The 72,089-nt window shown below is 42.0% G+C and overlaps 1 protein-coding gene across 1 annotated transcript; it reads left to right on the top strand.

Moving 5' to 3' along the window:
• The first annotated feature begins 14,235 nt into the window (after positions 1–14,235).
• LOC138248872 (zinc finger protein interacting with ribonucleoprotein K-like) lies at positions 14,236–68,091 on the top strand. Its single transcript, XM_069202839.1, has 10 exons — positions 14,236–14,321; positions 40,830–40,956; positions 41,645–41,755; positions 44,288–44,362; positions 47,618–47,728; positions 50,368–50,457; positions 51,395–51,484; positions 51,765–51,842; positions 59,885–59,995; positions 64,353–68,091. The coding sequence occupies exons 1-10, from the start codon at positions 14,298–14,300 to the stop codon at positions 65,123–65,125; spliced, it is 1,590 nt and encodes a 529-aa protein (XP_069058940.1). The 5' UTR covers positions 14,236–14,297; the 3' UTR covers positions 65,126–68,091.
• The last annotated feature ends 3,998 nt before the right edge of the window (positions 68,092–72,089 follow it).

Here is a 72,089-nt window from a genome sequence, read left to right as displayed (position 1 = left end):
CAAATGAACAGCTGGGTTTATCTATAGAGTGAAGCGAGGGAGAGATTATTGCATCTATGGCCTTGCCTACTTTCCTTGAGATAGTGTGGGTATAATTCTCCTTATGTAGTGTCCATGTTTTCATTGTAATGACAGATAATTGAGTCTGGTAGTTGATGGTCCAATTGATCTGTCAGGGATCATAGACATTTTTCTGTCTTCCCAAATTCCAAGAGGTCTTTGGATGCTTCTTGTCTATACTGGGAGGGAATTCCATAGTTTTGATGCCAGTGCAGAGAAGGCTGTTCCACTGGGACTCGGACAGTCAGCTGAGGTGTCAATCTAGGACCAACGTTTTTGTTCGGGGACTATATTTGGAGTATTACTTGTATAAAAGATGGGCCCTTGCAAGGTTGCTGTGGACAATACAGAGTGTGTCTCACTATAAGTAACCAGTGACGTGCATGGAGGATTGGTGAAAGAGCAGGGCTTCCACATACTGTTCATGTAACAAATTAAAAGGAGACTTCCCAAGGCTGATGATGATCTGATTCTTCTGTAGGGAACCTAGACAAGTGAAAGGCATCAGTGAGTCTGCATGGTAGAGAATGCACTTCTTGTGACTTTACCATATTGTGAACAGGGAAAGTGAAAAACACCTATCCTACAGTCCTCTCCTGAAGGTCTGGGTGAATTTTGCATTGTAAGTGGGGAACTGCTGTTTCTTGCATCCTCTTCCATGTATGATGCACAGAACAAGTGAGAACAGCCAATGGAATTCTGTGGTAATCCATGTACTGCTTTCAGATTGCATGCCTATTCATCTAGTCATGTACAATCTGACAGGATGAGCAGGAAGGGGCAGGGTTATTATGAAAGGGTTCCCAGAAAACAATCAGAAGGGTGAAACAACTGAAAGGCCTGCTGTTTCAGCACATATGATTAATGCCAACGCCAATCAGGGCAGGTCTCTATTGTTCCATCACTCTGATTGGCTACTGGGAACACGTTCATGGTAACACTGGGTAGCCCATGCTTTCCGTAACCATTTTACAGTGCATGGTAACAATGTTATCAGCATTGATATCTCATCATCTTCTGAAGATTTACAGCTGCGTGGCAGTGTGGTGCAATCTTAGTGGCTGAATCACTTCTCTCATGGTGATCACTACTATTGACAGCAGTTCCAGTTGAATATTCAGACAGATGGTTTCAAAACAGTTCCTGCACCAAAATAGAGTCTCACTCGAGGAGCCTTGAACTTGACGAATTTGTACTTAGTGCACTCAATAATTCTCCTCTAAAGTAAAATTCTATATCTTCATAGAACTGCTACTCAGTCGGATAGATCTAAGTTCCACTCATGCAGGAATTTATGCTGGCTATATTTCTTTAACTAGAAAAAAACTGCACAACCAACTATCAGTAGGGTAGCTGAAAGTCCACCAAACAGACTTGAAAATACTGAGCTGAAGAACAAGGGAATCAGTTCAAATTTGGTTTTAAAACCAGTCAGTAAGCAGAACCAGTATTTCTGAAAACTGTGGTTATGCCTGTTCTGTTTGATGAGTGAAAAATAGTGTTCAACAGGTGAGCAAACGGAATGGAAACTACATCAGCAGGAGTATTTGAATTTTAGATACAGAACTGGCTCTTTGCAAAGCAAAGGTTTCTGCCACAAAGGGTAAAAATACCTCTTTCTGAATTATTAGTACAGCAACTTATTTAACTGATCAAAGTGTATAATTATCCTGTCTATTTTTGGCAATGAAACATTTTCAGACAACTTTCTGGGAGAAGGATACAATGTGTCTCCAAAAGACCGCCCGCCAGCCCAGGGAAAAACTCCCTTCCCACGAGGACGCCGGCTCGTAATCGAGCCGGCGGAGTGGGAAGGTGCGACGGGTGCTACTGCACCCGTCGCGTATTTCACTGTCTGCTACGCAGACAGTGAAATACTAGCGGGGCCCTCTTACGGGGGCCCCTGCAGTGCCCATGCCATTGGCATGGGCACTGCAGGGGCCCCCAGGGGCCCCACAACAATCCTTACCGCCATCCTGTTCCTGGCGGGCGAGCCGCCAGGAACAGGATGGCGGTAAGGATTGTCAGAATCCCCTCGGCGGCGCAGCGAGCTGCGCCGCCTTGGAGGATTCTTAGGGGCAGTGGAAAACCGGCGGGAGACCGCCGGTTTTCCCTTTCTGACCGCGGCCAAAGCGCCGCGGTCAGAATGCCCAAGGGAGCACCGCCGGCCTGTCGGCGGTGCTCCCGCCCCGGTTGGCCCTGGCGGTTCTCTACCGCCAGGGTCATAATGAGGCCCATTGTAATACCACAGCATTTCACAGTTTTTGAACAGTTACTATGTAGGTGAACCCAGAGGCCATCCCACAACAACTATCATTTGTCCTTATTAGATAGGACCCACTTTCTAGGAGTGTATGATAAGAATGAGAGAATGGCACCAATGTGGCCAGCAGTTTGGAGGTGAAACCTGGCCTCAAAGTGCTACTTGCTCCATGCACAGTGATGAACTCACATAGGTAATTAAATAATTTTATTTTTTTCAGTTATTTAAAACTATAACAATTTCCCAAGCACATGTACAAAATAAAAGCAAAATACAAATTTATCATAAAAATCCATAAATCTGCTATCCTATACGACCATACCAAACTAAGCTGTAATAATAAAACCACAATGCAAGTGATACTGTTGCATAGGTTCTCATTATCCTAATGAGGCTACTGGATTCGGGTGGCAGAATTGCATAGACTGTGGAGTATTTAGCTCAATTACACACCATGTGACACCTGTCGGCCTAATCCAGGTTTTCCAGCTAACTAGCAGCGCCTCATCTCCACCCAAGAGCAGGGATGATTGTGCCAACCGGGCGCATGACAAGAAAGACTCCTCAGGGGAATCGTGGTCAATCAGATCTCGTCCCTTTCTCTCAGTTACACTAGTCTCACACAGTCAAGGACAAACAGAGGCAGACTAAAGTTCAATAAAGATTTATTGAAGTAACTCCATTTTAGATAAAATGGCATGTATTGCAATAACTAGGGTGATAAGACACAATAAAAGCAAGAATGCAATGAGGAGAATGAAACACAAAAACAGTCCCTCCGTACTGTCACTAGATGTGATATGTAGTTCTCCTAACTACGCTATGGTCGAGCACAGCATAAGAAGCATAATCCGCTCTTCAGGTTTCCCCCTAGGAAAACATCATCCCTCATACCTTAGTAAGAAAACCTGAAGTCTAGAAAGACACAGTCACCATATAGGCCTGGGGTTTGGCCGTCAAATCAAGCAGCTGTTGCGAGGCAATCTGCAATCAGCATGCAGTTGTGGTCATCTGTCTGGAATCTCCCTCAAATGTGTAGGGGACAACCTCTCTGACTGTAGCCTTGAAGAAAGCACAAAGTGCTCAATGGCAGGCCTAGTTTGCTAAACCAACGTGTCTAAAATATGGCTAAAATAGCTATACAACAATACGTCTGCTCCAAGTAAGTCCCTAGCATGCTTTCTCTGAGAAACATTTTATTGGTCTGCTTCTACACAGGGATAGCTAGACAAAATGTGATCTGCAAGGGTTAACAATAACTGCGCCACTGTTCACAAATAAAATAAGCAAAGTGTTTGATTGTTTAAAAAAATGCAGATAGAGAGACAGCTTCATAGAAAGGCAACTGACTAAAGTACAACGTGCCATGGTAAAAATAACAAAGCCACTATTCATTAAAAATACTAATAAAGTGGTTTGATATTTAAAAGACATGATAATAAGACATAATTTTCTAAACATTGGGGCTCACTAGCAGCCTGCCACTTGCCCTCAAGTCAATATAGCTTCAGAAAAAGCATTCTTGCGTCCGTCAAATGGTCGTAATTGCCTGTTGGCCACCTACAGGTGTAGTTCATGGGACCTCCAGGGTGGTTCTTATACAAATATCTGACCCTTCGTCTGGACTGTTGCCTGAGCTTCGTTAAACACTCTTATTAGTTTTCTTGTAAGCACCATCCAAGAACCTCAAGACCATAGGAATGTATGTCCTAGAGGATTGGGGCATGCAGATGTGCTTATGAATGTCAGCTTGTCTTTTGTCCAACTATGCAGATCAAATGGGAACTTCCATTCATGAAAATGAAAACCACTGTGTATTTTTTCATTACGACCTAAGGATGTGTGTGCATTTTCTGCCACAGAACATGGGATGCTTTACATTTCCACAGTACTTAATAGGGTATATGATGCCTCTCTTTTAGCCATTCTTTTCTGTGTCGAAGTAAAATTGTAAATGTCAATCACAGCACTTTCATGTATAAGCTGCCATGGAACATTATTACCAGCTTTAAAGGTTGTTAATGCCCAAATTGTGCCAGATTTGCAAGGGGCATTACTAGGGATATTGACTCCAAACTGTCATTTAACTGGTTGCTAAGTCTTTAATTCTCCAAAAATGTAAGTCCCCATTGCCCCTACTTTTGAAGCATGGCTATAGAAATGTGCAAGGAAAAGCAGCAAGGAGAGGTTTATGCACAAATTGTTGTGGCGTTGAAAAAATTCAAGGGAATATGGGATGATGAAACTGTTGAAGCTGATTCTCCTTAAGTTTTCTTTTTCAAATTTTTCTTTATTTTATCATCCTTTCCTGTTTTAATGATTGTTAGGTTTTAATTTGGACTAAGATTGGCAACCACATTTTTTGTACTTCTACCCACATCTATGTACGATTAGTAAGAATTAATGTGTCAACTGTAATGAACTGCTTGATGCCTGATTTTCAATAATAATTGTATGTGTCACAGGACTATTGGTTCGACGACAGTAGTGATGTCCTTAATTATGAAAACAAGATAGTTCTTGATTGTTTTCAGCATTTCAATAAGGATCTTCATTATCTAGGTCAGCATATGAGGACAGAGCAGAGATTAACTGCTTAACAGCATTTATGTCCCATGTATTTGCAAAGGGGACAGGAATTATAACTTCCTGTGGAGAAACTTTTAAAACATATGGAATTTGTATCATTTCTGTTGGACCCATAATTTGATAAGGAACCTTTTCCCAAACAGCACCGTCCGGCACAGGATATGCAGTGATGCTCGCAGCATGGTAATCCTGACGTACTCTGTGAGAAGAAGAACGAGGCTGCAGTTTCTGAGCCCAGGGAAACTGCATTGTCTTATCAGGAATATAGTTCCCATGTACCAGAAGCAATATCACAATCAAAATTAAAATACATCTTCAGTGGCTTTCCAGATATATGACCATGATGGTAGAAGGTATCTGTTGCAAAACCAGAAGCAAACAAGAAGCTACCAGTAGCGTTGCCTTAAATGGAAGTGTGATATTATTATTTCTTATCTTTAAAATCCACATCAGAAACATTCTTATACAGTACAATTAGTTGTAGCAGAATCACTGCACGTGATGTTGGCTCTGTTGATGGCTCATAGCAAGCCACACAGTAGTATTAACAGTTGAGACTGCTAAAATCACACTTGCAGGTTAATCCATTGATGCTGGTAGTTAGTGCAAACCTGCAGACACACCTTCTTCAGTCCGCACAATGGGGCATAGGACTTCTTAGCTATACTCTTCTTGGGATAGATCTCTCAGAGTAGGGAAAGGATGTGCTGATCTACTCTGGAGGCACCTTGGTGTCAGTAGGGGGTCTGCTGAACTGAACTGTGATCAGTCAGCATCTTCCTGTCTTTCTTTGAGCCAGGCAATGGCGGTGGGATTACAACTCAAGTGCCTTCTAGGCCAAGAACTGGACCAGGCCCCAAAACTGGAAAGGCCCAAAAACTTGCTCATCAAGGATCCTTTCTTGTACTATTTCACTCAGTTTGGGGAACTGCCTGTCAGGAGCTTTAGAAATCTTATCTTCACTGGTGGCAGAGTCACAATGCTTTACATTAGATAGTTTAGTTCTAGTTTTTTTATGTTTTTAATGTTCTGTAATAAATTCAAACAGTGCAAATGATCAGGTGTTTTGGACTCCATCTTTCCAGGGACATCAAGATTAGGGACATGCATTGATACTCTGAAGAGCATCTCATATGGGAGATGACCACCTAACACTCCACTAGTTAAATTATTCAGTGCTCTCTGAACCCCGTACAGGTTATGTTGCCAGCTTAATCCTGTATTCAATACCCTAGTATCAAGGCTTGTTTATGCTTATAATTGGCACGGGTTAAAATTCTGATCCTTTCTAGGCACTATAGCAGTTGTACTCCCATAGCAGACATTGCATCCATAAATGCCTTAGCGGCAAATGCAGAGATATTGTCTGAATGAAAGGTATGAACTGCTTATATTGCTATTAAGCACTGCAATTATTTTATGACTGGATGAGCAGTATCAGTTTTTTGTGGCCCAGTCCAAAGCAATCTTGAACACAGAGTCAGCAACCAGGATATGTTTATACCAGTTTATATTCAGATTGGCCTAAAATGGTTGAAGAAAATGACCCTAAATGGTTTGTCACAGATAGTAAGATGGGTCTGTGCTAGTTTTGCAACAGTAGAAGGGCTTATTTGTTGGCAAACAGGCCACTGCTGCAAATATTAGTTGCTAGGTTTGGTAAATATGGCTACCAGTATTGTTGCAATACCATAGCATTGATATAGCCGCTCTTATGCAGTATGTGCAGAAGCTGTTCCTTCATGAGCAGTCCTCATTTTATCCAACCTAGCTTATACTTTAGGAATATGTCTATCTCTGACTCCAGGTATGAAAACCATGTGGATATTTCCTTTAGTGTAGGATTAGGAGTATTTGGAAGAAAAGCCATCATGTAGTGTTTTCTCATCCAACGCTACTTGCATTGCCACCAGGAGAACTGAACTTGGTCTGAGATTGGGTTACAGCAGCTACCTTAAAGGTTTGCACTGCAGCACAATGTTTCTCTACTGTGAATTTCTTCACTTTTATGGGCCATGGCGTGCTGTACATGGGCCAAAGGAAGCTTGTCTTGTAGCTACCTTTCCCCAGAGTTGCTTACGCTTTATTGACTTCTCTTTTGAAACTCTGTAACCCTTCAAGTACCACTTACCTTTTGAATCTCTGCAACCGTTCAAGCATCAATATGGTAAACCTATATTATATCACTGAACACAAAATGCTAATTCAAAAGAATAAGTGTGCAAACTGATAGATCTGATTTCTGTCGGGCAAATAGCAGGGCATGTATTTCTGTGAGTTGTGCAGTGGAATCACCTAAAACTCAAGTATATGTGCATAGCAGCTTGAAGTCATCACCTTCGCAAATTCCCTGCACTGCTGTACAAGCCGCAGACTGTTTCTGTTTATTACCAACCACTGAGTATCCAGAGCTGTCCGTGTAGAACACATTCTTGTACACATGTATAGGTAAAACAGTTTATGGTATATTTTGTGTGCACTGCTAAAATTCTTATATACAGAATGTAGGGTCATACTAAAATTTGACATCAGTGCCTTTTAAAGAAGAGGCCCACTGCAGTTAGGGCAGATGTTGAGCCCAACCATTAAGAAGTCTTGCTTTAGTGGCTGATTCTACAGGAGACACTATAATGATCTGTTTCCCCTGCACCAAAGGACAATGTATCAATATGGCTGTCTGCACTCCAGTGAGTATTTTCTCTGCAGCACTAAAGCGTTCTTCAGCAGAGGAGTACAGATGTGACTTGTAACCTATGGGAGTTTTCTGTGCTTCATTGTAAACTGGGTGTGTATATCCTGAAGTTCTGGGAAAAACCCTACTACTAAGATTGTTTTATTATCATAAGTCTGTAACTATTTAGTCTATAATATGTCTGTTTACAGTCCACATATGATAGCTGTATGCGGTTCCATCAATTCTTTCTTCAGAAAACGTGTGAGACACACAAGGACTTCACTCCCTTAGTATAATGTGGCAGGCAAGTAATCTCTACCAAAATTAAGTAACCCTATTAAGTCTTGTTATTTTCTGAGATGTTTAAAAGTAGCACACTTCTATAGGAATTTAGGAGTTAAGCCTTTAGAGTGACTGGATCATTCATATGCAAGAAGAATCACATTTAAACGTACAATTTTATATTTCCTAAACTTAATTTTATACCCCTAATGAGCTAGCAAAGTCACTATTTTGACCACCCTAACCAGGTGTTCAGTCAAGTCATCATCAGTGACATGTATATCATTGATATACAGGGCCATTAGAATGATGTGATTTTGCGACTGCTGCATTTTCTACATAATTATGAATTTGCCTCATTTACCACAATCCATCACCTGCTGCATAATCTGCAGATTTTAACAGAAACATGTTTCTAGCTCAGACAGATCAAAAGTTACTAAAATGGGGGTACATGTTTTGCCACACAGTGAAATGCCCTTACCAAAGGTTGACTGGTCACCTTTCTGTTGCTTATTGCTGTGTTTGGGTGTTAACCCTTTACTATACTAACAGGGTGAAATCTTTTTATGTAATGCAGAAGGCTATTTCAAAGCCAACTCACGTGCATATTTCCCCTGAGCTCCTCACATACTAACAGGACTACACTGGTAGTATCACCTCCTCACTGCAAGGTGCATCTCAAATAAACATACAAGGCCAGTCATCCCCTGAAAGAATCATGTCATAAGCCTCAGTCGAATAAGGCAAAAATATAGCTTTTATTTTGTATAGCATGTCCCCCTGAATCTGTATTTGTACATTACAAACCCTATCTAGAATATTTACAGGTCCATCTAGCATCTCAACCTGTGGGTTTTCTTTAGTTGGAGTGACCACCAAATGCTCCTTGACAGACTGGCTATTGTGACTTCTGCTGCACTGTCAAGAAGTGCTACCCCACCCACGTCCCACTCCACAGAAGTGTCCCTAATTTCCAGGGCATGTCTTTGACTCTGAACCTTTCTCTTCTTTCTTACCCTTCTACTGTCCTCGGAGTCCTGAAAAGAATTCAAGAATCCTGATATCAGTTTGGCATTTTAAAATGTATCATGACTCCTCAAATTGAATCCACCCCTGCTGGACTCCTGCACCTTATTTTTAGTTTTGAGATGGAGTTGTTGTGGCAGCTGCACAGTTTCCTTCAAGTTGCAGGCACCAATCAGAGAGGACCCAGGTCAATGGAGCTAACTTTGCGTTTGTGGACTCGAAATTGATTTTTTTTTGTATTGCAGCCATATATACACGGTTTGGTCGATAAAATGGTGACTAAGCATAATGTAGGTGCTGCAAGCATGACATCAATTCACTAAAAAATGTGATTATAACAAGTTCCCTTAATCACCACGATCATAGGCACAACATTAGCCTCTCAAACAGATAAAACTGTTGAACTTAAATGAGAAAAAAATAGAAGAACAAAGAAACACTGGTCGATGGTACTGTGGTTAGAATAACTAAGAGTAAATAGATCTGAAGGACAGGTGAGATGCCTAGGGCTGCCCCTGTCTGGGCAGGCGAGGATGCGTTCATGAAGTCCAGTACCTCTGGTCCACTATGTTGTATAATGTAGGCACTCTGTCAGGACCAGTCTCGGAACCGAAATGGATGATGGTAAAAAAGCTTTGTTTTTGTTTTTTTGTTTTTAAATTTGGGTTTGTGAACCCAGGTACATAGATCATCCATGGACTAACAATTCAGTTATGTCTACGTTGATTGAAAGGTCAGCTCAATATGAAGTATGATGTAATTAATTTCAGTGATTTGTTTCTTGCACTGTTCTTTTTACTGGAGTTAAAATTGGAAGTGTCCATTTATTTTACCCTGAATCGCCTTTTTGTCCTGCTTGATGGCTCTACTCAAAAGTTGCCATTTCGAACCCATAACAAAGGTTTTTTTTTTGCAAGTTTTGTATGGAATCATGGAATGGCTCAGCAGTTAGCAACAAAAACAAGTATTTGCAATGCAATGCGTCTGGCGTTTGCTTGAGTTAGAGCTATTTGCGTTGAAAATAACTAACTGGACTTTTCTTTCCACACAAACTGAAAATAAAAAGTAAAACAGTTGATATAAGCACGCTATTTCAAAGCGCAGCTGTGAGCGTGAAGGAGACACAGAGAAGGAAAAAGAAGTTTGCTCGCAGTCAAAGTTATCAGCAGAAGTGCAATTATCCAAGTAACAGGGTCGATGGCCAAGGCGGTAACAAAACCGCCCTAAGGAGGGACAAACATATTGCAAGAAATCCGGCTTTTGAAATGCCAACTAGACACCAGGGATATTTTCTTTTTATTAGAAACTGGCATAAGGGAGCGACCCCTTGGGCAAGGGTCACTCCCAGGGGGGGCATTTTTTTGGAAGGCCTTTTCTGCCCCCGGGGGGGGGGGCAGAAACTTCTAGGCACCATGGAACATTTTTTTTTTGTTTGTTTTGTTTTGTTTTTTTACAGGTGGGGAGTGACCCCTTAGGCAAGGGTTGCTCCCCTAGGGGGGAAATTATATTTAAGCCATTTCTTCCCCCTTTGGGGGCAGATTGGCCTATTTTTATGAGGCCAATCTGCCCCCAAGTGGGACAGAAACCACTAGACACCGGGGAGTTGTTTTTTTTTTACGTGAATTTCACACAAGGGGAGCGACCCCTTAGGCAAGGATCGCTCCCCTGGGGGGCAAATTTATTTTAGGCCATTTCTGCCCCCCCTGGGGGCAGATCAGCCTATTGTTATTAGGCCGATCTGCCCCCAGGGGGGGCAGAAACCTCTAGGCACCAGGGCAATTATTTTTTTTCTTTTTTTTGTTTGTTTGTTTGTTTTTTAGGGATGGGAAGAGACCCATTAGGCAAGGGTCGCTCCCCTGGGGGGCAAATTGTATTTAGACCATTTTGGGGCAGATCGAACCACTGGGCACTGGGTTTTTTTTTTTTGTGCCAATGTCACGCAAGGGGAGCTACCCCGTAGGCAAGGGTCGCTCCCGGGGGGGGAGGTTGGGGGGCAAATCTATTTTAGGCAATTTCTGCCCCCCCTGGGGCGCCAGGGCAAATTTTTTGTTTGTGTTTTTTTTTTGTTTGTTTGTTTTTTTAGAGATGGGGAGCGACCCATTAGGCAAGGGTCGCTCCCCTGGGGGTCAAATTGTATTTAGACCATTTCTGCCCCCCTTGGGGGCAGATCGGCCGGTTTTAGGTCAATCTGCCCCCAACGGGGGCAGAAACCACTAGGCACCGGGGATTATTTTTTTTGCGCCAATGTCACGCAGGGGGAGTGACCCCGTAGGCAAGGGCCGCTCCCCTGGGGGGCAAATTGTATTTAGACCATTTCTGCCCCCCTTGGGGGCAGATTGGACGATTTTAGGTCAATCTGCCCCCAAGGGGGGCAGAAACCACTAGGCACCGGGGATGTTTTTTTTTTGCGCCAATGTCACGTAAGGGGAGCGACCCCGTAGGCAAGGGTCACTCCCGGGGGGGGGTTGGGAGGCAAATCTATTTTAGGTCATTACTGCCCCCCCTGGGGGCAGATCGGCCTATTACTATTAACCTCTAGGCGCCAGGGCAATTTTCTTTTGTGTGTTTTTTTTTTGTTTGTTTGCTTTTTTAGAGATGGGGAGCGACCCATTAGGCAAGGGTTGCTCCCCTGGGGACAAATTGTATTTAGACCATTTCTGCCGCCTTGGGGGCAGATCGGCCGGTTTTAGGTCAATCTGCCCCCAAGGGGGACAGAAACCACTAGGCACAGGGGATTTTTTTTTTTTGCCAATGTCACGCAAGGGGAGTGACCCCGTAGGCAACAGTCGCTCCCGGGGGGCATATTTAATTTAGGCCATTTCTGCCCCCCCCGGGGCCGGCTGAGCTAGAGGCCAAAATCCACAGGTAGGCACTTTGTAAAAAACACCTCTGTTTTCTGTGAAAAAATGTGATGTGTCCACGTTGTGTTTTGGGCCATTTCATTTCGTGGGCGCTAGGCCTACCCACACAAGTGAGGTATCATTTTTATCGAGAGACTTAGGGGAACGCTGGGTGGAAGGAAATTTGTGGCTCCTCTCAGATTCCAGAACTTTCTGTCACCGAAATGTGAGGAAAATGTGTTTTTTTAGCCAAATTTTGAGGTTTGCAAAGGATTCTGGGTAACAGACCCTGGTCAGAGCCCCACAAGTCACCCCATCTTGGATTCCCCTAGGTCTCTAGTTTTAAAAAATGCACAGGTTTGGTAGTTTTCCCTAGGTGCCGGCTGAGCTAGAGGCCCAAATCTACAGGTAGGCACTTTGCAAAAAACACCTCTGTTTTCTGTCAAACATTGTGATGTGTCCACGTTGTGTTTTGGGGCATTTCCTGTTGCGGGTGCTAGGCCTACCCACACAAGTGAGGTATCATTTTTATCGGGAGACTTGGGGGAACGCTGGGTGGAAGGAAATTTGTGGCTCCTCTTAGATTCCAGAACTTTCTGTCACCGAAATGTGAGGAAAATGTGTTTTTTTAGCCAAATTTTGAGGTTTGCAAAGGATTCTGGGTAACAGACCCTGATCAGAGCCCCACAAGTCACCCCATCTTGGATTCCCCTAGGTCTCTAGTTTTCAAAAATACACAGGTTTGGTAGGTTTCCCTAGGAGCCGGCTGAGCTAGAGGCCAAAATCTACAGGTAGGCACTTTGCAAAAAACACCTCTGTTTTCTGTCAAAAACTGTGATGTGTCCATGTTGTGTTTTGGGGCATTCCCTGTCGCGGGTGCTAGGCCTACCCACACAAGTGAGGTATCATTTTTATCGGGAGTCTTGGGGGAACGCTGGGTGGAAGGAAATTTGTGGCTCCTCTCAGATTCCAGAACTTTCTGTCACCGAAATGTGACGAAAACGTGTTTTTTTAGCCAAATTCTGAGGTTTGCAAAGGATTCTGGGTAACAGAACATGGTCAGAGCCCCACAAGTTACCCCATCTTGGATTCCCCTAGGTCTCTAGTTTTAAAAAATTTGCAGGTTTGGTAGGTTTCCCCAGGTGCCAGCTGAGCTAGAGGCCAAAATCCACAGGTAGGCACTGTTTTCTATGAAAAAATGTGATGTGTCCACGTTGTGTTTTGGGGCATTTCCTGTCGCGGGCGCTAGACCTACCCACACAAGTGAGGTATCATTTTTATCGGGAGACTTGGGGGAACATAGATAGCAAAACAAGTGTTATTGCTCCTTGACTTTCTCTACATTTTTTCCTTCCAAATATAAGAAAGTGTGTAAAAAAGACGTCTATTTGTGAAATGCCCTGTAATTCACATACTAGTATGGGCACCCCGGAATTCAGAGATGTGCAAATAACCACTGCTCCTCAACACCTTATCCTGTGCCCATTTTGGAAATACAAAGGTTTTCTTGATAGCTATTTTTTGCTCCTTATATTTCAGCAAATGAATTGCTGTATACCCGGTATAGAATGAAAACCCACTGCAGGGTGCAGCTCATTTATTGGCTCTGGGTACCTAGGGTTCTTGATCAACCTACAAGCCCTATATATCCCCGCAACCAGAAGAGTCCAGCAGACGTAACGCTATATTGCTTTCAAAAATCTGACATTGCAGATAAAAGTTACAGAGTAAAACATAGAGAAAAATTGCTGTTTTTTTCACCTCAATTTCATTTTTTTTTTTTCAGTTGTTATTTTCTGTAGGAAACCCTTGTAGGATCTACACAAATTACCCCTTGCTGAATTCAGAATATTGCCTACTTTTCAGAAATGTTTGGTTTTACGCCCCTTTCTGTCAATGACTGGAAGGAGGGTGAAAGCACAAAAAATCATAAAAATGGGGTATGTCCCAGTTAAATGCCAAATTTGTGTTGAAAAATTAGGTTTTCTGATTCAAGTCTGCCTGTTCCTGCAAGCTGGGAAGCTGGTGATTTTAGCACCGCAAACCCTTTCTTGATGCCATTTTCAGGGAAAAAACCACAAGCCTTCTTCTGCAGCCACTTTTTTTCAATTTTTTTGAAAAAACCGAAAATTTTACTGTATTTTGGCTAATTTCTTGGCCTCCTTCTGGGGAACCCACAAAGTCTGGGTACCTCTAGAATCCCTAGGATGTTGGAAAAAAAGGACGCAAATTTGGCTTGGCTAGCTTATGTGGACAAAAAGTTATGAGGGCCTAAGCGCGCTCTGCCCCAAATAGCCCCAAAAAGTCCCTGGCACCTGAGGGGGAAAAGGCCTGGCAGCGAAGGGGTTAAACGTGAAGCCTATTTCTAAATCGGATGGAGTGATGGAGGCGGTGAACTTGCTCTGAGCATGCGCATAGTAGCGTGTCTTTTCTCTGCGCCTGCTCGGTTATACCTCAGTCTTCTACGCATGCGCTTTGCTCCCTGGCTCCATGTCCCAGGCTGGACAGTGTGTTGACGTTTACTTCCGTGTTTCATTCCTGGAGTGTACAACTTAAAGGAATGTCTCACCAGAGCTCCGACAACGTGAGTAATATTGTGTACGTAATAGTAGTCTAAAGATAGGAACAAAATATGTTATAAAGTCTTTTTGTATTTTATACAACAACATGATTATTTACTGAGCTTGAACATAGGACCGCTGTTATTAGCGGCTGTGCTGCTTATGAGGTGAAGTAGAGGCGGGCGATCCGCCGAAAGCCAGAGCCTGAAGTCTGGCTCTATCTCGGCTCGAGGTCCCAGTGGAACCTCGAGCCCATAACGAGCCGAGCTTTCATGTGGCTTGTGACTGCCGCCCTCGCGCTACCCTCACGCACAAAGAGATAAAAACAAAGCCTTAACATTAGAGGTAAAAAGGAGAGGCCCGTGTAGTGGTTGATTGGTACAAAGTGAAACCAGGATTTAATGTGGCTTCTCCGGTTAATTAGTGTGTGATCTCAGGCAAATAGTTTACTGAGCCTCCATTCTTTTTTATTATTTTATATAAAAAAGCACCTTCTGATGCATGAGTACAAAATACCAGCTGTACAGTTCATTACCTGAAGGCTACATTCTGTACAATGAAGTTCGCCGAGAAAGCATCTCACCAGAGTAACTTTCCTATTTAGCTGGTATTTGAGTTACTAAACTCTACTGTTTAACTGGCCCTAGGGTTAACACCAGTCTTTTTTTTAGCAACTAACCTGCAGTCCAGTAAAACAGAGTAACTTTATTGATTTTGTGTGGCACACATTTTCAGCCTTTTTTTTACACTTTTTATTGTTTGCAGTTGCTTGAGTACAGTATTCTAGAATGTCAACTGCTGTAACCAATGTGTGCTGGTGACATACCACCCGTTGACCCTAAACATAGCGAGTGGAATGTTGATCATCCTCCTTCATGATCAAGTCCTTTTAAACAATGACCTTATATTATTTGCTTGGACGAGAAATTAGAATATTAGTTTGCATACAGGGGATGTTCCTTAGGGTGGTCAACCGTCCCTTATTCTATAGGTTTGTCTTGCAGTCTCGGCTCCTGTCCCTCTACCTGCACAGAGGCACTCGGGGATCCCCATAGTTCTGCATTCTGCATTTTGGTTGCCCACCACTTTTAACCCTCTCAGAGGACAGGCAATTCTCACTCCTTCACTCCTTTACAACCTTTAAAAGAGGTTACTATTAGTGGTACGGAGAGAGGAGTTGCAGCACAGGAGGGTTCCTGTACAATGCAACTTCAGGCGCAGTTCTACTATTGAGATGCCAATCAAGCCACTAGTGCTTAAATAGCACTGTATGTGTGAATTAGAACATTGCTCAGGGCCTGCCCTGGAAGTATACCCTTGGTCTTTTTTTCTTTCATTTAGCCTGTTTTTACTTTCTGTCATATTGTCTGATCAGTGGACAGAGGCACGAGGAGAGTATCATTTACCAAGGGTTAAACAGTTTGTTAGGCCAGGCACCTGTCAAGTTCTCCACGTAAAATCAGGTCCTCTAATTGTAAATGTTCCCATTCTTGCTTAAAGGGGATAAGAGGAATACGTTTAGAAGGTGATTGCTCAGGATAACTCAATTTTGCCAAATAGGAAGCCATGAAAAAAAACTGTGTCTCCTGGTTCAACATGTCCAGCAAGACAACAACTGGGATGATAGTGATTGTGATGGCATGATTAAGAGGCTGCCCTTCCCAGAGAAATATCACGGTCCTGTGGGCCCTGCCCAGCTTTAGAACACAGTGTTTTTCCAGCTTATATACATTGTAGCGGGAAAGCTAAGATTAAATGTTACGTGTTAGAAATATGTTCTCTAGTTGGTAGTCGGTTTGCACCCTGTCCAAGTAGGGATCCTCACTCTAGTCAGGCTAATGGAGATACCCACCTCAGATAATCCCGGCTCACCCCCTTGGTAGCTTGGCACGAGCAGTCAGGCTTATCACAGAAGCAATGTGGAAAGAATTTGCACAAAACACACAGTAATACAGTGAAAACACTACAAAAGGGCTTCTCACCAGTTTTAGAAAAATAGCCAATATTCATCTGTGTAAAGCAAGAGCAAAACGAGGAAAATCCAACATACAGGAATAAAGATATTAATTTTGCAAGAATTAACTTAAAAATACAGTTCCTTGAAGTCGATAGCTCCATCTGGGGATATCACGGCTTAGTGAACAACAAATCCAACAGTTCAGGCTGGCTGCAGCGTCGCGGGCCCACTACGTTGTCAGAAAGACCCGCAAACAGTAACTTGAAAATGTAGGGCGTTGTGATGAGATCCAGAGTGCAGCATGACAGATGTCGGGGTGGGGGCCGTCGGGCTCTTGAAGTCACATGCGTTGCAGATCGAACTCCGGGTTGATGACGAAGTCAGGAGCGTTGCCATGAATAGCGTTGGGGCTGTGGTGTGAAGCAGGACTGTACGAAGTGCGGTGCCCACAGGTCAAAGTGCAGGCAGCTGCTCAGTGACAGTGTCTTGTGGCGTTGGTGAGACCAGGCCTGTGGTGTGAAGCGGGAATGTGCAACGTGCGGTGTCTCAAGGTCACGGTTCAGGTAGCTGCGTCGTCATTGCTGAATCGCTGTCGTCGGTAGGCCCAAGGCGGCGGTGCAGCGTGGGGGATGCTGTGTGCGGCACCCATGGGTCGCTGTGCAGACAAGGGCATCAGTTGATGACATAGGAGTCAATGTCGCTGGCGTCGGTGGACCAAGGCTGCAGTGCTGGACGGGACGGTGCTTTGTGTACCTCACGAGCGGTGTGAACAGGCCACAGTGCAGCATTGCTGTCAGCGTGGATCGTCGTCGTCGGGAATGTCAAGGCTGCGGTGTGAGCAAGGCGATGCGGAGTACAGGGCCCACAGGTCACGGTGCAAGCAGCAGCTCGGTGACGGCATCAGGTGGCGACATCAGTGAGACCAGGGTTGCGGTGCGACATTGGGCACAGCTCTGTGTGGCGTTGTCCCTTCACGGTGCAGTCAGCGGCGTCGTTGATGGCGTCACAGTGGGTTTTCCTCTGTTGCAGCACAAAACACACAGTTCCCAGTGATGTAGGCAGATGAAGCTGAAGTCTTTGATATCCCTGAGACTTCTAACAGGAGGCAAGCTGTACTCCAAGCCCTTGGAGAAACTACAGAAGCAGGATACACAGCAAAGTCCAGTCTTTTCCCTCTTTAAGGCAGAAGCAGCAACTGCAGGCCAACCCAGCAAAGCACACACAGCAAAGGGGTAGTACTCTTCCTCCAGCTCTTCATCTTTTCTCCTTGGCAGAGGTTCCTCTTGATCCATAAGTGTTCTAAAAGTCTGGGGTTTTGGGTCCACTTTTATACCCAGTTCTGCCTTCGAAGTAGGCAAACGTCAAAGGAAAGTCTCTGTTGTTGACAAGATCCTGCCTTGTTCAGGCCTGGCCCCAGACACACACCCAGGGGTCGGAGACTGCATTGTGTGAGGGCAGGCACAGCCCTTTCAGGTGTAAGTGACCACTCCTGGCTCCACTCTAGCCCAGCTGGCCTATCAGGATATGCAGGCTACAGCCTTGCTCCCTTTGTGCCGCTGTCTAGTGGCGATTCACACCAGCCCAACTGTCAGTCTGACCCAGACATGCAATACACAAGCAGGCAGAGGCACAGAATGGTTTAAGCAAGAACATGCCCACTTTCTAAAAGTGGCATTTTCAAACAGACAATTTAAAAAACAACTTTACAAAAAGATGTGTTTTTAAATTGCGAGTTCAGAGACCCCAAACTCCAAATCTCCATCTGCTCCCAAAGGGAAACTGCACTTAAAAGTTATTTAATGACAGCCCCCATTTTAACCTCTAAGAGAAATAGGCCTTGCAACAGTGAAAACCAAATTTGGCAGTATTTCACTGTTAGGACATGTAAAACACCTCAGTACATTTCCCACCTTTAACATACACTGCACCCTTCCCATGGGACCACCTACGGCCTACCTTAGGGGTGCCTTACATGTATAAAAATGGAAGGTTTGGGCCTGGCAAGTGGATACACTTGCCAGGATGAATGGGCAGTTTAAAACTGCACAAACAGATACTGCAGTGGCAGGTCTGAGACATGTTCACAGAGCTACTGATGTGAGTGAACAACCAGTGCTGTAGGTCCACTAGTAGCTTTTGATTTACAGGCCCTGGGCTCCCATAGTGTACTTTACTAGGGCCTTATGAGTAAATCAAATATGCCAATCATGGATAAACCAACCATCAGTACAATTTATATAGGGAGCACTTGCACTTTAGCACTGATCCGCAGTGGTAAAGTGTGCAGAAACAATAAACCAGCAAAAACTAATCAGACAAAATAGGAGGAAGAAGGTGAAAAGTTTGGGGACAACCCTGCAAAAAGGGCAATTTCCAACATTATGTATCCTAGTTCAATACCTAAAGCGTACCCACTGCACCAGATCTTGTGGTAGTAGGTAGTTATTGGACAGCATTCACGGTACTTACAGATTTTTACCATTGGTGTTGCAAAGATTACAATTATTTTATTTGATTTGGATACAGAGTTGTTCATATTCTAAACTTGTCTCTCAAAAGTTGCAAAAGCGAGCAGTCAAGGCTTACTCCAGGAGGTGGTAAAAAAATTCGAACGCAGGTACATTATGAACAGTAATAACACTTGATAACCTCAATCTTTGGCCAAGTTATGTCTTTTTAGATGGCCCGCTAATAGGAGTGTGATTCAGAATGAATTCCCAAAAATTCTCTGTGCCATCATTGTCCCCTGTACCCCAACAATTGTCTCCTGATGTCTGTCCGTGCAGAAAGGTTTTTGAGAAGTGATAATGGAAATTTGACCACCCTACTTGTACCGAGCAAGAGGGAAGGCCGGTAATGAGGTGAATCCCAGCAAGCTTGAGCAAACATCATAGGTTTTTACTTTATAGTACTCTGAGACCAAAAGGGTAGAACATATTGGGTTTTAAAGCCATTAGTTCAAAGACCCAAAGTCTCACTTATTGTGTGTGAGACTCACAGATTTTGAACTAGGGCTGAGCTGTTACTCACAGCAGACTAAATGTCACACCTGAAAAGAAGGGCTAAAACAGAAACTTTAACTGTGACTATGTTCAGAGTTTGGCAGTGTGCAGAGTATTGCCTGGAAAAGAGTTTTTATTAACACCATCCCATCTCAGAGGGAGCCCTTGTAAAGATGACCTCACATGATAGGAGCCCCTTGCAACATAGCTTGGTATTTTACTACTTTTGTAATCCATGACTCTAGTGTGGTTGGTGTCATTTTTTGTATATTTATTTTGATTTTGTCATAACTGCACTGGTGTTACTTCTGCTGTTGTCATTCATATCAAAACATGTGTGACATCACTTCCTCTTATGTCATTGTATGTTAATTAGTTCTCACTGCTACAACTTCTCAAACCTTGAAAGGTCTTAGTTGGACAGTTGGACAGTGCTGCCTCAAGTTACCTAACAGCAAGAGAATCTGTTCTGTTATGGTTTGGGATGTCAGTTTGTGAGGCGTATAGCTCATTCCAGAGAAACCACAAGCCCCAGTCTCGGTCAGTAAAAAAAACACATTGATTGAGACCCTTACATCAGCAAGTTGAAGTCCAACATTGACTCAGTTCTTGTATTTGGTCTCAGATGACCAGGGAATAACCTCAGAGAGGTCAGAAACTGCAATTTGGGCCAGACCATCTAAGGACTGAGCTGAGACCAACCTGTCCCTGAGGGTAGCTTGGTGGTTCCTGTGGTACACTGTTGTGGAATATGGTTTTGAGGTTGTCATAGTTATTAGGGTTTGCATGTGGTTCCTCAGAGCCTGTTTTCAGACCCAGAGTGTAAGCTGCTGATTCCCAGCAGATGAAACAGACATTATAACTTCAGGTCAATTAAGATGAGGCAGAAAAGATGATTTTTTAGCAGTCTTCTTAAGGAAAAGTTTCCAAAGGTTTGAGTTTGATGGGTTTGTTGCAGCACCAGTCAATATATGTTTTAGTGTTTGAGAGGTTTTGGCTCTCGTAGTTCCAGAGTACACTATGTTATCACTGTTGAACTGCTGCCATTGTTTTGAGTAAAGACTCTAGGACAATGTGTAAAACTCACTGATACCCCGGTGGGTCTCGTACACGCCATAAAGTCACATAGAAATAAAATAGTGAATTACTAGTAAGGGTCACTGTTTTATGTTTTTACTGATTTTTACAGATAAAATACAGACAGAGAAACATTTCTATTCCGGTCTGTATTTATTTTTAAATGTGGATGAAAACGGAAATTAGGTTATGTTTTTGAGTGATTCTAAATGTTGTGCAGATTGACAGGTAGAGAATTAAAAAAGAAAGACATTTTAGTAATGAGGCTTAAAAAGAACATATGCACAATACTCATGTTTGCATGTTTTCATACAAGTGTATTGATTTCTCATCCGTCTTGTCAGATAAATTTTTTCACAAAACCCAAATTAAATTTGAATAAATACAGTTAAAATTAGCAAAAAAGTAATACGGATGAATACTGCTGGAATTGTCAAAAGGATAAATACCATAAAACAGGGAGCCCTAATTACAAGCAACAAAACATCAACAATCAGAAAGAAGTAAGATTAAACAGGTCGGGCTGATAGGCTGATTTTTCTAGATAGCTTTATAAGCGAGGTAGCAGAATTTATATGTTAACCTTCTTTTTATAAGACCACTATGTAAATCACTTGATGGAGGAGCTACAAGCACTTTTTCTCATACAAGAGATTAGTCTGGCTGTAGAAAGGAGCACAATTTCAAGAAGCAATACAGAGGATTGGGGATGCCTATCAGGTTATTAACACATTAAAGCTAGAGATAAATCCAGCATAGGTTGTTCTCAATTGGCTTAGTGATAATGTTATGTCTAAAAGTTTGGAAATTAAACTTTTTTTATAGATGTGTAGAAACAGTGATGTAAAACCCAGAAATTTTCCTATGGAGGTGAATGATGGTGCGATGTCCCCAGACTTGAATTTTTTAAGAAGTGATGGGTTGGATTTAGTTTTATTGGAGCGTCAAGAGGAGAAACTCTGATTTCTGAAAGTTCAGCATCAGGAAATTACTTGGCATCCAACATCAGAGCTTTATGTGGCTGCCTTGAGCAAAGAGCAGCAATAGACTAGATGAGTAATGTTTTTAAGTACAATCGCATGTTGTCTTCATATGGGTGAGAAGAAACTTTTGTCCCATCCAAAAGTAAAGTCAAGTGGCTCAAGGTGCAAGTTAAACAAAGTTGAAGGTAGGATGGAGCCCTTGGCAACACTACGTGGCACTGTTGATATTAGGCGTTACAAAATTCACTAACTAACGTAAGAAAAAATGTAGAACCACTGTAAGATGTGATTATTTAAAGTGGATTGTAACCTAAGGTGGTGAATGGTGTAACAATACTCTGATAGATTGAGTAGACAAGACTACCCCTCTTCCAGAATTTATGGCCAGGTGTTCGACCTTTTGTTTTGCGACTCGCAATTTACAATATGTTTGGGAATTACAAATTGCGAGTCACAAAACAAAATGCAAGACAGTGTTAAGTACACTGTTTGTGATTCTCAATAGGGTCGCAAATGACATACGTCATCAATATTCATTAGGTAGGTCGCAATTTGCGACCCCATTGGGAATGGCTGCACTCACAGAGATGGTGACCTGCTGGGGAAAGCAGACCACCATGTCTGTGACTGTTTTTTAAATAAAGCAGTTTTTTTTTAAAATGCAGCACGTTTTCCTTAAAGGAAACTACACAAACAGTAGTCCGGCTCGGGCTATTCTAGAATAGTTCTGGCTGGATCATCTGTGGAATGTATGTAGGTGGTGAGTTGTGGACAGTGTGATACTGGAGAAAAACATGTCCTTGTACCTTGTTGGGTTTCACTGCTAGGTGGCCATAGAAGTCAGAGTTTAACATGAGAGTGTTCTGGGAATTGGATAGCGAATTGCATGGTGAGGGTCATTATCTCTGTAAGTGTGGGAAAATAATTCCTCCTCTGTCTATAAAGAACAAGATCATTAGTGTTTGCCATGAAGGATACATTGAGAGTGGGCCAACAAAAAAAAGAGTTTGACATTTTTTATTGGTGGCCATGGGTGGACAAAGAAGTAGAACGTTGTGTAAAAGGATGTATTGAATGTGAATGTGCTGACAAGTCCTACAAGACTTTGGACCTTCCTTTGGAACCAGTAGCATGCCTTATCATCTCCTGTTATAGTTTGTTAGATTGTTAGTGTAATGGGCTCATGTATTTGAATGGAGGAAACATCGAGCACATTTGGGTTTGATAGACATATTTTAAAAGCAATAGGAGAGTGAGATAGTAGATAAGGTAAACATGTATAATGTAATGTGATTTATTTACTGGTTATCTCCTAAAGAAAGGTTTACCACACATGTCCAGATTGATAACGGTACTCCTCTTACATCAGAAAAGATGGAAATATTTCTGGATTTGCATGGGATAAAAGTAAGGACCACCTCCCTGTATTACCCAAGTGTTAACCATGCTGCAGAGCAGTTCAGCCATGTGTAAAAAAGTACTGTAGAGTAAGCCTCAGCTAATGGTAAGAAGGTTAAACAGAAATAATGTTATGGTCCTATCATACTACACCTTTAGACTCAACAAGGCATATCCTTCCAGTGTCATTATAGGACACATTCCTAATACCAGGCTTGTGCTGGGTGGTTGTGTAGGTTGAAGGAGTATTGTTGGAACCCTAAAGAAATAAAAAATCATATATTTAAATCAAAGTAGAATTACATGATGTATTATGACAGTATGCATTGAGGGGAAGATGAGCATAAAAGAATGTCAATGGGTGAGGATAGGAAAGAAGTCAGAGGAATGAGTGAGTATTTTCCTAACCCAAAGAAGGTAGTTCAGGTATTGATGAAGCCCGAGAGGAAGGATGATGGCAGATTGTGGATTTTGGCTTGTGTGACTATGGCAAAGAAAAGTTCTTGTTTTACAATGCAAAGCTGTTGTTATACCTAAACTTGTGGAATGGATTCTGGGTATGACTGGTTTGATGAGGAAGACATCGGTGGCAATGATGTTAACACTGATGAAGGTCCAATGTGTGGTGGTAGCTTACCTGTTCTTTGTGTAGCTTCTACAAGTGAAAATCGGATTGTGAATGTTGGCGAAGAGTCCATGAATATTGATGGTTTGTATGTCCTTTTGAGGTTTTGCCAGGCAGGCATCAGAAGAGCAGGTATAGTGTGCCTGTCCAAGGTGGCATTCCAAATTGTGACATAGGATGTGTAGAAAAAAGAGAATGCGATATTGAAACGTCCGAGGAGAGTTATTAGACCACTGTTGAAATTGCATGATAGAAGTTCTGTTCATACTTACCTTCTATAGATATCCATTTTCACTGTATGTTTTATTGCTATTTAGCTGTTTTCTGTACTTTTGTTTAAAAAAGAGGGGTGTGTAGTGTCCTATCTGTCGTGTCATTTTAATAGTGATCCTGCTGCAGATTGTTCAAGAATATTGCTAGCTGGACAGTCTGTGGTCTATAATTCTGGGTTTGTCCAAACAACCCTTTAGAGTTTGGCCTTTCGCAGCAGACAAGAAGGAAAATAACCTCTACTACATTATGGTACCTAATCAACCATAATGCATACATTATTATTGGGGATTACATTATTTCAATGCTTGCATAAAGAAACCGTCATTCAGGACTCTCATAACAACAGCCTAAGTATGTCAAATATGAGTATGACAGATTATAATTTCATAACCATTTAATCTGCATAATCGTTGAATCAAAAGATCAAAACTCTTCCATATGACAGCCACACTGTCCTTGTATAAACAAGTTATACAATTAGATGATGAATCTTAAATTCTCAGTCTGGTTTGACCATTTTGAGAGGCCAAAGGAAGAATTTAATTAATGACTGCTTTTGATTCACAGATGTTTCAGAATGTAATGAAAAAGGAATGTTTCAAATGTCCAATAATAATGTATGTATTATAGTTGACCAAGTACCATAAGGTGGATTTGTCCTACTGGAGTTTTTTTTTCTTCTTATCCATAACCCTAGAGGAGCAAATTTTATTTTATCCTGTAGGTAATCTATGGCAAGCTCCTGATGCAATTTAAGGGGATGGACTGAAGTAAGCAAAGTGTATGACACAAAAACCTGTTTTTTTAGGTTTCGCCTGCACAGCGCTTGCAAAGTCTTTTGTTAGTTAAAAAAATCTTCTAAGGGGCTTTCATCCTGCCTTTAACTTTTCTCCAAAGTTTATTTGTTTACTGCTTGTCATTCACTTGTGCATGTTTGTGGGGGTGTTTTTACTGTTTGTTTATCTTCAGTCTCACTGTTTTCGATTTTGTGGAGCACGGACTAAGTGCTCCCTTCTACTTTAGACTTTATCCGCCATAACGGACCTACTTGTTTCTTTGGAATTTAGCTTGATTGTTGAGTGGATATATACTTCGGAACTGAAGTTATAATTCGAGTGTGATTGTTTGTCGCATTGCCTTTTCCTTTTTTGGGTAATATTGTTTCAATACATTTTTTACTGTTACATTTCATATGGTCTTCTGAATTGTTTTGGGCATATTGAACAACTTGAGAAATTAGTTTTTTGGGTATTTATACACATGACAGTACTTATTTGTTGAATTTAGTTCAATTATCGAGTGCTTTATACTTTTGAGCAAAACCATATTTTTGATTGTTGCATGTATATTCAATTATTATTCATGCCGCTCCAACTTTGTTATGAAAATGTGTGTACTTATAAATGCAGTTTTTTTTATTAGTTATTATTGTTTGTTGTGAGCATTTTTGCTCCATTTTTTTTTATTTTTATTTTTATATCACACAAGCTCTGTATTAGTGAATGTTAGTGTTTTTTTAAGGTTACATTTGGAATCAGTATTTACATAGCAACTGTATTTTACAGTGTTTATAAGTGATTCAATTTGTCGTATTTCAAAAGTTTTCGAGCATATGATAACATCTCAGTGTTTAAAGAGCCAGCAGCAACGCGTCCTGTTTACTCTTTCCTCCGTTTTTTTCCACTTTTCGCGAATGAGCGCTGGTCTTTGACAGGTCTGCATTTAAATGTGCGAACACTGAATGCTGAGGCAATGTAATCCTAAAGCTATCTCTGGCCTCTTTAATCCATTTGGAAAAGTGAATATACAGTGGAAACACAGAGGCCCATATTTATACTTTTTTAGCGCATCATTTTCTGACGCAAAAGCGGCGCAAACTTACAAAATACCATTGTATTTTGTAAGTTTGTGTCGATTTTGCATCAAAAAATGACGCAAATGCGACGCTAAAAAAGTATAAATATGGGCCAGAATTTGTTGGTGCCGTACATTTTTTGTTCCCCTTCCAGATGCATGTGTTTAACACACTGAGCTAACTCAGTTACTGTTGGTGTAGCTCAGTGGTTCCCAACCTTTTGATTTCTGTGGACCCCCACTTTAACATTAATGGAACCCAGGGACCCCCACTGAATCATCATGGGAATCTGGCGACCCCCGTCTGAGTCATTACTGGAAGCTGGGCACCTAATTTGTCAATATTTGTTAATATTTTTTAATTTTCTAGGCTCTCGTGGACCCCCTGAGACGGCTTCGCGGATCCCCAGGGGTCCCCGGACCACAGGTTGGGAACCACTGGTGTAGCTTAATTGTATGTTTAAATCGTTGTTACAAATATTTTTGTCCTCTCATCGCCCCTGATGTCCTCTCATCGACACTCTACCTGTTTACAAGCCCTGCTTAATTTGTAAATATGAACATGCCGGTGCCCAGAGCTCTCCTATGGAACACGGAGCTGCAGCATTTAAATGTGCACACACTGAATACTGAGGCTGCATAATCGTAAAGCCGTCTTGGGCCTCTTTAATCCATTTGGAAAAGTGAATATACAGTGGAAAAACAGTTTTTTTTTGTTGCTGTTCATTTTCTGTTCCCTTCTAGATGCATGCATTCAACACACTGAGGTATCTAAGTTACTGTTTGTGTAGCTTATGCATATGTTGACATCGTTTTCTAGAAATATTTTGGTCCTCTCATCGCCCATGCTAGGATGAACACTCTGCCTACTTACAAGCAGAGCTTAATTTGTAAATATAAAGGCGCCGGTGCCCAAAGCTCTCCTTTGAAACATGCGGCTGCTGCATTTAAATGTGCACTCACTGAATGCTGAGGCAGCGTAATCCTAAAACCATCTTGGGCCCCTTTAATTCATTTGGAGGAGTGACTATACAGTGGAAATACAGATTCTTTTGGTGCTGTGCAGTTCGGTTCCTATTTAGATGCATGCAGTCAACACACTGAGCTATCTCAGTTTCTGTTGGTGTAGCTTATGTGTATATTTTGGTCCTCTCATCGCCTGTGCCTGGAAGAAACACTCTGCCTACTTACGAGCAGTGCTTAATTTGTAAATATAAAGGCGCCGGTGCCCAAATCTCTCGGTTCAAACACGCGGCTGCTATATTTAATTATGCGCTCACTGAATGCTAAGGCAGTGTAATCCTAAAACCATCTCGGGCCTTATTTTCCACTGAAACATTTACTCTTTTGACAATCATGGCGCTCATCATTGCTGTTCTTTTCAGTCTCTTTAATTGTTTGTTGAGGGCATTTCTCTAAATTTTGTTCCTATTTTAGATCCTGCAAACTTAGTACAAGGGCATTTTAGCACTTGACGTTGGTATTGTATTTTATACAAAGTTACATTTCTTTTTAAAACAATCAAATCCTAATAATTAACCAAAAAATATCAATGCCCCATAACCATATGAAAAAACAAGCAGTGGTAAAGCCAATAGGTTTCGCCTTTGTTTTTTCTTTAGCATTCTGTTTTACCATCTAACTGGATTATAAATATTAGAAAAATCTTATAATATTGTTTGTTTTGAATTAGATAAACCGTTAGTAGTTGTTTATGTTGTGATGTATGTTGAATTAATTAACAACATGAACAATTATTAACCATTTATCAAATTTAAAACAAACAATATTATAACACTTTTCTAATATTTATAATGCAGTTAGATAGTGGAAAAGAAAAAACAAAGGCGAAACCTATTGGCTTTCCCAATGCTAGTTTCTATTTGCAACAAATTTGTTTCAACATATCTGAATACACCAACCTCATACATAGCTGTGACTCCACTCTTTGCCTCATAAATTCTCGGGGGAAGACAGGACATGCATACCCCCTCCTTCTTGCTAAGCTCACAATACAACCATTGAATTTTGTTGGAAGGGGAAGTGGTCTAAAGGCTAGAACGGCTGACTTCGGAACTGTGGACCCAGGTTCAAATCACTGCCTCAGCTCAACATCCTGTGATTCTTGGTGAATTACTTAATCTTAACCCATGCTTAAAAGTGTGTAATGTTATCTAAAGCTCTCTATTGGATTCAGGCGACAGTCCTGTTTTATACAACTGAAAAAATTGCTTAATATCAAGGATTCCTAATTTAAGGTACTCCAAATATCAAAAATGATGTACTCCATTTGTAGCGACATGCCATCAACTTTGATGGTCTTTGCTTTAATTCTTGGGTACTAAAGGTGTAATCCTAGATTCAGCCACATGTTTTTTTTTTTATCCCAAACACCACTTAGCAATAGCATAAAGGAACAGACTTCTTACACTTAAGCATCATTGCTTAAGACCTAAACAAACATCCAGTCATAAAAAGACTGCCCCATTGATGCTAAGAGTTAGAGAGGCTTCACATCACCTCACAGTTGAACCCTGCAATCCCATAGAGGGAAGTACTCCAATACGTAAATTCCACTTGTTTGCTCAAGACAGTGAGATAAATAACAGCGGCATATAGAAGCAGACCAGTCTGCAGAACAGAAAACACATATTATTAGCAACAGGAGAGTGAGATAAGGAGAAGCATTAAACAGCACAAAAGTGCTTGCTTACCTTGACTGATAGATGGCCGGTCACCACAAGACACGAACAAAACATTAACAAAAAATGTATGCTTAAGGATAACATAACTCTAACATATCATCAGATTCACATGAGATAGAAGAGCCTTTACCCCCATAAAAAGTATACTCTTTTCCAGTGTATGGCACAATATTACATTATATTTATATATATATAGTGGTGAAGGATGGTGATTTAATCCTGACTGCAATAAAAATAAATAATTTCCTCCTGGAGTGCGGTGGTGAAGTTGCTTGCAACTGTTTGTTTTTGTATATATATATATAGAGAGAGAGAGAGAGAGAGAGAGAGAGAGAGAGATTTTCCATATAGTCTTTTTGGTTTCATGAAAGGTTGTTAGCTCCACAATGACCTACTGGGTACTTAGCAACTGATCTCTGTACATAATTTGCAGTACCAATACATTACATTAAGTAATGCATTTCTTCAAAAAAGTATACCCATTCATAGTTTACATTAGGAGCAAAATATATATAGAGAGTCTAGAAAATGAGATTGCAAAGCAGCAAAAAGTGTACTTTAGGGTCCAAAAGGATCATTGTGTTGTAAATGGTCAATAAACTTCACTATGTAATTCCCAACAGCACTCAGCTTAGTGTTTCATGGCAGACAATCTCAGCTTCTTGCTGACCTTCTAAAAGTGGGTACCTACATATAACAGTTCACAATAAACAGCGTTTAAATAGAACCAAGTTCAAGGAGGGTCTCCAGATTCATTGATTAGGAAACCGAACCCTTACTTCTTTTTTGATAACGGAATATTCAGAAAATGAAAATCTTCATCAGGCTAAATCAGTATGACAATCATGCAAAGTGCACGATGCCTACAAACAGCTGTTAATAATCATCAGCAAATGTAACAAAGCTTAATTATTTTGTGTCTGCTGTAAAGAATAGGCCCACATTTACATCAGTCTTTAAAGCTGACAATATGATTGATGTATTTTTCAGTGTGGTAAATAAAGACCTTGAAGTTACATTTTTAAAAATATCCAAAGATCTGAATAAACAAAAATATGAAGCATTAAACAGGCACAGGAATAATTCTAATGTCATACAGAACGCTGATGAAGAAGGTAACCTTATTATGAATATAGTAGATTATGTTAATGTAGCACACAGGTAATTATGAATGACTAACAAGTATGACATTACAAATATGACTACTGTGAATGAAACATACAGAATGTTACAGATTAAACTTAAAAACTATCTAAATGACAGTATACCAGACCAAGAATGTTAATATCTGAACACCAAATTCCCATGATTGCCAGTGATATATTTTCTCGCTAAAACCCACAAAGGTAATATAAAACCTCAGGCCCTCAGCTTGGCCTATTATGTTAGGAATGGGTAATTGTACTTAAAGAATTTCAGAATATATCAATACCTACCATGTACCTTTTTGTTGAGATATTATCTTCTTCAGTGAAGATACATTTCCTAAAATAAGTATATGACATGCTGTGGCAGAACAATTATATTCGTATGACCATGGATGATTAAAGTTTATGTACAGTCATAGAACATGAGAAAGGAACAGCTGCTTTGAAATGTTTCCTGTATACAAGATCAGATTGTTATTTTCTGCATGTACACATGCCACTAGATTTGACAGACTTTGTACTTAGAAATAACTATTTTTTGTATCACTCAAAGGTATGCTACTCCAAACCAGGAACAACAAAGGGCTCCAGGTTTGTTCTCTCTTACACCAACTTGTTTATGGGTTGGTTTGAGTGGGAACACACCTGAACAACACAAGGGTGAAGTCAGTGATGTACTGGTATTTTGGAACAGCACCATTAAACAATTAATAGAGTACAGCAGGTTTAAGAACAGCAATGACCACAATGTCAAATGTTCCTTGGAATATCCTCAGAACAGATATTGAGCTTTATGTCAGGAATCGGACATTACCATGTGTTCACCCCACATACCAAATCAACAATTTACACTTTTGGGAGTTACTTTAAACTAAACGTAACTGTAGCACTACTGCCGTTTGTGAAGAAGCAGAAAATAATATAATAATAAAATTCAGGAATGGGAGTTATCCAGATAAGATATTGTGTGGCGACACTAAGACAAAAGCAGACAGAGTCAATTGGATTGATTTGTTGGCAGACAAGGAAAAAGAAAATCATTGAAAAGTAAGACACAGTACGATGTACTACAAATGTTTCTCCAGTCTGAAGAGACCCTGGCATCTTTTTAAATTGCATCATGATTTGGAAAAAGTGTTAACTCCCAACCCTGTTATCATAGAACCGGATCCCTTTCACAAATATTTTGTCCAAATCATACTTTGAAACCCATAAGGGAAAATAAAACAGAAGACTAGCTTCCCAATTTTCTGCTTGTTTTTTTTTTTATGTAAGCGTTGTTTTTGTTGTAAATATTCTATGGAAAGTAAAGTATATGTGGGCTTGACCAAAAGAGAATTGAAGCAACATATGAAAGAACATAGATTCAAATGTTGCTTTGACGAAAATATTTTGTAAAGGCCATCAAAGATATAAATCCTGTATGTTTTCTGGGCTTTCAAATAGATGAATAAGATTTTGGAAGCTGCATTTAACAAATCAGAAAGAAGACAGATTAACAGATTAGGGAGCATTCACTTTGGTCATAATATTGCTTGTGAGTTACTTTACATAACTGAAAAGTGTGCCTTTCATACAAAAAATATTAGCTATCGCTTCAGCTAGCTCTTCAGCATCGTCAAGGAGTTCTCCAACCCCAGCGCCAACGCCAACGCCGTCACGCCCTCACAGGATCTGTGCGAATCCCTCGCCACTTTCTTCCATCGCAAGATTAGCGACCTCCACGACAGCTTCGGACACCAGACCCAACCATACACCACCGAACCGGCATCCACGGCCATCACCCTCAACAACTGGTCCCATATCAACACGGAAGAAACCAAATCCATCATGAACTCTACCCACTCCGGCGCCCCTTCAGACCCCTGCCCGCACTTCATCTTTAACAAAGCCGACAACATCATCGCCCCGCACCTCCAGACCGTCATCAACTCTTCTTTTTCTTCTGCTACCTTCCCCGAATGCTGGAAACACGCCGAAGTCAACGCCCTACTAAAGAAACCTGCGGCTGACCCGAGCGACCTAAAAAACTTCCGCCCCATCTCTCTTCTGCCTTTCCCAGCCAAAGTAATAGAGAAGACCGTCAACAAACAGCTGACCACCTTCCTGGAAGACAACAACCTGCTCGACCCCTCACAAACCGGATTCCGAACCAACCACAGCACTGAAACCGCCCTCATCTCAGTCACTGACAACGGTGAAACAGTTGCCCTCATTCTGCTCGACCTCTCGGCTGCCTTTGACACCGTCTGTCACCGCACCCTAATCACCCGCCTCCGCTCCACCGGGATCCAAGGCCAGGCCCTGGACTGGATCGCCTCCTTCCTCTCAAACCGTTCCCAAAGAGTTTACCTCCCTCCGTTTTGCTCAGAACCCACCGAGATCATCTGCGGCGTACCCCAAGGCTCATCACTCAGCCCGACACTCTTCAATGTCTACATGAGCCCCCTCGCCAACATCGTACGCAAGCACGACATCATCATCACCTCCTACGCCGACGACACCCAACTTATACTCTCCCTCACCAAGGACCCCGCCAGCGCCAAGACCAACCTACAAGAGGGTATGAAGGACGTCGCAGATTGGATGAGGCTCAGCCGCCTAAAGCTGAACTCTGAAAAAACTGAAGTCCTCATCCTTGGCAACACCCCGTCCGCCTGGGACGACTCCTGGTGGCCCACGACCCTCGGCACCGCACCGACCCCCACAGACCACGCCCGCAACCTCGGCTTCATCTTGGACCCTCTTCTCACCATGACCAAGCAAGTCAACGCCGTGTCCTCCGCCTGCTTCCTCACCCTCCGCATGCTCCGCAAGATCTTCCGCTGGATCCCCGCCGACACCAGAAAAACCGTGACCCATGCCCTCGTCACGAGCCGCCTGGACTACGGCAACACCCTCTACGCCGGGACCACAGCCAAACTCCAAAATCGCCTGCAACGCATTCAAAACGCCTCGGCCCGCCTCATCCTCGACATACCCCGCAGCAGCCACATCTCCGCACACCTGAGACACCTGCATTGGCTCCCTGTCAGCAAAAGGATCACCTTCCGACTTCTCACCCACGCACACAAAGCCCTTTACGACAAGGGACCGGAATACCTCAACAGACGCCTCAGCTTCTACGTCCCCACCAGCCTCCTCCGCTCCTCTGGCCTCGCACTCGCTGCTGTCCCTCGCATCCGCCGCTCCACGGCGGGTGGGAGATCTTTCTCCTTCCTGGCGGCCAAGACCTGGAACTCCCTCCCCACCAGCCTCAGGACCACCCAGGACCACTCCGCTTTCCGGAGACTCCTAAAGACCTGGCTGTTCGAACAGCGATAACCCCCCCCTTTTTCCCCTAGCACCTTGAGACCCGCACGGGTGAGTAGCGCGCTTTATAAATGTTAATGATTTGATTTGATCGCTGTGCAGATGGTTTTTGGATACCAAGACCAGTCTGGCCATTGACTTTCGCCGTGTGCCTTTCACTGGGCATACAACTTTGAAAGTTGCTGACAGACCTGATTGGACTAAGGTTGTTTTCATCTTAAATGTCCAAGTTCTGCCACATACCTATGGGTCACTTGGGGAGAGGTGGAATTTTGCTTATTTACAATACCCTGGTATCACACTCCCCTGCCCTGATGGGTCCTTTGAGGGCGAAGGATGAGTAGGAGCCCTGGGCGGGGCTGACTGGCGGGATGCCTGAATAGCTCCCTGCGTATTGGGGATCTCAGCGAAGCTCTGGCTCGTACAGTCTTCACCAGGAATATCTCACACCCCTCCGGTTACGTAAGGCTGGAACCTGTGCTTCCTCACCCTGAGTCAGATGCCAGGATCCCAGGGGGGGGAGGTGGGGAAGGTTTTTTTTACCATATGTTATGATCGTGCCTTGTTATCCACACATATTGGAACACTGTCATAACTATTTTAGGCCTGCGTGTTGAGTTTGCACATTGAGGCACATCCTGGGATTGCGCTGTTGGGCATGCTGGATGATCTCGTGGGTCCCCGGGGAGATAGGACACTGGTGGGCTTGACATGCTGATGGCTAAAAGGGAACTCCCCTGTAGCCCCATCTAAGGTAGAAGAAACAATATATATGGCTAGGGGATGTCCCTGCAAATACAAGAAAGTCTGGAAGAAATGGTAGACACACCAGGGCCTAGACGGATGAGGTTGGAATGGAACAGTAAGATAATTTCTATCCATAAGATGCCACAGTGGGGGGAAGGTAGGATACTGGGTTGTACCATGTACATGCTGTTTATTCCAAATGATCAACTGATTGGATTGTTTACAATAATAACAAAAATGTTTCTATACAAAATATGTTCAAGTCCTAAACCCTTTTTTGGGCCACAAATTTAAGACATAAATAGCATTTTAGCTTGAGACGCTACACACAATAAGCTAACTTACTCTGGGTTAAACCTTTGAGAGTTGGGTCTTAGAGGATGACCTTCATAACTGCATGATATTGTGAAAGGGGCTATAAGTTTCATTTCCAAACTAGATCTGGATTTTGTTTTTTTTCCCTTTTGATTTACATTTTTTTCAACAAGTTTGCAAGTTTTGTCAATCTTGTAAATTGTTCTAAGGATAAAACTGTGAAAACCTAATCATGTACTGCTATGTATTATAATTATGTATTCCTATGTATTACAGTATTGCTGTGTTACATGTATATGACATAGAGTGTATCAATATTTTATGAGCAGATTTAGATATCATTTTGTGTGGGTTTGAAAAATTATTTAACGTTAAAAATGCTTAATAATTTTCATGATCCTAAAAGGCCCAAATGTCATGTTATTCAAGATTGTACAATTAGGTTCCATAGACTTGTATTGAGACAAAACCTACATAAACTGTCCTTTTATGTATTTTAGCGTTTTGCTTCAACTGACTGTTTTCAAGCGAGCGCTCTGGTCAGTTTAAATGACAGTTGTCTTTTAATAATTTTGCTATACTGTTTGCTATATTGCATTAAACGCAAGTTAGACATTTGGCATTGTGAAATGTTGTTTATTATTTTTAAGTAAACAAACACCTGGTAATTAGATAGCTGATGACAAATATCTCGATAATAAGCATATTTTACATTGTTCTGCTGTTTAACATTTGCATAAAAAATACTTTAAAAATACTAGTAAAATACTTTTAGTTTTTTCCTTCAGTCTTTATTTAGAGTACTTATATGTTGGTCTCACTTAAACGTTGTTGGTATCTAATCATTTTAAGTTAGATGCAGTATTTTTCAGTTTCCGTTTGCTCGATAGGTACGTCCAAAATAATGTCATCCCATGTCAAACAGTGTGGAGGTGAATTACTTCTGGGACTGCTTTTCATTTTTGAAAATGTGTTACAAGTCGGGTATACAGTGGACGATATATATGTATGGAAACATTTTTGGTTCTTTACTTATAAATATGGTAGTAAACAAATATTAAAATAGGGTTCATCAAGAGGTAATAGGTTCCAGACATGTAGCGTTTGCATATGAAAAACAACTTCAGTTTCTCTTGTGTCTATGGGTATTAATCTTGAGTTTTCTTGGCAATTAAAATAATTGGAATAATTGTAATGATTTGGAAAGAACCTGTGTATTACAACATCCTTATGTTCTTCTCTGATGTCTATATGTTTAATTTCAACACTTTTTTATTTTCTGCATAGAAAGCATATGTTAGCTGAGAATTAATTTCAAGGAGACTGTATAACTTCCTATTTAGAATAATATCATAAATACATGGAAGGCTAAATGTTTTTTAAAAAACTTTATAGAGTTATTTTAATGTTTGGAAACTTGTGAACATGTAATCCTTAAGATGATTGTGCAATGTGATGAATTAAATCATAGAAAATGTATATGGCTTAGATAGAGATCTTTTAAAACTTGATCAGATATGTATACTGGGTCAAAACATAAGAGTTTGGAAAGTCAAAAAAGCTTTGAAGATAATCCAGTAAATACATTCATGTTGTATAAAAATGAATAGAGAGCCTCCAATCTAGTTTTTTTACAACAACATTATCCCCCCAGACACCTTTGCAGTCTTTTCATCATCCAGTGATAATGTTTTTAAGAAAACATGGTTATGCATACAGGAAAACCTAAAACTTACTGCTCTTGCAGACCTTATTTGATCAAGACTTAGGGGGTCATTCTGACCGCCGGGGCCAGGGTCGGCGGGAGCACCGCCGACAGGCTGGCGGTGCCCTGCAGGGCATTCTGACCGCGGCGGTTCAGCCGCGGTCAGAAGAGGCAAACCGGCGGTCTCCCGCCGGTTTACCGCTGCCCTTAGAATCCCCCATGGCGGCGCAGCTTGCTGCGCCGCCATGGGGGATTCTAACACCCCCTACCGCCATCCTGTTCCTGGCGGTTCGCCCACCAGGAACAGGATGGCGGTAGGGGGTGCCGCGGGGCCCCTGGGGGCCCCTGCCGTGCCCATGCCTATGGCATGGGCACGGCAGGGGCCCCCATAAGAGGGCCCCGCAAAGTATTTCAGTGTCTGCTAAGCAGACACTGAAATACGCGACGGGTGCAAACTGCACCCGTCGCACCCCTGCAACTACGCCGGCTCAATTCTGAGCCGGCGTCCTCGTTGCAGGGGCATTTCCTCTGGGCCGGAGGAAATGTCTAAATGGCCGGTGCGGTCATTCAGCGGCGGTACCTTGGCGGACGGCCTCCGCCGTCCGCCAGGGTCAAAATCAGGCCCTTAAGGTCTTATTGTACTCTGCCAAAACTTGGCGGATGTCCCTTTTGCCAAATTTATAATGCTATCCTGTCCACCAGTTACTAAATAAGGCCCATGTCAGCTTGATCCATATACAGATACTGAAGTTGTTTTGAGGGAATATGACGATGTTCACCCAGAAACTGACAGCCTTGCTCCATTTCAGCTAAAACTACAAGGCACAAAATGTAGTCAAGCCTTTCCTTAATTAATCCCTCGCTAAAAATCATAATAATACTAATGTAACACAGAACAGGCCCAACTGAGCTCCAGCCACTGAGGTGTTGCATCAAGCTTAACTCCATGATGAAGTGATATAGATAAGTCATTCTCTGTACCGAAGCAGACTACATACTAGAGAACTTGTCAGCGCGTTCAGTCCTGTAGGGTCTTTATCCCAAGATATCCATGCCAATTCTACTCTGTCCCTTGACATTTCCTACAATATCCTTCATCCTCCAAATGCAATCAGTTTCTTTTTTCACTTACAAAATCAGGTCCATCATACACAAAAATGCTTCTGGTCTGACACCCACTGAATTAATTTGCAGAGACCATCTCTCTATCGTAATAAAACAACTAAACAATACCATTACGTACATGATATGTGACTAGTATTAATCTTGTGTCAGGCTAAATTGCATTTATTTTGTAAATAAATAGGAATTATTAATTACACAAGTTATGTGTGGATGATAAATGTTGTTTTAATGTTTTGTGTTTAGTAACTGAAATAAACTATTCTGACTGACTGAACGTAAATGCTAAAATCTTAGTTAACAGGATAAAACTACTAATGATCTTGCCCAGTAGGCCCTTCTTAAACCAGCTGCCTCACGGATAGATTGTCAAGTGACAACATAAGACTATTTGGCTACATGATCATTAGTACCAAACTTTATTCCAAACCCTTTCATCAGTGACAGTGTCACTAATGTTATCAAGAAGTCTTTTTTTAACTTCTCATTTTCTTTCTCTGTTCATTTATGGTAACATTTAGCCTAGGTCATACCATTATCAAGTATATAATAACTCTTTGCAGGCAACAAAACAGCCATCAAAACAAAATGGCTCCTCTTTGGAGTCCTTCACACTATATTTTGGTACTAGAAAAGGTTACCATTGTGTCACCATTACTGTCTTCTCTCTATAAAAACACTGCTAATTGCCCTTGGACAAAAAGAGGTACTTAGAGGAGGCCAGGTTTATAACAATACTTGCAAAGGTGAAATAGTACTCATTATTTTAGAGGTGAAAACTTGTTTTCCAACAGTAAGTGATCTTAGAATATTGTTTCAGGTCATTCTTTTAATGGGACCAAATCAGAATGTGTGCCGGGACAAATCTTGATGCTGCTGTGAAGCGGATAGTAGCTCTGACACAGAAATCCCCAGACGTAAATGTGGTGGTGCTGGAAACAAGCAGTCAACCTAATTCTAACCCCAGTAATTAATTGTGCACTAAATTACCGCAGTCTACCACTATTTTTATTAACCATTTACTGTTCTGTTTCTAAATGTCAAAGGACTAAAACAATTGAAAGTCTGACTAAAGAAAAAAAATTAGGAGATTGGATGGCAAATTGGCAAATTTTTATGATTGCGAAAATTCTTTATGTGGAACTAAAATCTAAAAAGCTGTAAAATAGTTCAAAGGACAAGGGTGATATCATTTTTTTCTTATTCTTTTTATTGACTTTCCATAAACAGTCAGACAGACAACAAGAATGTACAGTGCATTCATGTACAAGAACAAGCATTTCAGTAGCTTACATGGATCACATTCTGGAAAGCTTCTCCTTAAATAGTCTGTATCAATGGATGCCCTCTGGTATTGACAAGTACGCCCCAGAAAAAAGTAAGCTGCAGAGCCCATGTCCAAGATGGGCATTAACCCATTGTACAAGTACAAAAGTTGTGACTATGTACCGCCTGTTGATCCTCAGGACAGCCTAAGAGTCAATACCTGTTCTTCCTCTTGTCCCCACTCCCTCTTCCATCCGTCTTACCGGCTCATTGTCAGTCACAAATGCAACACATCATGGCTCAGTAAATAGGTTTGCAAGGGGATCCAGATTTTGTGTGGACGAAGCGCCTGCGGGATTGTAGAATAATTGACCTCCAGTTGCTCATTGTAGTATATCCTATCTTTTAACTACAGCTTAACTGTTGGAGTGTGGTCTCTGTCACACACAGGCCAATCGTCATTTTGACTCTTACGAGGGGTATTGACACTTTTTTCCACAGACATGGTACATCCCAATTGGCCCATTTTCAGGGACGGTATGAGGGTCGGGTCTGTCATGTCCTATAGCATTCGAAACACTTTATCACAAAACGTGTAGATTAGCATACAGTACCATGCCACATGAGCATAATTTGCTTCTGAAATGTTACACTTTCAACTTGAGTTTGAATAAATTGAAGGGCGTGTGGTAGGTATGGTGTGTAAATTTAAAATGTAGTAATCAAAGCCAACCATTAGGGGGGATGGATGAATTAACTTTCCTCCCGGAGTGTTTGTGGGTGTTACACCCACCTAAAAAAATTATTCTATAGTAAATAGATGAATACAGGTGCTTTCAGTTGGGTATGGTGAGAAGTCCAACGGATTTTGCCCTGGATTTTTACATGCCTACATCGGCAAAACACACACGCTCTCTTTCTCTCGCCTTTGCCTTAAAACGTGGTTAGTTTGAAAACTATTGTGTTTTAAGTACCCCAAATAATCCACATTCCTCTCTCTTTCCTTTGCCTGTGAAGCCCCCTCTCGTGCCCTGCTTCCTGTAATGTATTTTCACAAGCTATACAAGTGTGATTGTTGGGAAATCTGAAGCTTGCATCCCCCTCAATCTTACTTTTCAAGCTACGTCCCTGAGCATCGAGTACCGTTGAGCAGAGATCTTGAGAATTGACCTATTGAAATGGGAAGTTATGTCTACTCTCTTCTTTCCTTCCAGTGGTCACATGGTCAAATGCTTTCTCTGCATCTATAAAGGCATTTCTTGATCTCTCTTTCTTACAAGTAAGAAACTGAATAATTTGGAAAGTAGGTTCCCGCGCTCTCTCTACCCTCAGCTCACTACATGACAGAAAGTGGGAGCCACAGAGTAGGTGGACGCCTCCACATTTTGTCCCCTCTTATCTCTCGGCACGGGTACATATGTCATAAGAAGAGGCATGGAAAAGGGAGCAACATAGTGTGCCTATGAGGGCCCTGTACTTTTGATGTAGCAGTCAACATTCTAATTGTCTAATTATGCATCACAACTTGTACCTGCGAGCAGTAATGGTTCTTAATTACCCTCCTGTCAGTTATGGACCCAAGAACAAAAAGTGGTAATTATTAGCTGTTATTGCTCTGCTGGTAGGGACAGTAGGGCTATTAGCACCCTTCCCTAGCCCCCATGGCTCTGCAGGAGCTGCCTCTCATCAGAAAGATAGGGTGAAAAAAGCAGCCTCCTTCGGCGCTTCTTTTCAGACGGGATGTGTGGGTTCCTCCCCTTATTTTTTCTTAGTGGGAATGCCTGTCAGCCAAAAAAAACTATTATAAAAAAAAATACTCAGTTTTGTTTATTTTCAGCTTTTCTTTGTTTGGACTTTCTTTGCAGCAGAATCAAGGGGAGGAGTATGGACAGCCATGTCTGCATGGGCTGCTTCAGAGGGAGGATGAGGCTGAAGGAGCGCCACAGAGGTTCAGAGTGGTTTTGTTTTACCCCGTATTTCATATTAGAGGCCGCTCCTGCTCCCACAGTACCCTCTGTCTTCCCAGTGTTTGCCTGCGAGCTAGAGAGAAGGTAGCAGCAGTCCATTGCACACCAGAGGACCTGGAGCTAGCAGCAGAGAATGCCCTGCTGTGGTCTTACAAAGGAAGCTATTGATCCTGAAGTTAGCATTTTGATTGGCTGTCCGGCTCCCAATGTCCTACTCAAGGAGCTAATTTCCTTTTTAATTTATGTCAGTAATCACAAATTACATGCATCACAATGTTTGAGGTACAGCCAATCAACATAATGTGTCTATTTGTTTATTTGGTAGTACTTAAGCCCTGGAACTTTCAGTGCTCATTGTTTTAGCAGATAAGGAAACTGAGCGAAGACAAGTAAAGTAATTTGCCTCAGATCACACCATGCAGTTGAGTAAGGAACTATGATTAACAACCAAAACACAACACTGTCACCGACCTATCTCCCTAGACCATTTTTTGGCCTGTCTTAGACACAGAATATTCATGGCACGGCTTGTGGAGCAAAGATGAGCCATCCACATATACTTTCCTGACTTGTGACTGAATGTACATTCCCACTTAGCAGCCCTTTCTAACAGTTCAGTCATTTTCTGTCTAAAATTTGTGAGTCAGTAAATCACTTAGCATGTTACCAGAGTCTTTAAATATGTTACGTAGACCTTACATTATGGTAGGCTGTAAGTCTACATGATTTAATATGATTACACAATGATGAACATGTTATTCATTCACACCAACAACATACATTTCATTAGATAGATAGGTGTGAGGTGTGCTTTTAGGTTATCACTAACAGGAGCACAGTCCTGGCTCATGCCATGGAGACCTTGATTGTGTAGGAAGACTGCATTGGTTTCTGATTGTGATGGGTACAAAACATTGCTCATCTGATCACTGTAGTATCTTCATGTAGGATTTGTGTGACCCAAGAGCTGGAGTGAAAAAATCCTGTGTTACATGAGCAGATTTTGTTCTATGTCATGCCAGACTCTTCAGTTTCTGAACACAAGATAAATGTTTATTTACAATCCTTCTTTTAGGCGCTGCTTACGTTCCAGCATGTTGTTGCCTGTTTCTCACAAGAGGAAAGGAAGCTTTTATACGAATGGCAGGAGGGTCTTTATGCAAATCTGATGAAGGAAATTCACCAAGTCTTGACGTCATTGGGTAAAGTTACACTGAATGTACTGTCTAACGTTTGTAAAGTCTGTAAATTACTAGAAAGCATGTAGCACCCGTAAAGGGTTTAGAAATAGGTTTTTGAATTTTCCTTCACTGTATGGTCATTGTATTTCCAGTTTTCTATATTTTGATTATTTTGTAAACATAAATAAGAAATGAACTTCCTTTTGATTGTTGATTTTGGACCAGAAAGCAAACACTAAGAAACAGCTACTCAGCCCTCTCCTTTTCTGTTCGTCCCTCACATTACCCACTTCTCTGTTTCTAGTCACTTGTCCCACACAAAATCCTCACATAATCAATAAAAGGGCCACCAACACCGAAACTATAGCTTCTATCTTACGGCAGAATGGGCCACCCCTTACACCAAAGAGTCTTTGCACAATTACTTACATAAACCAGGTGATGATTATAATCAATTGTATAATTATTGAAATGGCTTAATATCTGTTCTGTTACTGTATTTATTAATGATAAAATGAATTCACAAGCACCTCAGGCTACACTTCTCTCCTGCAGTACACACTTGTCAGTTGTTACCATTGCATGTGGAGGCTGCGTGCTCCCCATTTCTGTAACCATGCTCTATACAAACCCCACAATTACATATTTTGTCTTCTCAACTCAAGAAGATGTTAATCGTTATAAAAATTGCCTTCATTTTTTTAACCAGGTTCTGTGATTGCAAACTCTATCTTTTCATTGAGAACAAAAGAAAAGGATGGTGTCTGTTCTGCAGGAAAGGAGGACACTGACAGAAGACAGAGAAACAAGCACCTCCCTAGTGAGTAAGACGAGTAAAAGGGTTTCATCAGGAAGCTAGCAGGGTATTTTATGCAGCTTTCACACATGGGCATTGATGCTTCCTCGTGGACTCAAGCACGCACTTGTACAGATCCTCTCAGGAACAGACCCACACACAGCAGACAAGTATTGACTAGAAATGAAATAATGCTGGCTTCAGTTTTCAACATGAAATTGTTGTTTTTAGAGTTCTTCATTGAGATGTACCCAGAGCGTCTTGAGATAAGAAGAGTGTTTAATGATGGTTGACAGCCCTTAATTTCCGTAGCGACAGACCCAGAGTAAATAGCAGCATTGGAAGAGGCCTTTTCACAGCAAAAAAGTTAATTGAGGTTTTGAAAATTGAAAAAATGTGGGCCAGACGGTCTTCCGGTGGAACTATGTATCACTTTACAACCTATCGTCACAGGCCTCGGTACAGCAGGTATTGAATTCCTCCCTCAGTGAGGAAATTAGTAGTTGGAAGAAACCCAACAGCAACCCTGAATAGTGCGGTGACTGCTGGCTGATGTCAGAATTTCTACATTAAATGAGGGACTGGAACGCGCTGGCCTCTCTCACCTGGCCTAGGCAAATTGTATATATGACCCCTCGTCCAGGGTGACTGTTGGCCCAAAAGTTACCCCTTTGTCAGTTGGGTGTTGAGTAGGCGATATCAGCTAATTCTGCTGGTTTCCAGCACAGTCCTTTCTGTGATATAAAGTGAATAATGAAAAGTAGAAGGTGATGTGTTGTTATGTTTCATGCCACTCCAGCCTTTTGAAATCATTGATTAGATATTTGGGAGTAATGTTCACCTTTGATGATCGTGTCCTGGTAGAAACCAATATACGCAAAATCATATTAAATATAGCTGCTCTATTTTGGCCCCTGAAACTTTTCACCTTTTAGTATTACCAATAGGGTAAATATCACTATGGCAGAGTTGGCTGAGGTTTCTTGTATGTTTAGTGTGCTCCCCGCTGCTTTTATTTCAGGAGTGTAGGGTAATTTACAAGCTGTGCTGGCTAGAGACAGAGACAGTCTTTCATTGAGAAAACTATGGTGGTGTGTACTAGAAGGTGGCGGGAGTTTCTCTGCGCTGCAGTTATATTGATTTGCAGTTCTCCTACGGTATGTGAGCTATTTATTGAGGGGGCAGTTGGCAAAGGCAGACAACGTTGAAGGTAATCAGAACATACAACATGCACAGAGAAATCATAGTTGACTTGTGGCTGGAAATGGTGCCACATTAGACTCAATATGGATTAGGGAGATATGACTGATAGGTCTAAATGTTCCACTGGGAGAAGGCTCTGTTGTCGGAAACACAATGGTTTGCCTGATTCAAGATAGAGCAATGAAATATGAGTTTGGAAAACAGGGTCCTCCACCATGTTTGTGGTGGAGGACCACGTCCACTATACTTTAAGTTTGTCCCTTGGTCGGTGTCCACCACTGTATTAGTGGCAATGATCACTTAACAGCTTTAAAGTGAATATGTAATTTTATTACAGCCAAATAATTATTACAAGCGAATAGGATGTTAGTTGCCTGCCTGAAGTGGGTGGGGACAAATGATGGGTTCATTTAGATGTCTGTATCCAGAAGGCTAAGACAATTGATGGAACAGTAGCCTAGGCAGATAATTCATTTTCTCATGTGATATATAAATTAGGTGGTTGTTTGATCTGAATTGTAGTAATTTCACATAGTGTTTTGTCTCATATTAAGAAAGTGTTTTACGTGTTTTGGTTCTGAATCAGATATCTTGTACAGAATGATGTTGACTTGAGACTGATGACAGCGATCAAGGGCGTAGCACAGGAGTAGGGGGGATTCATCCCATCCCACCAGAGAAGGATTGCTCTGGAGAAGGGACCAAGCATTGAAGCTAACTATGTCATTTAAGAGAGAAGGAGACGGCCGTGGAAATGTATGAAGTATGGGGTACCTGGCAGAGCTAAATTGGACCGAGTCAGGTGGGGAGGGTGGGAGGGTGTTCCCAGAAAGAGGCCACTGGGTAGGACTGTTCATTAGACTTCCAGAGGATTGACACACCTGGATTCCCTGACTTTCATGTTACCCATACTTGTTGGTGATGATTTGATGATTTGGGACCATGGACCCTTTGTAGGCAATTGTATCTACTTAGCAGTCAATAATAATGCAGTATGGTGGTGATGCTGCTGTTACATCTCCTAAAAATAAATTATTATTTTAAAGAAAGTTATGATTAACAAATGTATTTAATAACATTTTAAATCATTGTTGTACTGTGGCTATATCTAAGTTTTGACCTGGGAAGAAAAACCCCATTTGCACCATCCTGGTTACACGTAAACCACCTTCAGAAAGCTAACCCTGATTTACAAAAGTCAATATTACTATCCTTGTAGAAGACCTGTTTTATAGACATTTGTTTGTGATAAAACCATTAATTATTACATTAATGATTTTTACAACATCTTTATGATTCAACAGTCTTTTGTTGTCAGCTCTAATGATGCTTAATTGTCATCTTCTCTTGTAGGCCAAGAGTCTGATCTTTGCTTGATGGAAGATTATATCTCGCAAGGAAGAGAAAGCTCCACCAGTCACAGCTCAGGTGAAGAGCACATGCTCCGGGTTTCTTACGTTGCTGTGGTAGGCCAGTCCTTCCTCAGAGCTAAGCAGCATTCCCTCCTCATCTCTCTTCCTCATCCCAGTCCTTAGTGATTTGTAACGAGTGCAAGAATGAACTCAGATGCTATAAGGTCCTGTCATAAACCTTTACGATATATAATCAGGGCTCAAAAAATCTACTCGACTACTCGCTATGGCGAGTTTTATTTTATGAGGTCGAGCTATTTTTAGATTCCACTCAAACCTTCTGGAGAATGGACAAAGAACAGGTGTTCTGTTCAGTCAGAAACTGAATTAGCAATTACGATGCCATTAAATCTTATTCTTGTCACATTTGCTCTGTGTTCAGAGACAGAGGTCAAAAGTCAGTTTGTTTTCTTGCAATGCAAATACTTCTCCTTTTGACTGCAGAGTTACAGGATTTTGTAAGGTGAACTATCTGACCTATGTGAAGTGAAAGGCGTTTGGTATCAGTTTGTTCCTAACACACAACATTTATATAACTAAGTAAACTTTACAAACATTTAAAAATATATTTCAGTAGCTGTGAAAGACCATTTTTTGTACTTCTGCGTGATGCAAAAAATATTTTAATAGGATGAAAAAAAGTCAGAACACTTTACTTGGTGATGTGCAAATGATAAATGTTTTCTGAAACCCAATTTTCACAGATTATTGTTAATACATTATATAGTTTTATCAGTGAAGCTGCAAGTTAATGGGAAGGTTTTTGGACATTTTTTGGAAATTTACTATCTGTAAATGACAATGCGCTACTACATCATGCTTTAGTAATCTACTTATTAAAAGTGAGTGTTTAAACATAAACTGAGAAACACTTCTGCTCTGATGGCAAAGTAATTAGTAAACTAAGAGGCAAGTCATGCATGGATCATGTGTACCCTGCATGTGGGCTAGATTTATTATACATGGAGCAAATGTTTCGTGTATTTAATCAAACAAAAGAGGATTTTTTTACAGCAGAAATGCTGAACTCACATACTTCATATGTGAGAGTGAAGAAAAAGGTGACTGGAAAATACAATATTTACCTGGGATCACATAATTTGAGACCCGTTTCAGGGTCAAGTACATTACAGTTAAGTCGAGTAGATTATTCAAGCTACTCGACCTGTGGGTCGAGTAACATTTTTATGATTTTTAGAGGCCTGTCAGTGCGTGGTTTGCTCAGTAACACAACAGATGTGACATAGAATTAGGGAACAGTGGAAGTCAAGCACGCCTCTTCTGTCAGCTTCAGAATTGCTTGAGGTGGAAACCTAGTATTGTCTTCATCGATGTTGCATGTTGTGAAAGGGGTAAAGTGGGTTATCCGTTTTGAGGCATGATCCTTATATTTATATTATTATAATGAGGTAAATGAACAGATATAGTTTTTATATTTTGAACAAAATGCTTAGCTGTATGCTGGCTAGAACTTGGAAGCACCGCAGACTTGCGGACTACATGCGTAGCTGGATCAGGTTTGCACATGGATCTGCACTGCATGCAGTTGTAGCATGATTAAAGAATGTGACAGTACCACGTGGACCAACATTGTTTTTAGATTAAAACTATACCCTGCTTAAAGCATCTTTTATCAATCCCACTGAGCCTCCCAGTGGTGCCCACCAAGGCTCTTGATTGCCCTCAAAGCCAATGTGTATTCACTACTTACCAGCAATGCTTTACTCCTTCCTTGAAGAAATGCTGATGTCCAGCAGCAGATTCCTGAGCAGGGTAGATATATTACAAAGTGGTCTTGCATCTGTTGGTCTCCTTCACACGCTCGGTGCACTCATTCTGGGGCAGCACCCTCGCAACTGGCCACTTGTACTTCAGCACAATGTGTACATTTGCCTGCAAGTGTAGGCTTAATACCAAAGCTTGTTTCAAAGCAGCTAGCTCTTTACTGCTGATGCTTACCTTCCATATCTTCCTTCTTTGCTAGGCAATGCCTTGCTCTTGTCTTGCAGCAACATTACTCCTTCTCAAAGCTACTCTCAAACATTCAAGATGTGGGATACGTGTAGTGCTGTCTAAGAGTCAGCAGCAAAGGTGGGGCCATCCCCTTACATATTCTTACTTGTGTTCAAGTTTCTTTTGTTTTGCCAGCAACCCAGTTTTTATTATTTTTGCCAGTTCCTCCAGTGGACTTATGGTCATAGTGACTTCACTGCCTTGCAGTGCGGGGATATCAAGATCTCAGCTCCTACACTACTGCGTCCCCAATGACTGGACGGTTCTCCATTCACAGCAGCTTCACTCTTGACCCCATCATTTCAGCAAGACATCCCCTTAGTCCCATTTTCAGAACACTTCATGTAGGTTCTTTTTGTGTTTCTTCTTCCTTCTACTTTACAGTTCATTAGATATGTCTGGGTGATTTTCACCAGTGTAAAGATCACTGTCCTTTTAATGTGGATGCCAGGTTTGCATCGATTGATTTATTGATGTTTGACGTGCATAGATGTCCTTTATAGCTCAGCTCTTCTCTTACTGAATCTGCCTACAGTTAGTACACCGCTCACTATTAGGGAACATTCATATCATGCGTTGTCAGTTTGCCCATGAGCTCCTGTTTACACAGAATTCACAGTGCATCCAAGTATCACAAGAAGGGCGGGAGGGTGGGAGGAACAGAGGGAGGGAGGATGGATTTGGGAATGAGGTCCAGCACCATAGCTCCAGCTCCAATGACTGACAGTAAAATCACTGGATGTAGTGAGGTGAACAAGGAGGTGACTGGTCCAGGAACAGATTTTCAGCTTCTTTGACTTCCGGAGAAATCAATGGATGTAATGAAGCAAGCCCGGAGGCGAAAGAGTCCAGGTTAAGAACTAACTCGCATCTTGGAGGTTTGCAGGTATCCTGTTTCTACCTTCTTACCAGGGTATGGTGAGCCTATGATGAAGCATGCCACGTTACGTGGGTGAGGCATCTGGTATCTAAAGCCTAGGGTGATAAGAAACACAAAGCTGTTCTGTATCCTTTTGTGCCCCATGCTCATTGGATTTGCGTTTGTTGACTTCTGCAGAGCGTGTGGAGCGCACAGCTCCCTCCTTATCTCCTGTTGTGATTTCAAGAGAGGTCAAGGGCTATAGCTTCAGCTTCATTGACTGATTGTGAAATCAATGGGTGTAATGAGACGAGAGGGGAGGTGGGTGAGCTCACAGTCTGTAGCTCCAGCTCCCCTGACTGATAGTGAAATCAAACTTTGATACCTCCTTTTATACAGAACACGCGTTGACTATAGAGATGATCTCAGATGGCATCAAAGAAGAGTCCGTGACCTATCCCACGGGTGATCGGAAACCCGAGGAAGTTAAAAGCTTTCTCAGCCCTGAAGGTGAGTCATCTTTTTCTGTTTGAATCAAAATAAGTAGGGCCCCCTGTTTTCTGTTTTTACTGATTTTTATAGATTCAGACAGAAAGCATTGTGTTTCATGTCTGTATTTATTTTTCAAAGTGGAAAAATACAGATTATTTGACTTTGTTTGATTGACTCTCCATGCAGAGATTAATGACTTTCAGACTAATAGCTGTACACATTGACAGCGTGGGAAGTTACGAAGCTCAATGAGATTTTCTTAAATTATTGCATATCTCAACATTTATTTGTGCTATTATGCTAACTATTCAATGTGGTTTTATTATGGTATTATTTTTGGCTGTGTAATGTGCTAAAACCTGACAGGCATCAAAGTATGAGTGCTCGTTTATCGTTAAATAAATGCAGAAATATACGAGTTATCACCTCATCTGTTCACAAAACACAAAATAAGGATGAATACCAGTGAGATAGCCAAAAACTAAATATGGATAAATGCAGACTGAAATGTTAAAAAAAATTAATACCATAAAACTGGGACCCTAAAAATAATATGGAGTCGATCAGATGAACCAAAGGGATCAATGACACTAGACCTCCGCCTGCGTGTTGGAAATGGGCATCAAGCGATCATTCTGTTATGTTCACTCAAAGTCACATGACCTCAGTGATCGTTTACTTCATATTTGGAACATTCTAGAACATTTCCGAACCTACAGAGGAACAAAATATATAAGACATTAGCAGGCTAAATTAAACCCTCCGTACTGCTCCCAGAGCTCAGAGATCTCCTTTAATATTTTACAGATTATGCACAATCTCCGATAGTGGTTGGTCAACAGAGGGTTAAAAATAACTTGATGTGTTGTGTTACCATTTTTGTCCTGATAACCCAATTATAAAGCTCTGAAATGATCAGGTTTGTGTAGTGTAATGCATTCTTCTATAAGGCGTCCTTGCAGAATGTCGCTGTATGTGGGATTAAGTTTAAAGGTCATTAAAAAGTTCAGGAATCTGACACATAATTGGACCTCCTTCCCACCTCTGGGTTCTGGCCATCATCCTTAGACAGTTAATAGTCTCTGATTATCTCCTGCAGCTCAAACGCCTGGAATAACCCATTTGACCCCACACCCATCCTAGCTACATGTATCTCCCCATCCCCGACTTCATTTCTGCATAGGATTTTCTTTGAGAGATTTAGCGTCTGAGTAGTGGTAGTGTCATAGAGTTTACACACTTAGGGCCAGATGTGCTAAAATGCAATTTTGCATTTCCTAAACAGGGACTTCATAGAAATCGCTATTTAGGAAATGCAAAATGCTATGTACAGAGATACCGAAAGTAGGAAAGTACAAAGTAGGAATCGCTATTAGGAAATTACAAATGAGGAATCCCATTGCATTTGTGTCAATGGGCCAGTTTTGCATTTCCCAAATAGTGATTTCCTATTAGGAAATCGCCATTTGGGAAATGAAAACCAAGGCTGGCAATGGGCAAAAGCCCCCTCTTGGTGCACCCCAAAATAGTTGTGCACATGCATAGCACACATATGCCCAAGGGACATGTGTGTGCTCTTTTGCAATTTAAAAAAAACATTTTCAGGTGCTTTATTTAAATTGCACATGGTTACCATCGACTTCAAGTCAATGATAATTGCATTTACGAAATGCTTTGTACATCAGAATAGGAATCGGAATCACAAAAGGGTAATTCCTATTTGTGACTTCAGAAGTCCTTTGTACATCAGAAAAGGCTGTTTTGCATTTCTTAACAGCCTGAAATACCACGTTGGACCATTAGGAAATGCAAAAGGGCTTTTTACATCTAGCCTTTAGCCTTACGGTACTCCTAGTATCCAGGAATAGAGTTTAAAGAGATGCTGTCTTGGTATTTCTGCAGTTAGTGGGTTTAAATGGATGTCGTCATGGTGCTTCTGATGTGTTGGGGTGGAATTTATTTCTGCAGGAATGTGATTTACACAGATAGGGTCATGGAACCCCAACAGCGATGGGGTTTACAGCAGTGGCATCAGGCTGCTAATGCCATGCTCTGACGGTGGTACAGCTATGGCATCATTGCACCTCCGCTGTGAATGGGTTGAGTTTAAAGAGATAGACTCATGGCACTCCTGCTGCGATGGGACGTAGGTTGTAGAGATGTGATCCTGCTACTTCTGAAGTGATTGGGTTTACAGAGATAGCGTCATGGAGTTAATCCATATATTTTCAACATAATTACTTTAGAACTAATTGATCACATATTTTACATATCTGGTTGAGTTTCAGTTAGAATTACACAACTCTGCTATAAAGAAATTAAGGCATGTTGGGCCTGATTTAGAACTCAGTGGGCGGGTTACTCCGTCACAGCGGTGTCAGATATCCTGTCCGCCGAAACCTAAACCCCGTTATCTTCTATGGGATTTAGATTTCGGCAGACGGGATATCCATTATCCTTGTGACGGAGTAACCCATCTGACGAGTTCTAAATCAGGACCTTTGTATCCGTGAAAGGATTATTGTTTCCCATGGCCGGGAATAAAACTACGTAACAATCAGTGAAAAGCAGTATTGAATCAAACCCAATGTGGAATACAGTGTATTCACGGATACAGTGTATCACACTGTGAAATGTAAGAGTTTTATATCTTCCAGAATTTCCTTCTCTCCTGTTCGTGCCTGAAGTGAAGCTCTTTGATCTGGCTTATGGAGAAGGAATAGAAGGTGACGACAGCGACAGCCCAGGTAAATGACCGATGCACCAGCATTGATACACGACTTGGCCTGGACATTGATTGTCCACATTCTAGTCATGCCTTCAGTGGGATATTATGCTCACGGACCACAGTGAGATTCTTTAACAAATTTGCTCACTAAGGGTCAGATGTAGCAAAAAAATATTTTGCGACTTGCAAATTGCGAGTCATAGCGACTCGTAATTTGCAACTCGCAAAATATTATGCAGAAAGGTGTCTCAGACACCTTCTGCGACTCGCTACGGGGTCGCAAAGACCCACCTCATGAATATTAATGAGGTGGGTCGCAGTTTGCGACCCCATAGCGAGTCAATGCACTCACAGGGATGGTGGCCTGCTGGAGACAGCAGACCGCCATGTCTGTGACTGCTTTTAAATAAAGCAGTTTTTTTTTGTTTTTTTTTTGCAGCCCGTTTTCCTTAAAGGAAAACGAGCTGCAAAATGAAAAACTTCCGAAACCATTTGGTTTCGTTTTTTTCAGAGTAGGCAGTGGTCCATAGGACCACTGCCTGCTCTGAAAAAATATTTTTGGGGACATTCACAAAGGGGAAGGGGTCCCATGGGCACCCCTTCCCATTTGCGAATGTGTTACCATCCACTTCAAGTGGATGGTAACTCCGAGTTGGTTTGCGACCGCATTCGCTGTCACAAACCAACTCAGCATGGCGATGCGGTCGCAAATAGGAGGGGAACGCCCCTTCCTATTTGCGAGTCGCAGCCTCAAATTGCAAGTCGGTACCGACTCGCAATTTGAGGTTGTGCATCGCGTTAAGCCTTTTGCGCGTCGCAAACTGCGTTTTTTCACAGTTTGCGACGCGCAAAAGGCTTCCTACATCTGGCCCTAAATTAGTAATGAGTCAAAACTAATTTAGAATACAGTAACCACATTATTCCTGTCTGAAATGTAACTATTTTACCTCTTCCAGGATTTCTTTCCCTCCCGGAGCCTGAGATGACATTTGTGAATACTGTTGATGGAGACGGAAAAGGAGAGGGGCACACTAGTGTCACTGCAGGTACATTGCAGATCTCACATTTTTTTCACAAATTAGGTTGGGTAGTGAGTGTCCTGTCCCATTGCTGATGCTTCAGAGTCCCCATATCACTAGCATTGGGCAGAGACTGACCCCCTTCTAGTAATCCCAGCACACCACTGGAGCTCGCAGGTCGCAGTGATGTTCTTTTACAAACTTGTGAAAGCAGATCATGCCTTCTCTCTGTCCCTGTTATGTTTTCCTTTGTTCTTGTTATTCTTACTCTGTCTTACTTTAACTAGTTTATGACACATTTTCGCAGGATTGGAAAAGGAGGTGGAAGCTTGTTCCGTGGGCCAGCACTGCACTAAAATGAAAGGTGGTGTCAATAATCTTAAAGGTGAGTAAGCAGCTTTCACCAGAAAAAGAAATGTTAGTAACCTCCTCTAATGCAGTATTACAGTAGTATTTCTTATAATTGTATTTATATAGCGCTTACTATCTCTGATAAGGTGGTGAAGCTCTTTTTGGCGAGTAGCCAAATGATCCAAAGGCTTAGTGGTGGATTCGTATATGTAAATATAAGTTGTTAATTTGAGCGGTGGACATGTGAGTCTGTTAGTTTGAATGAAGTAGGGATAGAGTAGGGAAGTGTGTAGATAGTGTTATTTGGGAGTTCATATTAGTTAGATGAGGTTTGGAATGAGTCAAAAGAGGGACAGAGGAAGGAAGAGTCTAGAAAGAGTTATTATTAGGGAGATCATTGTAGTAAAATGAGGTTTGCAATGAGTCAGAGCAGGGATACAGGAGGGAAGAGTCTAGGAAGTATTATTTTGGAGATCATAGTATTAAAATGAGGTTTGGGGTGAGTCAAGGAGGGATAGAGGAGGGAACAGTCTAGAAAGGGTTATATGAGAGGTCATAGTAGTAGAATGTAGTTTGGAATCAGAGAGTGGAGGTGGAGGAAATATTGAGAGAGGTGCAGGATGAGACAGGGTAGTGCACTGGAGAGAGCTGAAGGCCTTTTTTTCTTTCTTTCTACATGCAGTAGGAGTGAAGTAATAAATATATTGATACGTAACTACATAGAAAGGGTATACATTTATAAGGAAAATAATAAAGAGATATAAAATTGTATTGCTTAAATTTCCATATGTGCAAGTATGGATAGATAGTGTGAAATGCAGACTTTCAAGCGTTTCTGTACATGAAAGCTAATTTATTTGTGTATTTTTATACTTTTTTCTTTTTTTATATATTTATTTTAATGTGTTCCTCAATATTTCAGTAGTGAAACATTTATAGATTAAATTGTTATAATCATAAATAGAGACCCATAAGCATCTAATCAAATAACGTTTATGAAAACTATGCAGTGACCTTTATACACATTTAACAGAAACTAATGTATATTTATATATTTTTTATATATATATATTTTTTTCAACCATAAGTAATATATACATTTGTTAAGCATGCATAAAGAGTATCTATATTTTAAACCATAACCAGTATACATATCTGTACAAAGAAATTCTCATATCTAAATACATACATAGACTCAAATTATACATATTTACATACACAGGATTATGCTGTACATTTGTGTTTGAGTGTGGTGGTCATGTAGGAAACAGCTAAATCGTGAGTAGTCTTCTAAAGATAAGATAGTTCTCTTTGAGCCTTATGTTTGGGGGTAATGAATTCCATAGTTTGATTGCTTGAACAGAGAAAGGTGTACCATCCATGTTTTTTTGTGTGTGCTGGAGTTTTGGGGCAAGGTGCCAATCTGTAGCTGAGATTCCTTTATTGTATGTATTTGGTGATTTTATTTCTGATAAAAAGTGGCCCTGTTCCATGAATTGCTTTGTGGGTGATACAAAGCAGTTTAAAGGTGGATCTTCTGGCAACTGGTAACCAATGTAAGGCCCTCAAGGTAGTGGAGATGTGGCCTTGTGACTTTACATGTAGGAGTAGTCTGGCAGTTCTGAATCCGTTGTACTTTTTTTCAAAGTTGATGAAGATGATTCGTGGTAGGGGCTATTGGCATAATAAAGTTTAGACAGTACAAGAGAGATAGTAGCTTGGACTTTGTGTGGAAATCCATGGTGGAGATGCTGCACAATTTGTTACAGTAATGAGGCTTGATCTTGCTAACCTGTTTACTTGGGCATTCATTGATAACTTGGAGTCCAAGGTAATTCCAAGGTTTCTTACTTCCTTAGATACTTTAGGAGGTGGTCCTAGATCATCAGGCCAGGAGTAGAGTGGGTCATAATTTTTGCAGTCGCCGCATGTAAATATTTCAGTTTTGGAAGCATTCGATTTGATGCGGCTCCATGTCATCCACTGATCGAAGGCTCTGAGGCAACTGAAGATTTTTGAGTTTTCAATGTCTTTGTGGCATTCTAGTTTAAGAAGTATTTCTGTGTCATCTACATAGCATAACATGTGAACAGAAATTCTTTGATCGTTGCCGGCATTGACTTCACGTAGATTTTGAAAAGCAAGGGGGGGTGATAGAGGCTTGAGAGACCCCTGCTTTTGTGAAGCACGACAAGGATGAGAAAGGGGGAGTAAGGATGATATTTGGCCAGTTTGAAGGTATGATGTGACCAGGTTGAGAGCAGTCCCCTCTATTCCAGCTTTGTAGAGTATTTGCATTACATTAGTGTCATGGTTAACAGTGTCGAAGGCAGCTGAAAAGTCCAAGGGCAGTGGAACAGTGACTTTGTTCCGGTCTGCTGTGTTTTTAAGGTCATCCTAGAAGGCGATGAGGGCATATTCTGTGCCTCTTCCTGGGTGGAATACAGTTTGGAAGTCGGAAAGAATGGAGTTATCGGCAGTGAATTGTGACATCTGGGTGAATGCTGCTCTTTCTATCAGTTTGCCCAGGAAAGGTCCATTTGTAGTCGGTCTGTAGTTGTTTGAGTCATGGAGGTCCAGGTATGTTTTTTTTAATGGGCATATGTATGCCTTTTTTAAGTTTTCTGGAAAGATTCCTGTACTTACAGAATTATTGATGTTTTTCTTATTGGTGTGGCAGCACAGGTAGTTAAAAGAATATTCCTGAAGATTTGTGGTGGACGAGGGTCCGAAGGGCAGCTGGTAGCATGCTTGCTTTGACCAGACGTAGAAATTCGCTCTGTGATAGTTGTTTGAAGGAGTGCAGAGGCTGGGTTGGCTTACTGTTGGAGGGGATTTTTGGGAAGGAGTTGGTGCTGGTGGTTTTCCTTTGTTTTAAATAGGAGTCTACAATGTCTGCTTTGGTTGTGTAATGATTTGCCAGTTTGTTAGTAAATTCTTGAATCATAGGATGAGTTCCTGCTCTGCACTTAGGCTTGTGAAATTCATAAAGAATTTTATAAAATTCTTTATATGTACATTTAGCATTTTGAATTCTGACTGAATAGTACCTTTTTAGGTTTTTTGATTGTTGGCTTGTATATTTTGTTACGTTTGTTTAGGTGACGTTTGTCTTGATCACTACTGGTTTTGAGCAAGGTGCTTTCCAGCTTTATAATTTGTTGTTTGATCTTTTTTAGTTCTGTATCCTCCAAGTTGCTCTTTTTTTCTGTCCTGCTTTGTTGTTCTTAGTGATGTTAGAACATCAAACTCTTCCTGGAGCCACTCATAAAGTTTTTGAACTGAATTCATTGTGTCTAGATCTGTGTTGGACGTTAGTTGTTTCCAACTATTCACAATTGAGTTTGTGCCATGGTCGATAGGTGGATGCATGTATGATGGCCTCAGGTATGTTGATTTGCGGTGTTTTGAGTTGGAAAACTACCAGATGGTGGTCTGACCATGTGACTGGAGTAATCATTTAAAAGATAAATAGTGCTGGGTTTTCAAAATGACATCTAGGAAGTGTCCAGTGATGTGTGTGGGTTTGTGGACAATTTGATACAGGTTCAGCGTATCTAGGCCAGTGAAGATAGTTCTTGCATGCAGCATATTGGGTTTGTCAGACCATATGACTGGGTCACCAGAGTGGCGTAGGTTGGTGTGTAGTGTCATAAGAAGGTCACCAAAGTGGCGTAGGTTGGTGTGTAGTGTCATAAGAAGGTCACCAAAGTGGCATAGGTTGGTGGTGTAGTGTCATAAGGTCACCAAAGTGGCGTAGGTTGGTGGTGTAGTGTCATAAGAAGGTCACCAAAGTGGCGTAGGTTGGTGTGTAGTGTCATAAGAAGGTCACCAAAGTGGCGTAGGTTGGTGGTGTAGTGTCATAAGAAGGTCACCAAAGTGTCGTAGGTTGGTGTGTAGTGTCATAAGAAGGTCACCAGAGTGGCGTAGATTGGTGTGTAGTGTCATAAGAAGGTCACCAAAGTGGCGTAGGTTGGTGGTGTAGTGTCATAAGATTTGAAACTGTGTCTAGAACTGTGTCTGGGAATGTTGGATTGCTTGGTGATGGTCTGTAAAGAAGGAGGAAGTTACAGGGGGAAATTGCCATAGGTTTGCATCTGGTCATGAGAGCCTCATAATCTTGTATGGAAATATCGTCAGCTTTGGTGAGATTTATTGTTGTCTTGAATATAACAGCTCTTTGGCCTCTGTGATTTTGCAAGACAGATGGATAGCCTGAAGGTACGGCTTTATGCAACACTGGAGCTGTGTCCTCTCCCAACCCTGATACAGTAATGAAGTGTGAGTCAGGTTGCATGTCAGTACGTAGAAAGTAGAAGTGGTGCTTGTGTTTCGAGCAGGATCTAGCATTTATTAGGAGGCAGTCTAGGGATTGTGTTTTGGTGGTGCTGTGACTTTGTTCGCTAGAGGAGTGAGTAGTACCCTTTGAACTTGTAGCAAGTGTATTATTAGTGTTGGTATTAACTATATGAAGATAGCTATAATGTTGTCTGTCTGCATCGTAATCCTCGTGTAGCATCTTTAAAAGGCATTTTGTTGGGTCTGCGTATGTAGGTGGTGCGGATGGTGGTTGAGAGTGAGTTGGTGTGCTGTGTTGTTTTTTAGAGTAGCTTTGTTGTGTAATAGATGTGAAGAGCGGAATGTTGTTTATTTTGTTTTCGTCTGTTTAGGGTGGAAGGTGTATGGGCTAGGGGTGGTGGTGGTGGTGGTGTAGCTTCTGGGTCTTGTTTTAAGGATCTAAACTGTGCAATGGATGAGAGGCCGAACATGTCTGGTGCCAGACATTGGTGTAATCTAGATAACACTGCTGCTTGGATCAAGAGTTTACAGTAGCAGTAGTCAGCTCTGAGCTGATATTTCTCAGAGCATCAAGAGTTAAGTTTCCAGATGTAATGTCTGCTTATATTTGAGGAAGAATGTGGGCTGGGAGGAAAAAAGGACTCCAGATTGCGAGCAGCCATGACAAGAGCAGGTTAAAAGAACTAGGCCATGAGAACAGTTCAAGAAAGGAGAGGTGGTCAGGTCTCTGTTCATCAGCTGAGTCTCAGTTTTACCGTTGCTGAAATAGAATCCACTTACATATACACTTAACAAACTTCATTTGGTTCGAGAAAAAAAGATAAACGCTTGGACATCAAAATATTGAAGTTAAAAATCCCATTAGTCTGTGAACACTTTTACAAGAAATAAATATACATAAAATACCATGTATATATAAACAATATGTTAAAACCTGAGTAAAACATTAAACATTAAGATTAAAATTATAGGTCTACCTTGAAAGCCTGTCCTGCCTAATCAAAGTACATTGTGCTTCTGGAAAGTACTGCTGAACGGAGAAAGAAGCTGACACACTCACAGGCCTCTGCATCGCTAAGTTGCTGCAGATAATGACAGGATCATTGCAGTGTCTAAGGTTCCTTAACTTTAAATAGTGGGCCAAGTACCGCTTAGTGTTGATCTTCTAAAAATCACAAAAAATTAGAAACTGCAGCATTGATTGACTCGAGGACTCATCACAAGGACAAACCATACCTTCTAAGATTCTTTGGAACCCAAGCGGGCAAAAAGCAAGTACTTAATTGTGCCAGCTCTCAATCTGATCAAAAGTGAACGCGTCCACTGACTTCTAGTAGGCCATAAGTATCTGCTGGATGAAATGTCCAGGGATAATTTCATATAACTTGCCACTGATGGTGTCAAACGTTCAGCCTTCTCCCTTCCTACTTGGAACTAAGCTAACACTGCAGCTTGTACCATTTTACTATCCTTTGCAAGACCGGATGTAGTGTTGGTGAAAACGTGAGACAGGCTAATTTTGCTGAGCAACATTTTAACGTACGCCAACCCGGGAATCGTGGAGCCCTTATCCCATGATAGACAGTCGGTTATAATGTCTCTAGTTAATGCTACCTCCTCTTTCTTCCTCACCGACAGACGCAACAAGCGGGGTCTGATGCATATACAGTCACTTAGATAACCAACACCAAGTTCCCGATGGCAAACAAAATGGGTTGAGGGGGGGATGGCCAGTATTTTCCTAAGAAACAATTCTCTTCACTCTGCAATGTCCTGTGATCTTTTAGTCCCGTACCCCGCCCCGGGTGTAGCTAGTGACATAGACCCACAGCAACGGCAGAAGTTCTCTCCAACCAAACGGGCAGGCAGTACTATGGAGGGAACCTATACCTCTGGCCAGTTTTGCCATCCATGTTGCCACATGTGGTGCCCAGAAAGCTGGGGAACTAAAAAATACCCCAAGATACGGGACGGTGCCTGTGCTCATTATACACTGGCTACCTAGTCACTGATCTAGCGTGTTAAGAGCTGCAAGTCATAGTAAATGATTTTGTATAATTTGTCGTCAAATCTAGGGCAGCCATAAACTTGATGAATGAATGCACTAACGTATGCAAGGCTTTAAGAGTCCATGCAATGAGTACAGCATCATCCTCGTACAATAAAGCAGGCAACGACACACCATTAATCTTAGGATCATCAGTAGTACTTGTGATTAACTCGAGGACCAATTTATTGAGGTAGAGAATGAACAACAATGGGGCAAGAACGCACCCTTGTCGGACGCCTCGTTTAACTTGGATTTCCTTCGATACTTCCCCATTTTGTCCAAACCTAAACCTCGCCTTCGAGTTGGTGTGCAACAAAATTAACAAATGCACCTGGGTCAGATCAAGCCCCATCTCGGAGAGCACCCTCCACGGCTTTGTCCGCTCACACAGTCGAAGGCCATTGAGAGATCCATGAAGGCCAAGTAAATAGGTGACTTCTTGGCTACCACGTATTTCTCAATGCGCAGAGTTAAATTGTTTGACTGTGCCAATTCCGGAACAAAACCCATACTGACAACCATTTAAAATGTCATTGTCTTGGACCCATTCTAATATTCATATTCTATTGTAAAGCAGTGTACCTAAAATTTTAGCTGGAATGTCAGTTAACGATATAGGGCGATAGCAATGTGGCTTAGAGCGGTCACCTTTATTAAAAATAGGAACTATCATCGAGCTGAATCAAGAAAGAGGGCTTGTCTGGGGGCTTAGATTATTAAAAATATTTTCTAATATGGGTGCCCAGAGATCAGTTTTGCCTTTAATTAGAACAATTGGAACACCATCTGGGCCTGGTGCTTTGCCCCTTTTACTCAGCTTTATGGCAATAACAACTTCTTGCACCAAGGTCTGAAATGATGATTCGGGGGGGGGGGGAGAACACTAGAAACTGTGCTCCAGAAACATTTACTATAGTTTTAACTGAGGAAATGTGTTTGAAAGTGTTTGGACTAACCATGAGGAAGAGTTGTAGTGTTCTCTTCTGAACGTGAAGCGAATGGATAGTGTAGCATATAATCCATTTAGTTGCATCCACCTTTAGGAGCTGTAAGAGAACTGCGATAACCTGGAGTTATTTTTGTTATTAATGCTGAGCTCATCCAGAAGTTGGAAGTCGTCAAAGTATGTTTCATAGCACAGGCCCCTATTTGTAATCAGATGCCCTACACTACAAACCCGAGACTTCAGTTTGGCAAATGTATCTGCTTGCTTAGTACCTGCCCCTGATTCCTCTCACTTTCATGTTCCAGTACTGTCACTGCTCATGCTGCTATAATTGTTAAAGTACAAATTCCATTTATTGACCAGTATTACCAGCGCGGCTTCGGAAGCAGTTGTTTGTGTCTAGCTTTGTGTGTAACATAGTAGGGTGTATGTTAGTTGGTTATGGAGCGGAGACTTCAAGTAGGGATTACTGTTGCAGCGTTGGGATTGCTTTAGTGCCTCCTTCCTCTACCTGTGACTGTGAAATCATTGGATTTAAGGAGACAAATGGGGAGTCGACCGAGGTAAAGGGCCATAGTCCAGTGACTGGCTGTGAAAATCAATGTATGTAATGAAGCTTGCGAGGAGGTGACGGCGTACGATGCCGAGAGGTTCGGCTCAAATGATTGCAAACATGAGTGGGTGTAATAAAACGAGCAGTGAGGTGACGGAAGTCCAGGTCCAGAGATTCAGGTCCAGCAAGCTATGGTGAAATTAATCTTTGATGTTTCCTTTATTTCAGAAAAAGAGTTCATTATAGAGATGATATCAGATGGCATTAAAGAAGAAGAAGAGGTCTATCCTGTGGCTGATCAGGACTCTGAAGAAGTTAAAAACATTCACAGCCCTGGAGGTGTGTCATCTTTTTCTGCTTGAAATGAAAAAATCAGGGAATCGATCACAGGAATCAAAGGGATCAATCACACTAGGCCTCCGGCTGCGTGTTGGAATTAGCCATCCCATGGTCTCAGGAGAAATGATATGGTAGTTTCTCAGCATCTTATCTGATAGGCACTGTTAGTTCTGTGGAACAAACATTGCTGGACTGTACATTCAGGTTTCTAGGTAGTGTACAGTTATTCTCTGGCCACACACATGTATTTAGCTGACCTCCAAGCAGTGGGTTATTTGACAACCCATTGTTCAGAATTGGCTCTGAAGCCTACAATGCTTTTGCCATCATAGTTTGAAAATAGTGCTTTAGCATGTACGGTTTAGCCCTTTTCCCCCACGTGTTTAAGGAGCCAAGGTGGGTGTAAATGAATAAGTTTCAACCAGTGCTTAATTTGTAAATAAAAAGGTGCTAGTGCCCAAAGCCCTCCTCTTAAACATGCGGCTGCTGCAATTAAATGTGTGAACATGGAATACTGAGGCGGCGTAATCCTGAAGCCATCTCGGGCCTCTTCAATTCATGTAAAGCCACTCCCTGCCCCTTCTGCTCACTCTTGCAGCTTTCTACTTTCTCCCTTTGTAACGCTTTTTCGTTTTTCCCTTCATCCTTCTTTCCCATATGTGTTTTTTGCTCGCAGCACATGCTTGAGGCCAAAGAATGAGCCCCGGCTCTCAAAAATAAATGCAGGTGCTCAGCACCGGAAACAACAAGCACAAATTAAGCACTGCTTTCAACAGATATGGCTTCCATTCTCGGAATATAAGAGCAGCCCTGTGTCTGGGCAAGTAACAAAAACTTATTTGCCAGATGCGGGCAATAGACACACATGTCCTGGACATAGTTAGATCGGACACATTCTGACCATTGCAGGCATGATCCTTGTATATGATGTGGGAAGATTCACATGCAAAGAGTAAAGTTTGGGGGTGACCTCTGGCGATAATAATTTTGATATCTTATTTCATCGTCTGTGTAACGCTGATCACTACTAGGCAAGTTCGATGGCAGATACATTATGCATTATATCCTACACATAAAAGAAGTCTATAACATGTGTACAAAATTAGTTATAAAGTAATTTAAAAAGTTGTTCAGTGGCACTGACCTGTCCCCATCCCAACACACTATAGAGGTCTCACTCTTCCTGTGGAATACCACCTGGTCAAATCTGGTTTGTTTTCTGGTCTGTTCATCCGGGTGTCTCTGCTGCAGCACATTCTGACAGTGTGATGGTCACTAATAGTTTGTGGGTTTAGTGAATTGGACCCTGATTTAGAGTTTGACAGCTTGTCCTTGACACTTAATACCACTTGTTACACGCATATACTTTTCTTTGTTTTTCACAATACAGATGTCTGCCTGGTAAGAAAGATTAAAAGGGCAGTTAATGAGGCAAAGACAAAGAAATTACTTTTGGTAACTATCTTTCTGATGTGTATTCTATTTCTCTCTCTCCCGGGATCTCCATTGATTTTAATGGAGATTCCTTTGAGATTACAGGATTACTCTGAGATTACAGGGTTACAGGTAAGAAACCATTCCTTTCTCCTGCCATTGAATATCCACGGGGCCAGACTCAATCCTGAAATTCCCAATAGTTCTCCTGCAGCATTAGGTGGCATTGGCTCCCTCTCATCCTTGTTTACTGCATCAATGTGACCTTGTTGGAGCCATCCTGGTGCTCTGACGTCCATTTCTTCAGCCTTTATAGGCAGAGATGAGACAAGTGCAAAACAACAGTGAATATGAAGCGCAATATATTTATATGAGAATGCTATTTTTCAGATAATCATAACCAGCGGGGAAGTGGGCAGACTCTTTGAGGAATGTACAGATAGATAAAGTATCCACCAGAAAGATTGTTACCAGAGGCAAGCAACCTTTTCTTCTGATGAATACTTCTACCTGTAGATTTCTCCCTAACAGTGGGCCTGAAGGAATGGTCAGATTATATAATATTGGAGCACAAAATGAGCATCCCTTCTCAATTCTGAATCCAAAGCAATAATCCACCTCTGGACCGCCTTGCCTTCCTTGCTGCCTGTATAGCCAACAACGAGTAGATGATCCAGCCTGAACTCCTTTATTCTGTAGATGTAATAACTGCCGGCCTTCTATGGGTCCAGCCTGTATATCCTCTTGTCCTCTTTGGTGGGGTCAGCGAACAATGTGGGAAGTGTAATTTGATGCCCTGCATGGAATTGAGTAACCGCCTTAGACAGAAAAGCTGCTTATGTCCAGAGAACTAATTTGGTTTGTTAGAAACAAGTCGGACACACATGGGGGCATTCTGAGTCTGGCAGTCTTGAGACCGCCAGACTCGGCATGGCCATCGGACCGCGCGGTAGTGGCGGTCCAATCCGCCACATTCCGACCTCAGCTGATCCGCTGCGGTCAAACCGCCGACACCGCCAGGCTGCAGTCAGCCTCCAGCCTGGCGGTCCCGGCGGTTGTAATCCAGATTATGAGTTCCTTTCCCCCAGTCTTTCCATGGCGGTTTACACCGCCGTGGAAAAGCTGGTGGAATGGAGGTGCCCGGGCCCCCTGGGTGACCCTGCAATGCCCATGCACTTTCACGCATTTCACTGCCCGAATTACGGGCACTGAAATGCGTGATGGGTGCTGCTGCACCACCACATTGGTGCCGACTCGATTCCAAGCCGTTGTCAATGGTAAGGCCCTCTTCACCGCAGGGCCGGCAGACGGAAACGCTGTTTCCGCCTGCCAGCCCTGCTGTGAACTTGGAATAGGGCCGGCGGTGTCCTGGAGGCACCAGTGGTCAGGTGGTGGGTTGAGTTTGTGACCCCCATCATGCTTGTAGTTGACTAACATGCAGAGTCAAAGTGATGCCCACCAAAATTAACATGGGTCCTCGTTAGCTCGCAGCACCACTCTGTTGTCATTTCATCAAAGTCAGTGTCATACGAATGCCTGATGCCCACATAAACTTGGCCGTGGCACACAGTGTGAATGAGGCAAAGTCCTGTTCCAGTCATAGTCCAGGGTGTGCCTTATGTTGAAGGCAGTCAAGATCTGCAACTGATTCATTGCTTACTCTACTAAGCAGGCAGAGCTGGCTGCAGATCCTTTCACTTTAATTTATGGCTCACAAACCAAACTTACAACAACTTCACGTTCAGCTATGTATAATAGTTGCTGCACTCTTCTGAGAGCCAGTCCAAGGTGCACTAACCTAGAGTTTATTTCCGGCAGCAAGCAGCAATGAAGGTCAACCAAACAGAATCTGTTTCTCTGCTCTTTCTGAATGGTGTTCTCAAAGGCAACGCATCTAGTAGAGAAACCGGGAAACTTCTGGACCAACTTGCAATTGAAAGGCCAGATGTGTTGGGAGTGAGTGAGTCACATGTCAAATTGCATCTGAAGTAAGATTTGATGCTGCTCTTGCTGTACCATCCTTCCAAGGCTTGGAGGTCAAAGATGCTAAATATCTCAGTCCTCTATAGATCAGTCTGTTTCTGAATCCTGCAGGTGTGCTCAGCAGATGCTGTGTTCAGGCAGAGATCATTAATGCAGGTATATTTCCTGGGAATCCAGATCCTCTAATAAAGCTTAACTGTGAGAAACTCAACAATAGAAATGTTATCAGTGAAATTTTAATTTTCTGCATTGGATTTTTTTTTAATACTCGAGAAAGCAATCTCAGGCATATTTTAAGGCACCAAAATTTATAAATACTGATAACCACTGTTTTTCAGAATTTGGGAAAACATTGAAAATACACTGGAATTCACAAATAAAACCCTAAAAACCCAAAACCTAATTGACTCCAACCAGTGTCAGGGTTTTAGGAGTTGTAAGCCGACAACACTTTAATATATAGTTGGTTGTCACAAGCGATCTTTTGCTTGGTTTTTACATAAAAAAGCTACGTCTTGTAATGAGACAGGGGAAGAACCTTATGAGGAAGGGGCTTTCCTGTTCACAACGATGTAGGGATTTCATGAACAGATTTGGACTACTTCTTTTCTAGAGTTAAGTGCATTTCAGATACTGTTAGATTGCTTCCATTTGCCATTGGTGTCTTTCTCTACACTTGTATAACTCGGGTCTCTAAGATATTAATCGCTGAATTGAACGATTCTTATCTAATGCTGGATTTCTTGGTGTTCAGTTATAGAACTGAGTGGTGGTACTTTGTATTGGAGGGATGCTCAGCCTCTGCTTAAAGGACATTCTCCTTTTATTTAAAACCCACCCCCACAGCATCCAACAATACTTTATACTTATTACATGTCTTTGGTTCTCCTTATGTGATAATTTCCTAACTACAATTGTAACTCTTGTTTTCATTCTGCAGCCAAACAACCTAAGGCGAGAAGCTTGCACGAGGAAGAGTCTGAAGCTTGCTTACAAAAAAGTCACCAACAAGTCTTCAAAAGTGAGAAATGCTTTTCCTGTATTGAGTGTGAGAAGAGATTTAACAAAAAGACTCTTCTTGAGGAGCATCAAAAAATCCATGCTGGGCTGAGACCCCACCGCTGCACCAATTGTGATAAGAGCTTCACTGGAATGTCAAGTCTTCTACAGCATGAAAGAATACATAGAGCATCGAGGCCCTATCGCTGCAGCATTTGTGAGAAAAGCTTTCCTCGAATGCCAGATCTTCAAAACCACCTAAGAACACACACAGGAGAGAGACCCTATTGTTGTACTGTGTGCGGAAAGAGCTTTGCCCAAAAGAGTAATCTTCAAACTCACCAGAGAATCCACACAGGGGAGAGGCATTTTCGCTGCACTGTGTGTGAGAAGAGCTTTGTCCTTAAATCAAATCTTCAGAGGCACCTACGAATACACACTGGGGAGAGGCCTTATCACTGTACGGAGTGTGCGAAGACCTTTACTCAAAAGCAAAACCTTCTAACGCACCAAAGAACGCATTCAGGATTCAGGCCCTTTCTCTGCAGCGTGTGCAAAAAAAGGTTTGCTCAAAAGTCAGATCTTCTAAAGCACCTAAGATCGCACACAGGAGAGAGACATTTTTTCTGTACTGTGTGTGAGAAGAGCTTTACTCGAAAGCAAAATCTTCTAACACACCAAAGAACACATATAGGAGAGAGGCTCTTTAGATGAGGGGCATATGAAAAGAGCGTCAGTCTAAAGTCAGCACTTCGAAGGTACCTAATAATATCCACGCGAAAGAGGCGCTTATGCTGCACTGAAGGTGAGGAGAGATTCCTTCAAAAGTGGTAACGACGGCGCAAGTTGCTACACAGAGTGATTGTCACGAGTGATGACATTTCACTGCTGAACGTGAGAAGAGATTCATAAGGAAGATGCAACTTCTCTGGCAGCTGAAGACCCACATAGGAGGATGCTTTAATTCCCTGTACTGTGAACAAAATATTTATTCAGAAGATGTTTTTTTCTGCCACAACTGCTAATTTACAAAGGAAACAGGTGAACTGCAGACAGCACATAGGAACTCAGTTAGTACTTGCCTATCAATTATAATATTAAGACATTTAAACTCTGCAAAAACTGAACCTACTATTTTCCCATGAAATATACAAACATGTTGCAGTCCATCCTACATCTATTAGTTGTAGAGAATAATAATGTAAAATGATAAGTGGAGACCATATGTGCAAATGCATAGGCTGCTCGTTCATGACATCATAACAATTTGTTTTCAATAAAGTCATTGTAGACTAGTGCATAAGCAAAACCTTCAAGAAGAGAGATGATAGGTGATAAAGATGTATTAGATGGTATCCAACATTCTTAAACCTGAAACCTCAAAAAATGACAAGACTCAAAAAAACATAATCTGATTTATGACCATCGGAATAAACCAATTAAAAAGTAACCTCCACCTGTTCTACTAACAGATTGTAATCTTAGAGGTAAATGCCCATCAAGGAACACGCTGAGAAATGGCATGTTTGGCTCTTGACCTGGTCAATGCTGCCCCCATCATAGAGACGCACAAATGACATTGGATCTTTATTTGGTTAACAAAGGCTTTTGAATTAATTTCATGATCATTTGTGTTTTTTCTGTGGGAACCTCAAGAACAGACCAGTGTATTCTTGTAAATTTGTAAAATATGTTTTGCCAGAGGAAGGTTTTTTTCTTTTCTTTTTTTATCAAAGTACTTTGCTTTATATATCATTAGCTTGTTTATTTAGATGCAATCAAGACAGACAGCCTTTGGTGCATCAGCAGAGTTATAAGATATAAAACAGTTATCAGCAACGAACATTTAAATAAAAAAGCGAGTCTAGATAACCATATATATATATATATATTTTTTTTTATGAAAGTTGCCAGAAAGACAAAGCAGGATGAACAGGACGATTTCTTTCATTGTGGACATCAAACAGTAGTCCTGACAACACTTACAAAGGCTAAGTGAAGGAACAGTCAAAACATATATACTGGCAATCATAGCAACAATTCCCTTTGCAAGGGAGCGGGGGAAATATAGCCGACTCAACAACAGGCAACCAATGTGCTGTGGATAAGACCTGTTATCGACAAACTCAAGCTTCCTTATCCCTAAATCCATCAGTGAGAGATTTTAATGTATGTACGTGCTATTTGCATATACTGCCCAAGCCAGAAAAGACAGCAGAGCGCTGTACAGGGTCAAAGGCAAGCGTACGGTCAAGAAATGATAGAAGGACATCCGAGCAATATTACTTTCTCAGAGCTAAACGGCAAATGTTGCAACTACAGTTTGAGAACATTTAGGATCATGTAGATGATATGTAGACATTTAGAAAGATTCAATACTTGAGTATACACCTGTTAAGTTGTAGAATCTCCTTAGCATCTTGGGAATGTTTAATCTCCCACATCCTATTACAACATAGTCACTTTTTTGGGCTCTCCTTCTTAATGTTGGCCCTTTGTAGTGTTTGAAGGCCTCATGAGTGGAATATCCTGGACAGTTTTTTTCTTCTGAGCCAAGCTAGATTTCTATTCCTTATCGCCTCCAGTGGTCCATATCTGTTGATTTTTGGGGGTGTTTATCAGGGTTAGTTAACTTCAGTCTTCTAGGTTAGACTTGAGCTTGCCATATTTTATAGTTGGAAGTTTGCTGTAGCATCAGACTTTTACGTTCACTAGTTCTGAACTGTGGGCAGAAATCTGGTACTGGTACATTCAGTTTGTTGGTTGTTGCTAAAGACTTTCTGTAGGGCAGTGAAACAGACACACATGTTAGGATGAGAGGAGTAAGAATTTCCATCATCTCACTGCTAAATCTGCATCTGGGCTAACAGGGTCTATAAATTAAAAGTGAGAGTTTGTACAAACTCCTGCTTACAATTAGATTGGGTGGATAGGAGGCCGAGTTGAGGGAGTATCGGACTGTGGTGAGGTTCTAATGTTGACTACTGTAAAAGAGTATAATATATAGAGATCCAGTGTTGCATAGTTCACTGAGCACTACAGGGCATAAAGACAAACTGAGGGATGCAGTGTTTTTGCTGCTTGGGCTGAGTCTTTGAGACAGTCTGTCACTCCCTAATGTTTCCACTGGAGATAGATAGGTTGCTTGAACATTGGCTATTACAGCATCATCAGAACCGTGCCATAGTGACCCCATAACATGCTTTCCCTTCCCATTTTGGGGCTTTGCCAGATTGAAAAGCTGGGAGAGCTCCAAAGCAGAGGCCTCACCATCCCATCTCCCTACTGTTCGCCCTAGCATCTCCCCAAACCACTGTTGTAGATATTGGTGCCAGAAATGTAAAACTTGAGGCTTTGTTCTCTCTTTGCTTGGGCCTGGAATGCAGATGTCTCAAGGTTCTCCTCCTAGTAACTGTTTGCTCCCCTAGTGACACCCAGCTACTGTCAAGGGTTGAATGCATTTTTCTTTAATTCTGATCAAAGATGCAATTAAGAGTAGGGTATTCTTGTCTGAAGATTGTTCCCCAACTCTGTTATCCTCATATACATTTCTTATTGAACACCTTCCTCGCGTTTGGGTGTCTTTCTGTTTCACCTGGTTCCCCTCCTGCAAAGTTAGGAGGCAAGGAATAGGGAGAGCTAGGGATACTTAATGCATTTTAGGAGTATGTGAGCTATACTGTATATTTTGAGGTCACTCTCTTCAGGTACATCCATGCCGTCTGCTTCTGATTTCTAAGCTTGTTTGACTCCGGGATTATAGGTTTAAAAGCCAGCATGCCTCACAACAAATTTTCTCACAAGAATGGAGGTAACCAACATCAAATATGTAGACCTGTATCACTCAGACTTAACACCGGGGAAGGAAACATAGTACAACTATTAGCATTTAGTCTCATAGTCCTGGGACTTGAGATCAGGGTGGTTGCTGAAGATGCAGATGATAACAATACCCCAAGGTTGGGCTTAATACCAGAATACAGATGAAGTAGAGAAATTGGAGAGCACAAAAGCAAAAGAAGTACTAGGAACATAAAAAGGAAATGGAGGGAATGCTAACTTTACATCTGTTCTGTGTTAAATGGAATTTAACCTATGCTTGGTTACATAATGGGTTGTGAGGCAGATGGTGCTGTCTGTTTAAAACCTTCCCTTTGACTGCCAGTGTGCTGAAGCTTCTTTTGCAGCCTTCTTTACTAGCCTCATGCTTCTTCGTTCCGGACTCCTGCCTCTGACTCCCTGCCTGCACACGCTATGTCATGCTCTACAGTGCCCCACTCCCAATCCTCAGATCCAGACAGACATGCAGCACTGGCCCACCGTAGAAGCCACAGGTCTGCTTATGAGCCGTAAGAAAGACCACCACATTTTCAGAAATATTAAGCAGTTTCATTAAAGGTTTGCGATTTTGGCATCTGGCGAACCTAGCATTTATGGTAGTTCAACAATTTCTTTTACATTTGCATAGTGACTTATGTACGTGTGTTTTATTTTCTAATATTGAAGCTCGAGAATTACATGTATATTTTATCTTCCTCCTAGTCCTCAACTCCTCTTTAATGCTTTCGGATAAAGAAGTTTTAAAGGCAGTTGGGGATCTAATGGGACAGACACCTTGAGTATGAAAAGGGGCGGGTGTATAGCACCAGCAATCTCAGCGTGGACCAGTATGTTTCCTGCCTTTACTACAGCATTTAGGTAATGGCTATCAGCCAGTGCATGCAATCCTACAGCTTGTGAACATTAATCTGGAGAATCGTGGAGCACAATACAAGAGTGTGTGTTTTTTTTTAGTATATGGGTCCTCAGTAACTGTCTGATAGTTGGATCAGCATCCTCATCATTTGGAAGTGTCAGAATCTGCTGTTTAAAGACAAACGGTCCAGAGCTGCTGCTTCCTGCATCTTTGTTAGATCCTGACATTCTGGGGCTCCCTGGGTGAATGATTGGATTTCACTGATAAAGTCAGTAGAATGTCCTCCCCATTCCCAGGCTGCCCTGCTTGAGTGCTACTTGTCCTACAGAAATGTCCAAAGGTTTTAAGGTTGGATGTTGATTCTTCGGTAGCATTGTAGCACCATAATGAAAAGCCAGTACAGCTGCAGATTGTAAAACAAAACAAAAAATCAATATTAAAGTATTTGTGCCCCTCAGCTAGTTTCTTCCTACAGTGCTCTGCCCAGTTTCCTGGGTGCGCTTGTAGGAGGCTGACCCTCTATGTAATGTGCAAAGCTAGGCACACTGTGCAAGGGGTCCAGGCAACCACACGTTGGTTTCCAGAGGTAAAAATCAGATCACCTAATGCTCCAATTGTTTGAGGTAGCTGATCGAGCAGTTACGCTAATCCAGGAGATGTGCTAAGCATTTGTTGTACTCACAGTATCAATCATGCACCACACACACTCAATGAATAACTCAAGACCAGAATTTATAAAACTACTTCAAATGTTTATATACTTTTTAAGACTAAAATGGTTAAGATACGTTAAGTACTTTTTGAGTTATGATTTTTCAAAGTTTTAATAAAGTTAGTCTTTCTGTGCGTAATTACGCACCTTAGGAATCAATGGAAGCCACCTGTAAAAATGCGTATAAAATCACACAGTTGAGTTACCAGTCTCTTCTTTTGCAGGATGGTCGATGAGGATGGTGGGCACACTGTGCTAGCAGGAGGAGCTCGGGCAGCTCCCGGTTCCAGCGGGAGCGGCGCTGGAAAGTATCTTGACACAGGCACAGGGCCACTTGGAGGGGACACCTGAAAAGGAGGTGGTTTGCAGAATTAAAGGTGGTGCTTCAGGGTCCCCTTGGGCTGTTGAGGTCGCAAGAGGTTAGGGACCCATGGCACACAGCTGGTTCTGCGATGCAGGGCTCAGGGCAGCCGGATGCAGGGTGAATTGGAAGTCATGGAGGCTGTGCGCAATGGAACCCTTTGGAGCTGGAGGTAAGTCATCTTCTGGGGGCATTGCAGAACAACGAGGGTCCTCTGGTGGGAGGTCCAGGGTGTTCCTGAAGTTCCTTGACTGGGGCTTCCTCCTGGTTCAGTTGCAGCTCTGGGAGCGCTGTTTTTGCTGTAGTCTGACATGCACTGGCCAGTACCTGGGGTATTGGCACAACCTGGCCACGTGAGGGCGCAGTGCCACCAAAGTTGGCACACTTGTAGGTCTCTTCCGGGCTGTTGTTGGTGTGTCGTCGGGTTTGGCTGTGACTTCCAGTTGTGGAGATATCAGCCGGTCAGTGAAGTGAACCTCACCGGTTTGCTGGTTCTTTGCAGGTTTTTTTGCTTCTTGAGTGGTGCCTCCACTCAGTAGGGAGATCTTGGGCTATTTGCGAAGTCTGGAGGTCCTCTGGGTCTTTTGAGGTCAGTCCAGTGGTCAGCTCCTAGGCAGCTGCAATGGTCGGGACTCTGGTGTAGCAAGCAGGGATCTTGGAGCGTCTTTTGGTGCCGTAGGTCCCCTGTTCTCATGCTGTTGGGTTCTTTGGTGCTGTCTTCTTTTCTTCCTGATAAATCTGATTTCTTTGTCTAGGGTTGGCCACTAAATACTGAATTTAGTGGGCGTTTTAGGGGGTACCTGGTAGTGTCCAATGAGACACTTACCTTTGGGTGGCTACACCCACTGTAGTGACCACTTCCTGTAGGATGGGTCACTTCCCTGAACCTAATTGGCTATTTTCCTCCATTCCAAGATGGAGGAAACTGAATTTGAGGGCCCACCTCGCAGGCAACACCTTAGGGGTGGTGCATGCCAGGTGAGGCCACTCCTCCTACCCTTTGCTAGGTTTCCCACCTTTGCTCCCGCCAAAAGTGGGGGGTTACAAAGGGGGATGCCAGCTGCTGCCAGAAGCAGGCCTGGGAGTTGAGTTTCAAGGGCATTAAGCTCTTTGAAGCTCACTGCCAGGACAGTCCACATTCCTGAGGGAGGGAGTATTAGCTCCTCCACCCAGGAAGGGCATTGTCTTACAAACCAGAGAGGCAGGACTCTCCCCTAAGGTTTGTATATTGGCTGTCTGGAGGTGGCAGCTTGATAAGACCAATCAGCAACCATGCCAGGATAGTTAACTTTTGTAGGGGGCACCTCTAAGTTTGCCCCTGGGTACAGTTAGGGGTAAATCCAATACTGGCACCAGTTTGGATTTATCATTCTGAGTTGTTTGATACCAAAGAACCCAGGGTACAGAGTGGCCATGATGTAGCTGGGAAACTTGTGTTTACCAGTGTCCAGTACATGTATTAAAATGGCGGCTCTGTTCACTCACTATGTCCTAGGTTTGGAAAGGACACTGTGGGGGCATATTGCTCATGCAGCTATGCCCTCACATATAATATGGAGCACCCTGCCTTAGGGCTGTAAGGCCTGCCAAAAGGGTGACTTACCCATAGTAAATGCAGTGTATGGTGGACAGGCCACACAGGCAGTGTGACATGTCGACTTTGTATTTTAGGTTTGTACCAGGACACTCAGCCTGCAATGGCAGTGCTGGGTGCATCTGGATGCATGGCTCTAGAGGGTGGCACAATCAGTGCTGCTGCCCTCAGGGGCCCACCCTTATTACCCCATGCCCTGGGTATCTAAGTACATTTTACTAATGACTTACAGTGGTAGCTAAAGGTGTATCCAATTACCTTTACGATGTTTTAGGGGAAGAACACTGGCACTGGGAACCTGGTTAGCAGGATCCC

The sequence above is a fragment of the Pleurodeles waltl genome, chromosome 8 (genome assembly GCF_031143425.1).
Source record: "Pleurodeles waltl isolate 20211129_DDA chromosome 8, aPleWal1.hap1.20221129, whole genome shotgun sequence".
In the NCBI taxonomy this organism is placed as follows: domain Eukaryota; kingdom Metazoa; phylum Chordata; class Amphibia; order Caudata; family Salamandridae; genus Pleurodeles; species Pleurodeles waltl.
The sequence above is the reverse complement of the archived record's forward strand: the minus strand, read 5'-3'. Positions and strand labels throughout refer to the sequence as shown.

What these genes read in the sequence shown, in the direction of transcription:
- LOC138248872 (XM_069202839.1), top strand. Translation starts at nt 14,298, where the DNA reads ATGTCTCACCAGAGCTCCGACAAC. An exon ending in CTCACCAGAGCTCCGACAAC is followed by an intron (nt 14,322 to 40,829) that starts GTGAGTAATATT and finishes TCCTTCTTTTAG; the next exon opens with GCGCTGCTTACGTTCCAGCA. An exon ending in AAACATTCACAGCCCTGGAG is followed by an intron (nt 59,996 to 64,352) that starts GTGTGTCATCTT and finishes TTCATTCTGCAG; the next exon opens with CCAAACAACCTAAGGCGAGA.